A 72,089-nucleotide genomic window follows, 5' to 3' on the forward strand; every position below is an offset into this window, starting at 1 on the left:
AGTGATTTGCCCTTTGGTTTCAGAGACGCATGAATAAAAATTTACTATTTATTGCCAACCGTTCATTTTGGAAAAAAGTGACTCTTTCAGCGAATTAACCATTTGCCAACCAAACATTTTGGTAAAAAGTTATTGTCTCGGCGAATTAAGCATTTTGAGTGATTTGCCCTTTGGTTTCAGAGAGGCTTGCATAAAAGTTTACTATTTTTTGACAACCATTCATTTTGGAAAAAAATTATTTTCTAACGAATTAAGCATTTGCCAACCATTCATTTTGGGGGAAATGTGATTTTCACGGCGAATTAAGCATTTTCAGTGATTTGCCGGTTGGTTTTGGACAGGCATCCATTCAATTTTACTATTTTTTGCCAACCATTGATTTTGGAAAAGAAGTGATTTTCTCAACGAATTAAGCATTTTGAGTGATTTGCCGTTTGGTTTCAGAGAGGCTTGCATAAAAATTTACCAATTTTTGACAACGATTCATTTTGGAAAGAAAGTGATTTTCTAACGAATTAAGCATTTGCCAACCATTCATTTTGGGAAAAAGTGATTTTAACGGCGAATTAATCATTTTGAGTGATTTGCCGTTTGGTTTACGAGAGTCTTCCATACAATTTTACTATTTTTTGCCAACCATTGATATTGGAAAAGAAGTGATTTTCTCGACGAGTTAAACATTTGCCAACCATTCATTTTGGAAAAAAAGTGATTTTCGCGACGAATTAAGCATTTGCCAACGATTCATTCTGGGGAAAAAAAGTGATTTTCTCAGCGAATTAAGCATTTTGAGTGATTTGCCGTTTGGTTTCAGAGACGCTTGAATATAACTTTACTATTTTTTGCCAACCATTGATTTTGGAAAAGAAGTTTGGTTTCAGAGACGCTTGAATAAAAATTTACTATTTATTGCCAACCGTTCATTTTGGAAAAAAGTGATTTTCTCAGCGAATTAAGCATTTGCAAACCATTCATTTTGTAAAAAAATGATTTTCTCGGCGAATTAAGCATTTTGAATGATTTGCCCTTTAGTTTCAGGGACGCATTAATAAAAATTTACTATATATTGCCAACCGTTCATTTGGGAAAAAAGTGATTTTCTCAGCGAATGAGTGATTTGCCGTTTGGTTTCAGAGACGCTTGAATAAAAATATGCAATTTATTGCCAACCATTGATTTTGGAAAAAAGTGATTTTCTCGGCGAATTAATCATTTTGAGTGATTTGCCCTTTGGTTTTTGAGACGCATGAATAAAAATTTACTATTTATTGCCAACCTTTAATTTTGGAAAAAAGTGATTTTCTCAGCGAATTAAGCATTTGCCAACCATTTATTTTGGGGAAAAAGGTAATGTTCTCGGAGAATTAAGCATTTTGAGTGATTTGCCGTTTGGTTTACGCGAGATTTCCATACAAATTTACTATTTTTTGCCAACCATTCTTTTTGGAAAAAAGTGGTTTTCTCGGCGAAGCATTTTGAGTGATTTGCCCTTTGGTTTCAGAGACGCATGAATAAAAATTTACTATTTATTGCCAACCGTTCATTTTGGAAAAAAATGATTTCTCGGCGAATTAAGCATTTGCCAACCATTTATTTTGGGGAAAAAAGTGATTATCACAGCGAATTAAGCATTTTGAGTGATTTGCCCTTTGGTTTCATAGAGGCTTGCTTAAAAATTTACTATTTTTTTCAACCATTCATTTTGGGAAAAAAGTGATTTTCTCGGCGAATTAAGCATTTGCCAACCATTTATTTTGGAAAAAATGTAATGTTCTCTGAGAATTAAGCATTCTGAGTGATTTGCCGTTTGGTTTACGAGAGATTTCCATACAAATTTACTACTTTTTGCCAACCATTCATTTTGGGAAAAAAGTGGTTTTCTCGACGAATTAAGCATTTGCCAACCATTCATTTTGGGGAAAAAAGTGATTTTATCGTCGAATTAAGCATTTTGAGTGATTTGCCCTTTGGTTTCAGAGACGCTTGAATACAAAATTACTATTTATTGCCAACCATTGATTTTGGAAAAAAAAATGATTTTCTCAGCGTTTTAAGCATTTTGAGTGATTTGCCCTTTGGTTTCAGAGAGGCTTGCATAAAAATTTACTATTTATTGCCAACCATTCATTTTGGAAAAAAGGTAATTTTCTCGCCGAATTAAGCATTTTGAGTGATTTGCTGTTTGGTTTACGAGAGATTTCCATACAAATTTTCTATTTTTTGCTAACCATTCATTTTGGGAAAAAAGTGATTTTCTCGTCCAATTAAGCATTTTGAGTGATTTGCCCTTTGGTTTCAGAGACGCCTGAATAAAAATTTACTATTTATTGCCAACCGTTCATTTTGGAAAAAAGTGATTTTCTCGGCGAATTAAGCATTTTGAGTGATTTGCCCTTTGGTTTCAGAGACGCAGGAATAAAAATTTACTATTTATTGCCAACCGTTCATTTTGGAAAAAAGTGATTTTCTCAGCGAATTAAGCATTTGCCAACCATTTATTTTGGGGAAAAAAGTGATTTTCACAGCGAATTAAGCATTTTGAGTGATTTGCCCTTTGGTTTCATAGAGGCTTGCATAAAAATTTACTATTTTTTTCAACCATTCATTTTGGGAAAAAAGTGATTTTCTCGGCGAATTAAGCATTTGCCAACCATTCATTTTGGAAAAAAGGTAATGTTCTCTGAGAATTAAGCATTTTGAGTGATTTGCCGTTTGGTTTACGAGAGATTTCCATACAAATTTACTATTTTTTGCCCACAATTCATTTTGGGAAAAAAGTGGTTTTCTCGACGAATTAAGCATTTGCGAACCATTCATTTTGGGGAAAAAAGTGATTTTATCGTCGAATTAAACATTTTGAGTGATTTGGCCTTTGGTTTACGAGAGATTTCCATACAAATTAACCATTTTTTGCCAACCATTCATTTTGGGAAAAAAGTGATTTTCTCAGCGAATTAAGCATTTTGAGTGATTTGCCGTTTGGTTTCAGAGACGCTTGAATAAAAATGTACTATTTATTGCCAACCATTGATTTTTGGAAATAAAGTGATTTTATCGTCGAATTAAGCATTTTGAGTGATTTGCCCTTTGGTTTCAGAGACGCTTGAATTAATAATTACTATTTATTGCCAACCATTGATTTTGGAAAAAAAAAATGATTTTCTCAGCGTTTTAAGCATTTTGAGTGATTTGCCCTTTGGTTTCAGAGAGACTTACATGAAAATTTACTATTTTTTTGCCAACCATTCATTTTGGAAAAAAAATAATTTTCTCAGCGAATTAAGCATTTTCGGTGATTTGCCGTTTGGTTTCAAAGACGCTCGAATAAAAATATACTATTTATTGCCAACCATTGATTTTGGAAATAAAGTGATTTTCTCGACGAATTAAACATTTTGAGTGATTTGCCCTTTGGTTTACGAGAGCTTTCCATACAAATTAACCATTTTTTGCCAACCATTCATTTTGGGAAAAAAGTGTTTTTCTCGACGAGTTAAACATTTGCCATTCATTCATTTTGGGAAAAAAGTGATTTTCTCGACGAATTAAGCATTTGCCAACCAAACATTGTGGGGAAAAACGTGATTTTCTCGACGAATTATGCATTTGCCAAACATTCATTTTGGGAAAAAAGTGATTTTCTCAGCGAATTAAGCATTTTGAGTGATTTGCCGTTTGGTTTCAGAGACGCTTGAATAAAAATGTACTATTTATTGCCAACCATTGATTTTGGAAATAAACTGATTTTCTCGACGAATTAAGCATTTGCCAACCATTCATTTTGGGAAAAAAGTGATTTTCTTGGCGAATTAAGCATTTTGAGTAATTTGCCGTTTGGTTTCAGAGACGCTTGAATAAAAATTAACTATTTTTTGCCAACCATTGATTTTGGAAAAAAATGATTTTCTCGGCGAATTTTGAGTGATTTGCCCTTTGGTTTCAGAGACGCATGAATAAAAATTTACTATTTATTGCCAACCGTTCATTTTGGAAAAAAGTGACTTTTTCAGCGAATTAAGCATTTGCCAACCATTCATTTTGGGAAAAAAAGTGATTTTCGCGGCGAATTAAGCATTTTGAGTGATTTGCCCTTAGGTTTCAGAGACGCATGAATAAAAATTTACTATTTATTGCCAACCGTTCATTTTGGAAAAAAAATGATTTTCTCAGCGAACCATTCATTTGCAAACCATTCATTTTGAAAAAAAATGATTTTCTCAGCGAATTAAGCATTTTGAGTGATTTGCCGTTTGGCTTCAGAGATGCTTGAATAAAAATTTACTATTGATTGCCAACCATTCATTTTGGAAAAGAAGTCATTTTCTCGGCGAGTTAAGCATTTTGAGTGATTTGCCCTTTGGTTTCAGAGGGGCTTGCATAAAAATCTACTATTTTTTGCCAACCATTCATTTTGGGAAAAAAGTGATTTTCTCGACGAATTAAGCATTTTGAGTGATTTGCCGATTGGTTTACGAGCAGTTCCCATACAAATTTACTATTTTTCGTCAACCATCCATTTTGGGAAAAAAGTGATTGTCTCGACGAATTAAGCATTTGCCAACCATTCATTTTGGGAAAAAGGTGATTTTCTCAGCGAATTAATCATTTTAACTGATTTGCCATTTGGTTTCAGAGACGCTTGAATAAAAATTTACTATTTATTGCCAACCAAACATTTTGGAAAAAAAGTTATTTTCTCGGCGAATTAATCATTTTGAGTGATTGCCCCTTTGGTTTCAGAGAGGCTTGCATTAAAATTTACTATTTATTGCCAACCGTTCATTTTTGGAAAAAATGATTTTCTCAGCGAATTAAGCATTTTGAGTGATTTGCCCTTTGCTTTCATAGAGGCTTGCATAAAAAGTTACTATTTTTTTCAACCATTCATTTTGGGAAAAAAGTGATTTTCTCGGCGAATTAAGCATTTTCGGTGATTTGCCGTTTGGTTTCAAAGACGCTCGAATAAAAATATACTATTTATTGCCAACCATTGATTTTGGAAATAAAGTGATTTTCTCGACGAATTAAACATTTGCCAACAATTCATTATGGAAAAAAAGTGATTTTCTCGACGAATTAAACATTTTGAGTGATTTGCCCTTTGGTTTACGAGAGATTTCCATACAATTTTACTATTTTTTGCCAACCATTCATTTTGGGAAAAAAGTGGTTTTCTCGACGAATTAAGCATTTGCCAACCATTCATTTTGGAAAAAAAGTGATTTTCGCGACGAATTAAGCATTTGCCAACGATTCATTCTGGGGAAAAAAAGTGATTTTCTCAGCGAATTAAGCATTTTGAGTGATTTGCCGTTTGGTTTCAGAGACGCTTGAATATAACTTTACTATTTTTTGCCAACCATTGATTTTGGAAAAGAAGTTTGGTTTCAGAGACGCTTGAATAAAAATTTACTATTTATTGCCAACCGTTCATTTTGGAAAAAAGTGATTTTCTCAGCGAATTAAGCATTTGCAAACCATTCATTTTGTAAAAAAATGATTTTCTCGGCGAATTAAGCATTTTGAATGATTTGCCCTTTAGTTTCAGGGACGCATTAATAAAAATTTACTATATATTGCCAACCGTTCATTTGGGAAAAAAGTGATTTTCTCAGCGAATGAGTGATTTGCCGTTTGGTTTCAGAGACGCTTGAATAAAAATATGCAATTTATTGCCAACCATTGATTTTGGAAAAAAGTGATTTTCTCGGCGAATTAATCATTTTGAGTGATTTGCCCTTTGGTTTTTGAGACGCATGAATAAAAATTTACTATTTATTGCCAACCTTTAATTTTGGAAAAAAGTGATTTTCTCAGCGAATTAAGCATTTGCCAACCATTTATTTTGGGGAAAAAGGTAATGTTCTCGGAGAATTAAGCATTTTGAGTGATTTGCCGTTTGGTTTACGCGAGATTTCCATACAAATTTACTATTTTTTGCCAACCATTCTTTTTGGAAAAAAGTGGTTTTCTCGGCGAAGCATTTTGAGTGATTTGCCCTTTGGTTTCAGAGACGCATGAATAAAAATTTACTATTTATTGCCAACCGTTCATTTTGGAAAAAAATGATTTCTCGGCGAATTAAGCATTTGCCAACCATTTATTTTGGGGAAAAAAGTGATTATCACAGCGAATTAAGCATTTTGAGTGATTTGCCCTTTGGTTTCATAGAGGCTTGCTTAAAAATTTACTATTTTTTTCAACCATTCATTTTGGGAAAAAAGTGATTTTCTCGGCGAATTAAGCATTTGCCAACCATTTATTTTGGAAAAAATGTAATGTTCTCTGAGAATTAAGCATTCTGAGTGATTTGCCGTTTGGTTTACGAGAGATTTCCATACAAATTTACTACTTTTTGCCAACCATTCATTTTGGGAAAAAAGTGGTTTTCTCGACGAATTAAGCATTTGCCAACCATTCATTTTGGGGAAAAAAGTGATTTTATCGTCGAATTAAGCATTTTGAGTGATTTGCCCTTTGGTTTCAGAGACGCTTGAATACAAAATTACTATTTATTGCCAACCATTGATTTTGGGGAAAAAAATGATTTTCTCAGCGTTTTAAGCATTTTGAGTGATTTGCCTTTTGGTTTCAGAGAGACTTGCATGAAAATTTACTATTTTTTGCCAACCATTCATTTTGGAAAAAAAATAATTTTCTCAGCGATTTAAGCATTTTGGGTGATTTGCCGTTTGGTTTCAGAGACGCTCGAATAAAAATATACTATTTTTTGCCAACCATTGATTTTGGAAATAAAGTGATTTCCTCGACGAATTAAGCATTTGCCAACAATTCATTATGGCATTATGGAAAAAAAGTGATTTTCTCGGCGAATTAAACATTTTGAGTGATTTGCCCTTTGGTTTACGAGAGCTTTCTATACAAATTAACCATTTTTTGCCAACCGTTCATTTTGGGAAAAAAGTGATTTTCTCAGCGAATTAAGCATTTTGAGTGATTTGCCGTTTGGTTTCAGAGACGCTTGAATAAAAATGTACTATTTATTGCCAACCATTGATTTTTGGAAATAAAGTGATTTTATCGTCGAATTAAGCATTTTGAGTGATTTGCCCTTTGGTTTCAGAGACGCTTGAATTAATAATTACTATTTATTGCCAACCATTGATTTTGGAAAACAAAAATGATTTTCTCAGCGTTTTAAGCATTTTGAGTGATTTGCCCTTTGGTTTCAGAGACACTTGCATGAAAATTTACTATTTTTTGCCAACCATTCATTTTGGAAAAAAAATAATTTTCTCAGCGAATTAAGCATTTTGGGTGATTTGCCGTTTGGTTTCAGAGACGCTCGAATAAAAATATACTATTTATTGCCAACCATTGATTTTGGAAATAAAGTGATTTTCTCGACGAATTAAGCATTTGCCAACAATTCATTATGGAAAAAAAGTGATTTTCTCGGCGAATTAAACATTTTGAGTGATTTGCCCTTTGGTTTACGAGAGCTTTCCATACAAATTAACCATTTTTTGCCAACCATTCATTTTGGGAAAAAAGTGATTTTCTCGACGAGTTAAACATTTGCCAACCATTCATTTTGGGAAAAAAGTGATTTTCTCAGCGAATTAAGCATTTTGAGTGATTTGCCGTTTGGTTTCAGAGACGCTTGAATAAAAATGTACTATTTATTGCCAACCATTGATTTTTGGAAATAAAGTGATTTTATCGTCGAATTAAGCATTTTGAGTGATTTGCCCTTTGGTTTCAGAGACGCTTGAATTAATAATTACTATTTATTGCCAACCATTGATTTTGGAAAAAAAAATGATTTTCTCAGCGTTTTAAGCATTTTGAGTGATTTGCCCTTTGGTTTCAGAGAGACTTGCATGAAAATTTACTATTTTTTGCCGACCATTCATTTTGGAAATAAAATGATTTTCTCATCGAATTAAGCATTTTGGGTGATTTGCCGTTTGGTTTCAGAGACGCTCCAATAAAAATATACTATTTATTGCCAACCATTGATTTTGGAAATAAACTGATTTTCTCGACGAATTAAGCATTTGCCAACCATTCATTTTGGGAAAAAAAAGTGATTTTCTTGGCGAATTAAGCATTTTGAGTGATTTGCCCTTTGGTTTCAGAGAGGCTCGAATAAAAATATACTATTTATTGCCAACCATTGATTTTGGAAATAAAGTGATTTTTCTCGCCGAATTAAGCATTTGCCAACAATTCATTTTGGAAAAAAAGTGATTTTCTCGGCGAATTAAACATTTTGAGTGATTTGCCCTTTGGTTTACGAGAGCTTTCCATACAAATTAACCATTTTTTGCCAACCATTCATTTTGGGAAAAAAGTGTTTTTCTCGACGAATTAAACATTTGCCATTCATTCATTTTGGGAAAAAAGTGATTTCCTCGACGAATTATGCATTTGTCAAACATTAATTTTGGGAAAAAAGTGATTTTCTCAGCGAATTAAGCATTTTGAGTAATTTGCCGTTTGGTTTCAGAGACGCTTGAATAAAAATTAACTATTTTTTGCCAACCATTGATTTTGGAAAAAAATGATTTTCTCGGCGAATTTTGAGTGATTTGCCCTTTGGTTTACGAGAGCTTTCCATACAAATTAACTATTTTTTGCCAACAATTCATTTTGGGAAATAAGTGATTTTCCCGACGAATTAAACATTTGCCAACCATTCATTTTGGGAAAAAAGTGATTTCCTTGACGAATTAAGCATTTTGAGTGATTTGCCCTTTGGTTTCAGAGAGGCTTGCATAAAAATTTACTATTTTTTGCCAACCAATCATTTTGGGAAAAAAGTGATTTCCTCTTCGAATTAAGCATTTTGAGTGATTTGCCCTTTGGTTTCATAGAGGATTGCATACAACTTTACTATTTTTTTCAACCATTCATTTGGGAAAAAAGTGATTTTCTCGGCGAATTAAGCGTTTGCCAACCATTCATTATGGAAAAAAGGTAATTTTCTCGGCGAATTAAGCATTTTGAGTGATTTGCCGTTTGGTTTACGAGAGATTTCCATACAAATTTACTATTTTTTGCCAACCATTCATTTTGGGAAAAAAGTGGTTTTCTCGACGAATTAAGCATTTGCCAACCATTCATTTTGGGAAAAAAAGTGATTTTCTCAGCGAATTAAGCATTTTGAGTGATTTGCCGTTTGGTTTACGAGAGATTTCCATACAAATTTTCTATTTTTTGCCAACCATTCATTTTGGAAAAAAATGATTTTCTCGGCGAATTAAGCATTTTGAGTGATTTGCCCTTTGGTTTCAGAGACGCATGAATAAAAATTTACTATTTATTGCCAACCATTGATTTTGGAAAAAAGTGATTTTCTCGGCGAATTAAACATTTTGAGTGATTTGCCCTTTGGTTTCAGAGACGCATGAATAAAAATTTACTATTTTTTGCCAACCATTCATTTTGGGAAAAAAGTGATTTTCTCGGCGAATTAAGCATTTTGAGTGATTTGCCCTTTGGTTTCAGAGACGCAGGAATAAAAATTTACTATTTATTGCCAACCGTTCATTTTGGAAAAAAGTGACTTTCTCAGCGAATTAAGCATTTGCCAACCATTCATTTTGGGAAAAAAGTGATTTTCTCGGCGATTTAAGCATTTTGAGTGATTTGCCCTTTGGTTTACGAGAGCTTTCCATACAAATTAACTATTTTTTGCTAACAATTTATTTTGGGAAATAAGTGATTTTCCCGACGAATTAAACATTTGCCAACCATTCATTTTGGAAAAAAAATAATTTTCTCGGCGAATTAAGCATTTTGAGTGATTTGCCCTTTGGTTTCAGAGACGCATGAATAAAAATTTACTATTTTTTGCCAACCATTCATTTTGGAAAAAAGGTGATTTTCTCGGCGAATTAAGCATTTTGAGTGATTTGCCGTTTGGTTTTGTTGCACGTTTTAGTTGAGTGTATTACGCGTTTATTGGAGTGTATTAACACGCCTCCGTTTAAATGCCGTGTGCTTAACACTGCTACAGCTCTGTGTGTGTGTTTTCAGCTCGGAGTCGCCAGGTGCCGTATATAGACACCTCACAAGTATTTCAAGGTCAGGTTCAAAGTAATAAAACTATACACCGATTAGTAAGTTCAAACGATCAATATTTATTATACAAATATAATAAATACGCATGCATATGCTAAAGACTAATACCTATTTCTACTATTAAACGACTAAATACTTATCTAAGTAGGAACCAGCAAGGTCAGGGGACAAGGCCTTTGTTCCTTTCGGGGCTGCACCTTCTGTTCGTTACTAGTCGATTAATGTATAGGCAATGCTGGGTTCACGTAGCGAGCGTCGTTTTGGCACTTACTGAACGATGGCTGGTGCTCAACGGCTGGTGATGGGAGACAGGATCAACGGCTGGAGTCGGAGTCAGGATACAACAGCAGATCTGGGCTGGAGTCAAAACAGCAGTCCAAGCCGGAGCACAAAAACAGCGGAGCCGGAGCAAAACAACAGACAGAACCATGTGCTGTTGTTTTTATAGGGCCCCCAATGTCCGTGCCTTTTCGGGGCGGGCCTTTACCTCCATGTATCGATTGGATCATTTCCCAATCGATGTCTCACAAATCCCCCAATCTGAGGGTCTCTTCTCGATGGCTGGGGCGATCTCTAGGGTCTTTTGTGATGGATACTTCTGGTGCCGTTTCGTCTGGGCGTCCACTCAAAGTATCCATTCAAAACCAAATGTTGCTTTTGTGTGTGCCCAGATCTGGATTGCCTCATTACTATGCAAAGCGTTTTGCTATTTACACCTTTGGTTGAGATCTTCCACCTGGCCATAAACTAGTTTTGCTACGTGCAGAATGCTAATTAGCTTTTGCAGACTGCTTGTCCTGGCTAAACTGTTTTCTCCATTTTGTTAGCCCAGTGTCCATCGGTGGCTACAGTTTCAGAGAGACTTCAATAAAAATTTACTATTTTTTTCAACCATTCATTTTGGGGAAAAAATGATTTTCTCGGCGAATTATGCATTTGCCAACCATTCATTTTGGAAAAAAGGTAATTTTCTCGGCGAATAAAGCATTTTGAGCGATTTGCCGTTTGGTTTACGAGAGATTTCCATACAAATTTACTATTTTTTGCCAACCATTCATTTTGGGAAAAAAGTGGTTTTCTCGACGAATTTCGACGCATTTTGAGTGATTTGCCCTTTGGTTTCAGAGAGGCTTGCATAAAAATTAACTATTTTTTGCCAACCATTGATTTTTGAAAAAAAGTGATTTTCTCGGCGAATTAAGCATTTTGAGAGATTTGCCCTTTGGTTTCAGAGAGGCTTGCATAAAAATTTACTATTTTTTGCCAACCATTCATTATGGGGAAAAAGTGATTTTCTCGACGAATTAAGCATTTGCCAAACATTCATTTTGTGGAAAAAGTGATTTTCTCAGCGAATTAAGCATTTTGAGTGATTTGCCCTTTGCTTTACGATAGCTTTCCATACAAATTAACTATTTTTTGCCAACCATTCATTTTGGGAAAAAAGTGATTTTCTCGACGAATTAAACATTTGCCAACTATTCATTTTGGAAAAAAAGTGATTTTCTCGGCGAATTAAGCATTTTGAGTGATTTGCCCTTTGGTTTCAGAGACGCATGAATAAAAATTTACTATTTATAGCCAACCGTTCATTTTGGAAAAAAGTGATTTTCTCAGCGAATTAAGCATTTGCCAACCAAACATTTTGGGGAAAAAGTGATTTTCTCGGCGAATTAAGCATTTTGAGTGATTTGCCCTTTGGTTTCAGAGACGCAGGAATAAAAATTTACTATTTATTGCCAACCGTTCATTTTGGAAAAAAGTGATTTTCTCAGCGAATTAAGCATTTGCCAACCATTTATTTTGGGAAAAAAGTGATTTTCTCAGCGAATTAAGCATTTTCAGTGATTTGCCCTTTGGTTTCATAGAGGCTTGCATAGAAATTTACTATTTTTTTAAACCATTCATTTTGGGGAAAAAGTGATTTTCTCGGCGAATAAAGCATTTTGAGTGATTTGCCGTTTGGTTTACGAGAGATTTCCATACAAATTTACTATTTTTTGCCAACCATTCATTTTGGGAAAAAAGTGGTTTTCTCAGCGAATGAGTGATTTGCCGTTTGGTTTCAGAGATGCTTGAATAAAAATATACTATTTATTGCCAACCATTGATTTTGGAAAAAAGTGATTTTCTCGGCGAATTAATCATTTTGAGTGATTTGCCCTTTGGTTTCAGAGACGCATGAATAAAAATTTACTATTTTTTGACAACCATTCATTTTGGAAAAAAGTGATTTTCTCGGCGAATTAAGCATTTTGAGTGATTTGCCCTTTGGTTTCAGAGACGCAGGAATAAAAATTTACTATTTATTGCCAACCGTTCATTTTGGAAAAAAGTGACTTTCTCAGCGAATTAAGCATTTGCCAACCATTCATTTTGGGAAAAAAGTGATTTTCTCGGCGATTTAAGCATTTTGAGTGATTTCCCCTTTGGTTTCAGAGACGCAGGAATAAAAATTTACTATTTTTTGCCAACCATTCATTTTGTGGGAAAAAAGTGATTTTCTCGGCGAATTAAGCATTTTGAGTGATTTGCCCTTTGGTTTCAGAGACGCAGGAATAAAAATTTACTATTTATTGCCAACCGTTCATTTTGGAAAAAAGTGACTTTCTCAGCGAATTAAGCATTTGCCAACCATTCATTTTGGGAAAAAAGTGATTTTCTCGGCGAATTAAGCATTTTGAGTGATTTGCCCTTAGGTTTCAGAGACGCATGAATAAAAATTTACTATTTATTGCCAACCGTTCATTTTCGTAAAAAGTGACTTTCTCAGCGAATTAAGCATTTGCAAAACCATTCATTTTGGGGAAAAAAGTGATTTTCTCGGCGAATTAAACATTTTGAGTGATTTGCCCTTTGGTTTACGAGAGCTTTCCATACAAATTAACTATTTTTTGCTAACAATTCATTTTGGGAAATAAGTGATTTTCCCGACGAATTAAACATTTGCCAACCATTCATTTTGGAAAAAAAATAATTTTCTCGGCGAATTAAGCATTTTGAGTGATTTGCCCTTTGGTTTCAGAGACGCATGAATAAAAATTTACTATTTATTGCCAACCATTGATTTTGGGAAAAAACTGATTTTCTCGGCGAATTAAGCATTTTGAATGATTTGCCCTTTAGTTTCAGGGACGCATTAATAAAAATTTACTATTTATTGCCAACCGTTCTATTGGGAAAAAAGTAATTTTCTCAGCGAATGAGTGATTTGCCGTTTGGTTTCAGAGACGCTTGAATAAAAATATACTATTTATTGCCAACCATTGATTTTGGAAAAAAGTGATTTTCTCGGCGAATTAAGCATTTTGAGTGATTTGCCCTTTGGTTTCAGAGAGGCTTGCATAAAAATTTACTATTTATTGCCAACCAAACATTTTGGAAAAAAAGTTATTTTCTCGACGAATTAAGCATTTTGAGTGATTTGCCCTTTGGTTTCAGAGAGGCTTGCATAACAATTTACTATTTATTGCCAACCGTTCATTTTTGAAAAAATGATTTTCTCAGCGAATTAAGCATTTGCCAACCATTCATTTTGGAAAAAAGGTGATTTTCTCGGCGAATTAAGCATTTTGAGTGATTTGCCGTTTGGTTTTGTTGCACGTTTTACTTGAGTGTATTACGCGTTTATTGGAGTGTATTAACACGCCTCCGTTTAAATGCCGTGTGCTTAACACTGCTACAGCTCTGTGTGTGTGTTTTCAGCTCGGAGTCGCCAGGTGCCGTATATAGACACCTCACAAGTATTTCAAGGTCAGGTTCAAAGTAATAAAACTATACACCGATTAGTAAGTTCAAACGATCAATATTTATTATACAAATATAATAAATACGCATGCATACGCTAAAGACTAATACCTATTTCTACTATTAAACGACTAAATACTTATCTAAGTAGGAACCAGCAAGGTCAGGGGACAAGGCCTTTGTTCCTTTCGGGGCTGCACCTTCTGTTCGTTACTAGTCGATTAATGTATAGGCAATGCTGGGTTCACGTAGCGAGCGTCGTTTTGGCACTTACTGAACGATGGCTGGTGCTCAACGGCTGGTGATGGGAGACAGGCTCAACGGCTGGAGTCGGAGTCAGGATACAACAGCAGATCTGGGCTGGAGTCAAAACAGCAGTCCAAGCCGGAGCACAAAAACAGCGGAGCCGGAGCAAAACAACAGACAGAACCATGTGCTGTTGTTTTTATAGGGCCCCCAATGTCCGTGCCTTTTCGGGGCGGGCCTTTACCTCCATGTATCGATTGGATCATTTCCCAATCGATGTCTCACAAATCCCCCAATCTGAGGGTCTCTTCTCGATGGCTGGGGCGATCTCTAGGGTCTTTTGTGATGGATACTTCTGGTGCCGTTTCGTCTGGGCGTCCACTCAAAGTATCCATTCAAAACCAAATGTTGCTTTTGTGTGTGCCCAGATCTGGATTGCCTCATTACTATGCAAAGCGTTTTGCTATTTACACCTTTGGTTGAGATCTTCCACCTGGCCATAAACTAGTTTTGCTACGTGCAGAATGCTAATTAGCTTTTGCAGACTGCTTGTCCTGGCTAAACTGTTTTCTCCATTTTGTTAGCCCAGTGTCCATCGGTGGCTACAGTTTCAGAGAGACTTCAATAAAAATTTACTATTTTTTTCAACCATTCATTTTGGGGAAAAAATGATTTTCTCGGCGAATTATGCATTTGCCAACCATTCATTTTGGAAAAAAGGTAATTTTCGCCGCGAATAAAGCATTTTGAGCGATTTGCCGTTTGGTTTACGAGAGATTTCCATACAAATTTACTATTTTTTGCCAACCATTCATTTTGGGAAAAAAGTGGTTTTCTCGACGAATTTCGACGCATTTTGAGTGATTTGCCCTTTGGTTTCAGAGAGGCTTGCATAAAAATTAACTATTTTTTGCCAACCATTGATTTTTGAAAAAATGTGATTTTCTCGGCGAATTAAGCATTTTGAGAGATTTGCCCTTTGGTTTCAGAGAGGCTTGCATAAAAATTTACTAATTTTTGCCAACCATTCATTATGGGGAAAAAAGTGATTTTCTCAACGAATTAAGCATTTGCCAAACATTCATTTTGTGGAAAAAGTGATTTCCTCAGCGAATTAAGCATTTTGAGTGATTTTCCCTTTGCTTTACGATAGCTTTCCATACAAATTAACTATTTTTTGCCAACCATTCATTTTGGGAAAAAAGTGATTTTCTCGACGAATTAAACATTTGCCAACTATTCATTTTGGAAAAAAAGTGATTTTCTCGGCGAATTAAGCATTTTGAGTGATTTGCCCTTTGGTTTCAGAGACGCATGAATAAAAATTTACTATTTATAGCCAACCGTTCATTTTGGAAAAAAGTGATTTTCTCAGCGAATTAAGCATTTGCCAACCAAACATTTTGGGGAAAAAGTGATTTTCTCGGCGAATTAAGCATTTTGAGTGATTTGCCCTTTGGTTTCATAGAGGCTTGCATAGAAATTTACTATTTTTTTAAACCATTCATTTTGGGGAAAAAGTGATTTTCTCGGCGAATAAAGCATTTTGAGTGATTTGCCGTTTGGTTTACGAGAGATTTCCATACAAATTTACTATTTTTTGCCAACCATTCATTTTGGGAAAAAAGTGGTTTTCTCGACGAATTAAGCATTTGCCAACCATTCATTTTGGGAAAAAAAGTGATTTTCTCAGCGAATTAAGCATTTTGAGTGATTTGCCGTTTGGTTTCTGAGACGCTTGAATAGAAAATTACTATTTATTGCCAACCATTGATTTTGGAAAAAAGGTGATTTTCTCAGCGAATTAAGCATTTTGAGTGATTTGCCGTTTGGTTTCAGAGAGACTTGCATAAAAATTTACTGTTTTTTTCAACCATTTATTTTGGGGAAAAGGTGATTTTCTCGGCGAATTAAGCATTTGCCAACCATTCATTTTGGAAAAAAGGTTATTTTCTCGGCGAATTAAGAATTTTGAGTGATTTGCCGTTTGGTTTCAGAGACGCTTGAATAAAAATATACTATTTATTGCCAACCATTCATTTTGGAAAACACGTGATTTTCTAGACGAATTAAGCATTTTGAGTGATTTGCCGATTGGTTTACGAGATGTTTCCATACAAATTTACTATTTTTTGCCAACCATTCATTTTGGGAAAAAAGTGATTTGCTAACGAATTAAGCATTGGCCAACCATTCATTCTGGGGAAAAAAGTGATTTTCTCGACGAATTAAGCATTTGCCAACCATTGATTTTGGAAAAAAGGTGATTTTCTCGGCGACTTAAGCATTTTGAGTGATTTGCCGTTTGGTTTCAGAGAGACTTGCATGAAAATTTACTATTTTTTGCCAACCATTCATTTTGGAAAAAAAGTGATTTTCTCGACGAATTAAGCATTTGCCAACCAAACATTGTGGGGAAAAAGTGATTTTCTCAGCGAATTAAGCATTTTGAATGATTTGCCCTTTGGTTTCAGAGACGCTTGAATAAAAATTTACTATTTATTGCCAACAATTCATTTTGGAAAAAATGAGATTTTCCCGGCGAATTAAACATTTTGAGTGATTTGCCCTTTGGATTACGAGAGATTTCCATACAAATTTACTACCGTTATTTTCGAAAAAAGTGATTTTCTCAGCGAATTAAGCATTTGCAAACCATTCATTTTGGAAAAAAGTGATTTTCTCAGCGAATTAAGCATTTTGAGTGATTTGCCCTTTGGTTTCAGAGAGGCTTGCATAAAAATTTACTATTTTTTGCCAAACATTCATTTTGGAAAAAAAGTGATTTGCTAACGAATTAAGCATTTGCCAACCAAACATTTTGGGGAAAAAGTGATTTTCTCGGCGAATTAAGCATTTTGAGTGATTTGCCCTTTGGTTTCAGAGACGCAGGAATAAAAATTTACTATTTATTGCCAACCGTTCATTTTGGAAAAAAGTGATTTTCTCAGCGAATTAAGCATTTGCCAACCATTTATTTTGGGGAAAAAAGTGATTTTCTCAGCGAATTAAGCATTTTCAGTGATTTGCCCTTTGGTTTCATAGAGGCTTGCATAAAAATTTACTATTTTTTTAAACCATTAATTTTGGAAAAAAGGTGATTTTCTCAGCGAATTAAGCATTTTGAGTGATTTGCCGTTTGGTTTCAGAGAGACTTGCATAAAAATTTACTGTTTTTTTCAACCATTTATTTTGGGGAAAAAGTGATTTTCTCGGCGAATTAAGCATTTGCCAACCATTCATTTCGGAAAAAAGGTTATTTTCTCGGCGAATTAAGAATTTTGAGTGATTTGCCGTTTGGTTTCAGAGACGCTTGAATAAAAATATACTATTTATTGCCAACCATTCATTTTGGAAAACACGTGATTTCTAGACGAATTAAGCATTTTGAGTGATTTGCCGATTGGTTTACGAGATGTTTCCATACAAATTTACTATTTTTTGCCAACCATTCATTTTGGGAAAAAAGTGATTTGCTAACGAATTAAGCATTGGCCAACCATTCATTTAGGGAAAAAAGTGATTTTCTCGGCGAATTAAGCATTTGCCAACCATTCATTTTGGAAAAAAGGTGATTTTCTCGGCGAATAAAGCATTTTGAGTGATTTGCCGTTTGGTTTACGAGAGCTTTCCATACAAATTAACTATTTTTTGCCAACCATTCATTTTGGGAAAAAAGTGATTTTCTCGACGAATTAAACATTTGGCAACTAATCATTTTGGAAAAAAAGTGATTTTCTCGACGAATTAAGCATTTGCCAACCAAACATTTTAAGGAAAAAGTGATTTTCTCGGCGAATTAAGCATTTTGAGTGATTTGCCCTTTGGTTTCAGAGACGCAGGAATAAAAAATTACTATTTATTGCCAACCGTTCATTTTGGAAAAAAGTGATTTTCTCAGCGAATTAAGCATTTGCCAACCATTTATTTTGGGAAAAAAGTGATTTTCTCAGCGAATTAAGCATTTTCAGTGGTTTGCCCTTTGGTTTCATAGAGGCTTGCATAGAAATTTACTATTTGTTTAAACCATTCATTTTGGGGAAAAAGTGATTTGCTAACGAATTAAGCATTGGCCAACCATTCATTTAGGAACAAAAGTGATTTTCTCGGCGAATTAAGCATTTGCCAACCATTCATTTTGGAAAAAAGGTTATTTTCTCGGCGAATTAAGAATTTTGAGTGATTTGCCGTTTGGTTTCATAGACGCTTGAATAAAAATATACTATTTATTGCCAACCATTCATTTTGGAAAACACGTGATTTTCTAGACGAATTAAGCATTTTGAGTGATTTGCCGTTTGGTTTACGAGAGATTTCCATACAAATTTACTATTTTTTGCCAACCATTCATTTTGGGAAAAAAGTGGTTTTCTCGACGAATTAAGCATTTGCCAACCATTCATTTGGGAAAAAAAGTGATTTTCTCAGCGAATTAAGCATTTTGAGTGATTTGCCGTTTGGTTTCTGAGACGCTTGAATAGAAAATTACTATTTATTGCCAACCATTGATTTTGGAAAAAAGGTGATTTTCTCAGCGAATTAAGCATTTTGAGTGATTTGCCGTTTGGTTTCAGAGAGACTTGCATAAAAATTTACTGTTTTTTTCAACCATTTATTTTGGGGAAAAGGTGATTTTCTCGGCGAATTAAGCATTTGCCAACCATTCATTTTGGAAAAAAGGTTATTTTCTCGGCGAATTAAGAATTTTGAGTGATTTGCCGTTTGGTTTCAGAGACGCTTGAATAAAAATATACTATTTATTGCCAACCATTCATTTTGGAAAACACGTGATTTTCTAGACGAATTAAGCATTTTGAGTGATTTGCCGATTGGTTTACGAGATGTTTCCATACAAATTTACTATTTTTTGCCAACCATTCATTTTGGGAAAAAAGTGATTTGCTAACGAATTAAGCATTGGCCAACCATTCATTCTGGGGAAAAAAGTGATTTTCTCGACGAATTAAGCATTTGCCAACCATTGATTTTGGAAAAAAGGTGATTTTCTCGGCGACTTAAGCATTTTGAGTGATTTGCCGTTTGGTTTCAGAGAGACTTGCATGAAAATTTACTATTTTTTGCCAACCATTCATTTTGGAAAAAAAGTGATTTTCTCGACGAATTAAGCATTTGCCAACCAAACATTGTGGGGAAAAAGTGATTTTCTCAGCGAATTAAGCATTTTGAGTGATTTGCCCTTTGGTTTCAGAGACGCTTGAATAAAAATTTACTATTTATTGCCAACAATTCATTTTGGAAAAAATGAGATTTTCCCGGCGAATTAAACATTTTGAGTGATTTGCCCTTTGGATTACGAGAGATTTCCATACAAATTTACTACCGTTATTTTCGAAAAAAGTGATTTTCTCAGCGAATTAAGCATTTGCAAACCATTCATTTTGGAAAAAAAGTGATTTTCTCAGCGAATTAAGCATTTTGAGTGATTTGCCCTTTGGTTTCAGAGAGGCTTGCATAAAAATTTACTATTTTTTGCCAAACATTCATTTTGGAAAAAAAGTGATTTGCTAACGAATTAAGCATTGGCCAACCATTCATTTTGGGGAAAAAGTGATTTTCTCGGCGAATTAAGCATTTTGAGTGATTTGCCCTTTGGTTTCAGAGACGCAGGAATAAAAAATTACTATTTATTGCCAACCGTTCATTTTGGAAAAAAGTGATTTTCTCAGCGAATTAAGCATTTGCCAACCATTTATTTTGGGGAAAAAAGTGATTTTCTCAGCGAATTAAGCATTTTCAGTGATTTGCCCTTTGGTTTCATAGAGGCTTGCATAAAAATTTACTATTTTTTTAAACCATTAATTTTGGAAAAAAGGTGATTTTCTCAGCGAATTAAGCATTTTGAGTGATTTGCCGTTTGGTTTCAGAGAGACTTGCATAAAAATTTACTGTTTTTTTCAACCATTTATTTTGGGGAAAAAGTGATTTTCTCGGCGAATTAAGCATTTGCCAACCATTCATTTCGGAAAAAAGGTTATTTTCTCGGCGAATTAAGAATTTTGAGTGATTTGCCGTTTGGTTTCAGAGACGCTTGAATAAAAATATACTATTTATTGCCAACCATTCATTTTGGAAAACACGTGATTTCTAGACGAATTAAGCATTTTGAGTGATTTGCCGATTGGTTTACGAGATGTTTCCATACAAATTTACTATTTTTTGCCAACCATTCATTTTGGGAAAAAAGTGATTTGCTAACGAATTAAGCATTGGCCAACCATTCATTTAGGGAAAAAAGTGATTTTCTCGGCGAATTAAGCATTTGCCAACCATTCATTTTGGAAAAAAGGTGATTTTCTCGGCGAATAAAGCATTTTGAGTGATTTGCCGTTTGGTTTACGAGAGCTTTCCATACAAATTAACTATTTTTTGCCAACCATTCATTTTGGGAAAAAAGTGATTTTCTCGACGAATTAAACATTTGGCAACTAATCATTTTGGAAAAAAAGTGATTTTCTCGAAGAATTAAGCATTTGCCAACCAAACATTTTAAGGAAAAAGTGATTTTCTCGGCGAATTAAGCATTTTGAGTGATTTGCCCTTTGGTTTCAGAGACGCAGGAATAAAAAATTACTATTTATTGCCAACCGTTCATTTTGGAAAAAAGTGATTTTCTCAGCGAATTAAGCATTTGCCAACCATTTATTTTGGGAAAAAAGTGATTTTCTCAGCGAATTAAGCATTTTCAGTGGTTTGCCCTTTGGTTTCATAGAGGCTTGCATAGAAATTTACTATTTGTTTAAACCATTCATTTTGGGGAAAAAGTGATTTTCTCGGCGAATAAAGCATTTTGAGTGATTTGCCGTTTGGTTTACGAGAGATTTCCATACAAATTTACTATTTTTTGCCAACCATTCATTTTGGGAAAAAAGTGGTTTTCTCGACGAATTAAGCATTTGCCAACCATTCATTTGGGGAAAAAAGTGATTTTCTCAGCGAATTAAGCATTTTGAGTGATTTGCCGTTTGGTTTCAGAGACGCTTGAATATAACTTTACTATTTATTGCCAACCATTCATTTTGGAAAACACGTGATTTCCTAGACGAATTAAGCATTTTGAGTGATTTGCCGATTGGTTTACGAGATGTTTCCATACAAATTTACTATTTTTTGCCAACCATTCATTTTGGGAAAAAAGTGATTTGCTAACGAATTAAGCATTGGCCAACCATTCATTTAGGGAAAAAAGTGATTTTCTCAGCGAATTAAGCATTTTGAGTGATTTGACCTTTGGTTTCAGAGAGGCTTGTATAAAAATTTACTATTTTTTAAACCATTCATTTTGGGGAAAAAGTGATTTTCTCGGCGAATAAAGCATTTTGAGTGATTTGCCGTTTGGTTTCTGAGAGACTTGCATAAAAATTTACTGTTTTTTTCAACCATTTATTTTGGGGAAAAAGTGATTTTCTCGGCGAATTAAGCATTTGCCAACCATTCATTTTGGAAAAAAGGTTATTTTCTCGGCGAATTAAGAATTTTGAGTGATTTGCCGTTTGGTTTCATAGACGCTTGAATAAAAATATACTATTTATTGCCAACCATGCATTTTGGAAAACACGTGATTTTCTAGACGAATTTCGACGCATTTTGAGTGATTTGCCGTTTGGTTTACGAGAGATTTCGATACAAATTTAATATTTTTTGCGAACCATTCATTTTGGGAAAAAAGTGGTTTTCTCGACGAATTAAGCATTTTGAGTTATTTGCCCTTTGGTTTCAGAGAGGCTTGCATAAAAATTAACTATTTTTTGCCAACCATTGATTTTTGAAAAAAAGTGATTTTCTCGGCGAATTATGCATTTTGAGAGATTTGCTGTTTGGTTTCAGAGAGGCTTGCATAAAAATCTACTATTTTTTGCCAACCATTCATTATGGGGAAAAAAGTGATTTTCTCGACGAATTAAGCATTTACCAACCATTCATTTTGGAAAAAAAGGTGATTTTCTCGGCGAATTAAGCATTTTGAGTGATTTGCCGTTTGGTTTCAGAGAGACTTGCATGAAAATTTACTATTTTTTGCCAACCATTCATTTTGGAAAAAAAGTGATTTTCTCGACGAATTAAGCATTTGCCAACCAAACATTTTGGGGGGAAATGATTTTCTCAGCGAATTAAGCATTTGCAAACCATTCATTTTGGAAAAAAGTGATTTTCGCCGCGAATTCAGCATTTTGAGTGATTTGCCCTTTGGTTTCAGAGACGCTTGAATAAAAATTTACTATTTATTGCCAACAATTCATTTTGGAGAAAAGAGATTTTCTCGGCGAATTAAACATTTTGAGTGATTTGCCATTTGGTTTACGAGAGATTTCCATACAAATTTACTACCGTTCATTTTGGAAAAAAGTGATTTTCTCAGCGAATTAAGCATTTTGAGTGATTTGCCGGTTGGTTTCAGAGACGCTTGAATAAAAATCTACTATTTTTTGCCAACCATTCATTTTGGAAAACACGTGATTTTCTAGACGAATTAAGCATTTTGAGTGATTTGCCGATTGGTTTACGAGATGTTTCCATACAAATTTACTATTTTTTGCCAACCATTCATTTTGGGAAAAATGTGATTTGCTAACGAATTAAGCATTGGCCAACCATTCATTTAGGGAAAAAAGTGATTTTCTCGGCGAATTAAGCATTTGCCAACCATTCATTTTGGAAAAAAAGGTGATTTTCTCGGCGAATAAAGCATTTTGAGTGATTTGCCGTTTGGTTTACGAGAGATTTCCATACAAATTTACTATTTTTTGCCAACCATTCATTTTGGGAAAAAAGTGGTTTTCTCGACGAATTAAGCATTTTGAGTGATTTGCCCTTTGGTTTCAGAGAGGCTTGCATAAAAATTAACTATTTTTTGCCAACCATTGATTTTTGAAAAAAAGTGATTTTCTAGACGAATTTTGAGTGATTTGCCGATTGGTTTACGAGATGTTTCCATACAAATTTACTATTTTTTGCCAACCATTCATTTTGGGAAACAAGTGATTTGCTAACGAATTAAGCATTGGCCAACCATTCATTTAGGGAAAAAAGTGATTTTCTCGGCGAATTAAGCATTTGCCAACCATTCATTTTGGAAAAAAAGGTGATTTTCTCGGCGAATAAAGCATTTTGAGTGATTTGCCGTTTGGTTTACGAGAGATTTCCATACAAATTTACTATTTTTTGCCAACCATTCATTTTGGGAAAAAAGTGGTTTTCTCGACGAATTAAGCATTTTGAGTGATTTGCCCTTTGGTTTCAGAGAGGCTTGCATAAAAATTAACTATTTTTTGCCAACCATTGATTTTTGAAAAAAAGTGATTTTCTCGGCGAATTAAGCATTTTGAGTGATTTGCCGTTTGGTTTCAGAGAGACTTGCATGAAAATTTACTATTTTTTGCCAACCATTCATTTTGGAAAAAAAGTGATTTTCTCGACGAATTAAGCATTTGCCAACCAAACATTTTGGGGAAAAAGTGATTTTCTCAGCGAATTAAGCATTTGCAAACCATTCATTTTGGAAAAAAGTGATTTTCTCAGCGAATTAAGCATTTTGAGTGATTTGCCCTTTGGTTTCAGAGACGCTTGAATAAAAATTTACTATTTATTGCCAACAATTCATTTTGGAAAAAAAGAGATTTTCTCGGCGAATTAAACATTTTGAGTGATTTGCCCTTTGGTTTACGACAGATTTCCATACAAATTTACTACCGTTCATTTTGGAAAAAAGTGATTTTCTCAGCGAATTAAGCATTTGCAAACCATTCATTTTTGAAAAAAGTGATTTTCTCAGCGAATTAAGCATTTTGAGTGATTTGCCCTTTGGTTTCAGAGAGGCTTGCATAAAAATTTACTATTTTTTGCCAAACATTCATTTTGGGAAAAAAAGTGATTTGCTAACGAATTAAGCATTGGCCAACTGTTCATTTTGGAAAAAAGGTGATTTTCTCGGCGAATAAAGCATTTTGAGTGATTTGTCGTTTGGTTTACGAGAGGTTTCCATACAAATTTACTATTTTTTGCCAACCATTCATTTTGGAAAAAAAGTGATTTTCTCAGCGAATTAAGCATTTTGAGTGATTTGCCGGTTGGTTTCAGAGACGCTTGAATAAAAATCTACTATTTTTTGCCAACCATTCATTTTGGAAAACACGTGATTTTCTAGACGAATTAAGCATTTTGAGTGATTTGCCGGTTGGTTTCAGAGACGCTTGAATAAAAATCTACTATTTTTTGCCAACCATTCATTTTGGAAAACACGTGATTTTCTGGACGAATTAAGCATTTTGAGTGATTTGCCGATTGGTTTACGAGATGTTTCCATACAAATTTACTATTTTTTGCCAACCATTCATTTTGGGAAAAAAGTGATTTGCTAACGAATTAAGCATTGGCCAACCATTCATTTAGGGAAAAAAGTGATTTTCTCGTCGAATTAAGCATTTGCCAACCATTCATTTTGGAAAAAAGGTGATTTTCTCGGCGAATAAAGCATTTTGAGCGATTTGCCGTTTGGTTTACGAGAGATTTCCATACAAATTTACTATTTTTTGCCAACCATTCATTTTGGGAAAAAAGTGATTTTCTCAGCGAATTAAGCATTTTGCCGTTTGGTTTCAGAGACGCTTGAATAGAAAATTACTATTTATTGCCAACCATTGATTTTGGAAAAAAGGTGATTTTCTCAGCGAATTAAGCATTTTGAGTGATTTGCCGTTTAGTTTCAGAGAGACTTGCATAAAAAATTACTGTTTTTTTCAACCATTTATTTTGGGGAAAAAGTGATTTTCTCGGCGAATTAAGCATTTGCCAACCATTCATTTTGGAAAAAAGGTTATTTTCTCGGCGAATTAAGAATTTTGAGTGATTTGCCGTTTGGTTTCAGAGACGCTTGAATAAAAATATACTATTTATTGCCAACCATTCATTTTGGAAAACACGTGATTTTCTAGACGAATTAAGCATTTTGAGTGATTTGCCGATTGGTTTACGAGATGTTTCCATACAAATTTACTATTTTTTGCCAACCATTCATTTTGGGGAAAAAGTGATTTGCTAACGAATTAAGCATTGGCCAACCATTCATTTAGGGAAAAAAGTGATTTTCTCGGCGAATTAAGCATTTGCCAACCATTCATTTTGGAAAAAAGGTGATTTTCTCGGCGAATAAAGCATTTTGAGTGATTTGCCGTTTGGTTTACGAGAGCTTTCCATACAAATTAACTATTTTTTGCCAACCATTCATTTTGGGAAAAAAGTGATTTTCTCGACGAATTAAACATTTGCCAACTAATCATTTTGGAAAAAAAGTGATTTTCTCGACGAATTAAGCATTTGCCAACCAAACATTTTAAGGAAAAAGTGATTTTCTCGGCGAATTAAGCATTTTGAGTGATTTGCCCTTTGGTTTCAGAGACGCAGGAATAAAAAATTACTATTTATTGCCAACCGTTCATTTTGGAAAAAAGTGATTTTCTCAGCGAATTAAGCATTTGCCAACCATTTATTTTGGGAAAAAAGTGATTTTCTCAGCGAATTAAGCATTTTCAGTGGTTTGCCCTTTGGTTTCATAGAGGCTTGCATAGAAATTTACTATTTTTTTAAACCATTCATTTTGGGGAAAAAGTGATTTTCTCGGCGAATAAAGCATTTTGAGTGATTTGCCGTTTGGTTTACGAGAGATTTCCATACAAATTTACTATTTTTTGCCAACCATTCATTTTGGGAAAAAAGTGGTTTTCTCGACGAATTAAGCATTTGCCAACCATTCATTTGGGGAAAAAAGTGATTTTCTCAGCGAATTAAGCATTTTGAGTGATTTGCCGTTTGGTTTCAGAGGCGCTTGAATATAACTTTACTATTTATTGCCAACCATTCATTTGGAAAACAAGTGATTTCCTAGACGAATTAAGCATTTTGAGTGATTTGCCGATTGGTTTACGAGATGTTTCCATACAAATTTACTATTTTTTGCCAACCATTCATTTTGGGAAAAAAGTGATTTGCTAACGAATTAAGCATTGGCCAACCATTCATTTAGGGAAAAAAGTGATTTTCTCAGCGAATTAAGCATTTTGAGTGATTTGACCTTTGGTTTCAGAGAGGCTTGTATAAAAATTTACTGTTTTTTTAAACCATTCATTTTGGGGAAAAAGTGATTTTCTCGGCGAATAAAGCATTTTGAGTGATTTGCCGTTTGGTTTCAGAGAGACTTGCATAAAAATTTACTGTTTTTTTCAACCATTTATTTTGGGGAAAAAGTGATTTTCTCGGCGAATTAAGCATTTGCCAACCATTCATTTTGGAAAAAAGGTTATTTTCTCGGCGAATTAAGAATTTTGAGTGATTTGCCGTTTGGTTTCATAGACGCTTGAATAAAAATATACTATTTATTGCCAACCATTCATTTTGGAAAACACGTGATTTTCTAGACGAATTAAGCATTTTGAGTGATTTGCCGTTTGGTTTACGAGAGATTTCGATACAAATTTACTATTTTTTGCCAACCATTCATTTTGGGAAAAAAGTGATTTGCTAACGAATTAAGCATTGGCCAACCATTCATTATGGGGAAAAAAGTGATTTTCTCGACGAATTAAGCATTTGCCAACCATTCGTTTTGGAAAAAAGGTGATTTTCTCGGCGAATTAAGCATTTTGAGTGATTTGCCGTTTGGTTTCAGAGAGACTTGCATGAAAATTTACTATTTTTTGCCAACCATTCATTTTGGAAAAAAAGTGATTTTCTCGACGAATTAAGCATTTGCCAACCAAACATTTTGGGGGGAAATGATTTTCTCAGCGAATTAAGCATTTGCAAACCATTCATTTTGGATAAAAGTGATTTTCGCAGCGAATTAAGCATTTTGAGTGATTTGCCCTTTGGTTTCAGAGACGGTTGAATAAAAATTTACTATTTATTGCCAACAATTCATTTTGGAAAAAAAGAGATTTTCTCGGCGAATTAAACATTTTGAGTGATTTGCCCTTTGGTTTACGAGAGATTTCCATACAAATTTACTACCGTTCATTTTGGAAAAAAGTGATTTTCTCAGCGAATTAAGCATTTTGAGTGATTTGCCCTTTGGTTTCAGAGAGGCTTGCATAAAAATTTACTATTTTTTGCCAAACAATCATTTTGGAAAAAAAGTGATTTGCTAACGAATTAAGCATTGGCCAACCATTCATTTAGGAACAAAAGTGATTTTCTCGGCGAATTAAGCATTTGCCAACTGTTCATTTTGGAAAAAAGGTGATTTTCTCGGCGAATAAAGCATTTTGAGTGATTTGTCGTTTGGTTTACGAGAGGTTTCCATACAAATTTACTATTTTTTGCCAACCATTCATTTTGGGAAAAAAGTGATTTTCTCAGCGAATTAAGCATTTTGAGTGATTTGCCGGTTGGTTTCAGAGACGCTTGAATAAAATCTACTATTTTTTGCCAACCATTCATTTTGGAAAACACGTGATTTTCTAGACGAATTAAGCATTTTGAGTGATTTGCCGATTGGTTTACGAGATGTTTCCATACAAATTTACTATTTTTTGCCAACCATTCATTTTGGGGAAAAACTGATTTGCTAACGAATTAAGCATTGGCCAACCATTCATTTAGGGAAAAAAGTGATTTTCTCGGCGAATTAAGCATTTGCCAACCATTCATTTTGGAAAAAAGGTGATTTTCTCGGCGAATTAAGCATTTTGAGTGATTTGCCGTTTGGTTTCAGAGAGACTTGCATGAAAATTTACTATTTTTTGCCAACCATTCATTTTGGAAAAAAAGTGATTTTCTCGACGAATTAAGCATTTGCCAACCAAACATTTTGGGGGGAAATGATTTTCTCAGCGAATTAAGCATTTGCAAACCATTCATTTTGGAAAAAAGTGATTTTCGCAGCGAATTAAGCATTTTGAGTGATTTGCCCTTTGGTTTCAGAGACGCTTGAATAAAAATTTACTGTTTATTGCCAACAATTCATTTTGGAAAAAAAGAGATTTTCTCGGCGAATTAAACATTTTGAGTGATTTGCCCTTTGGTTTACGAGAGATTTCCATACAAATTTACTACCGTTCATTTTGGAAAAAAGGTGATTTTCTCGGCGAATTAAGCATTTTGAGTGATTTGCCGTTTGGTTTCAGAGAGACTTGCATGAAAATTTACTATTTTTTGCCAACCATTCATTTTGGAAAAAAAGTGATTTTCTCGACGAATTAAGCATTTGCCAACCAAACATTTTGGGGGGAAATGATTTTCTCAGCGAATTAAGCATTTGCAAACCATTCATTTTGGAAAAAAGTGATTTTCGCAGCGAATTAAGCATTTTGAGTGATTTGCCCTTTGGTTTCAGAGACGCTTGAATAAAAATTTACTGTTTATTGCCAACAATTCATTTTGGAAAAAAAGAGATTTTCTCGGCGAATTAAACATTTTGAGTGATTTGCCCTTTGGTTTACGAGAGATTTCCATACAAATTTACTACCGTTCATTTTGGAAAAAAGGTGATTTTCTCGGCGAATTAAGCATTTTGAGTGATTTGCCGTTTGGTTTCAGAGAGACTTGCATGAAAATTTACTATTTTTTGCCAACCATTCATTTTGGAAAAAAAGTGATTTGCTAACGAATTAAGCATTGGCCAACCATTCATTTAGGAACAAAAGTGATTTTCTCGGCGAATTAAGCATTTGCCAACTGTTCATTTTGGAAAAAAGGTGATTTTCTCGGCGAATAAAGCATTTTGAGTGATTTGTCGTTTGGTTTACGAGAGGTTTCCATACAAATTTACTATTTTTTGCCAACCATTCATTTAGGAACAAAAGTGATTTTCTCAGCGAATTAAGCATTTTGAGTGATTTGCCGGTTGGTTTACGAGATGTTTCCATACAAATTTACTATTTTTTGCCAACCATTCATTTTGGGAAAAAAGTGATTTGCTAACGAATTAAGCATTGGCCAACCATTCATTTAGGGAAAAAAGTGATTTTCTCAGCGAATTAAGCATTTTGAGTGATTTGACCTTTGGTTTCAGAGAGGCTTGTATAAAAATTTACTGTTTTTTTAAACCATTCATTTTGGGGAAAAAGTGATTTTCTCGGCGAATAAAGCATTTTGAGTGATTTGCCGTTTGGTTTCAGAGAGACGTGCATAAAAATTTACTGTTTTTTTCAACCATTTATTTTGGGGAAAAAGTGATTTTCTCGGCGAATTAAGCATTTGCCAACCATTCATTTTGGAAAAAAGGTGATTTTCTCGGCGAATTAAGCATTTTGAGTGATTTGCCGTTTGGTTTCAGAGAGACTTGCATGAAAATTTACTATTTTTTGCCAACCATTCATTTTGGAAAAAAAGTGATTTTCTCGACGAATTAAGCATTTGCCAACCAAACATTTTGGGGGGAAATGATTTTCTCAGCGAATTAAGCATTTGCAAACCATTCATTTTGGATAAAAGTGATTTTCGCAGCGAATTAAGCATTTTGAGTGATTTGCCCTTTGGTTTCAGAGACGCTTGAATAAAAATTTACTGTTTATTGCCAACAATTCATTTTGGAAAAAAAGAGATTTTCTCGGCGAATTAAACATTTTGAGTGATTTGCCCTTTGGTTTACGAGAGATTTCCATACAAATTTACTACCGTTCATTTTGGAAAAAAGTGATTTTCTCAGCGAATTAAGCATTTTGAGTGATTTGCCCTTTGGTTTCAGAGAGGCTTGCATAAAAATTTACTATTTTTTGCCAAACATTCATTTTGGAAAAAAAGTGATTTGCTAACGAATTAAGCATTGGCCAACCATTCATTTAGGAACAAAAGTGATTTTCTCGGCGAATTAAGCATTTGCCAACTGTTCATTTTGGAAAAAAGGTGATTTTCTCGGCGAATAAAGCATTTTGAGTGATTTGTCGTTTGGTTTACGAGAGGTTTCCATACAAATTTACTATTTTTTGCCAACCATTCATTTAGGAACAAAAGTGATTTTCTCAGCGAATTAAGCATTTTGAGTGATTTGCCGGTTGGTTTCAGAGACGCTTGAATAAAAATCTACTATTTTTTGCCAACCATTCATTTTGGAAAACACGTGATTTTCTAGACGAATTAAGCATTTTGAGTGATTTGCCGATTGGTTTACGAGATGTTTCCATACAAATTTACTATTTTTTGCCAACCATTCATTTTGGGAAAAAAGTGATTTGCTAACGAATTAAGCATTGGCCAACCATTCATTTAGGGAAAAAAGTGATTTTCTCAGCGCATTAAGCATTTTGAGTGATTTGACCTTTGGTTTCAGAGAGGCTTGTATAAAAATTTACTGTTTTTTTAAACCATTCATTTTGGGGAAAAAGTGATTTTCTCGGCGAATAAAGCATTTTGAGTGATTTGCCGTTTGGTTTCAGAGAGACGTGCATAAAAATTTACTGTTTTTTTCAACCATTTATTTTGGGGAAAAAGTGATTTTCTCGGCGAATTAAGCATTTGCCAACCATTCATTTTGGAAAAAAGGTTATTTTCTCGGCGAATTAAGAATTTTGAGTGATTTGCCGTTTGGTTTCATAGACGCTTGAATAAAAATATACTATTTATTGCCAACCATTCATTTTGGAAAACACGTGATTTTCTAGACGAATTAAGCATTTTGAGTGATTTGCCGTTTGGTTTACGAGAGATTTCGATACAAATTTACTATTTTTTGCCAACCATTCATTTTGGGAAAAAAGTGATTTGCTAACGAATTAAGCATTGGCCAACCATTCATTATGGGGAAAAAAGTGATTTTCTCGACGAATTAAGCATTTGCCAACCATTCGTTTTGGAAAAAAGGTGATTTTCTCGGCGAATTAAGCATTTTGAGTGATTTGCCGTTTGGTTTCAGAGAGACTTGCATGAAAATTTACTATTTTTTGCCAACCATTCATTTTGGAAAAAAAGTGATTTTCTCGACGAATTAAGCATTTGCCAACCAAACATTTTGGGGAAAAAATGATTTTCTCAGCGAATTAAGCATTTGCAAACCATTCATTTTGGATAAAAGTGATTTTCGCAGCGAATTAAGCATTTTGAGTGATTTGCCCTTTGGTTTCAGAGACGGTTGAATAAAAATTTACTATTTATTGCCAACAATTCATTTTGGAAAAAAATAGATTTTCTCGGCGAATTAAACATTTTGAGTGATTTGCCCTTTGGTTTACGAGAGATTTCCATACAAATTTACTACCGTTCATTTTGGAAAAAAGTGATTTTCTCAGCGAATTAAGCATTTTGAGTGATTTGCCCTTTGGTTTCAGAGAGGCTTGCATAAAAATTTACTATTTTTTGCCAAACAATCATTTTGGAAAAAAAGTGATTTGCTAACGAATTAAGCATTGGCCAACCATTCATTTAGGAACAAAAGTGATTTTCTCGGCGAATTAAGCATTTGCCAACTGTTCATTTTGGAAAAAAGGTGATTTTCTCGGCGAATAAAGCATTTTGAGTGATTTGTCGTTTGGTTTACGAGAGGTTTCCATACAAATTTACTATTTCTTGCCAACCATTCATTTAGGAACAAAAGTGATTTTCTCAGCGAATTAAGCATTTTGAGTGATTTGCCGGTTGGTTTCAGAGACGCTTGAATAAAAATCTACTATTTTTTGCCAACCATTCATTTTGGAAAACACGTGATTTTCTAGACGAATTAAGCATTTTGAGTGATTTGCCGATTGGTTTACGAGATGTTTCCATACAAATTTACTATTTTTTGCCAACCATTCATTTTGGGAAAAAACTGATTTGCTAACGAATTAAGCATTGGCCAACCATTCATTTAGGGAAAAAAGTGATTTTCTCGGCGAATTAAGCATTTGCCAACCATTCATTTTGGAAAAAAGGTGATTTTCTCGGCGAATTAAGAATTTTGAGTGATTTGCCGTTTGGTTTCATAGACGCTTGAATAAAAATATACTATTTATTGCCAACCATTCATTTTGGAAAACACGTGATTTTCTAGACGAATTAAGCATTTTGAGTGATTTGCCGTTTGGTTTACGAGAGATTTCGATACAAATTTACTATTTTTTGCCAACCATTCATTTTGGGAAAAAAGTGATTTGCTAACGAATTAAGCATTGGCCAACCATTCATTATGGGGAAAAAAGTGATTTTCTCGACGAATTAAGCATTTGCCAACCATTCATTTTGGAAAAAAGGTGATTTTCTCGGCGAATTAAGCATTTTGAGTGATTTGCCGTTTGGTTTCAGAGAGACTTGCATGAAAATTTACTATTTTTTGCCAACCATTCATTTTGGAAAAAAAGTGATTTTCTCGACGAATTAAGCATTTGCCAACCAAACATTTTGGGGGGAAATGATTTTCTCAGCGAATTAAGCATTTGCAAACCATTCATTTTGGAAAAAAGTGATTTTCGCAGCGAATTAAGCATTTTGAGTGATTTGCCCTTTGGTTTCAGAGACGCTTGAATAAAAATTTACTGTTTATTGCCAACAATTCATTTTGGAAAAAAAGAGATTTTCTCGGCGAATTAAACATTTTGAGTGATTTGCCCTTTGGTTTACGAGAGATTTCCATACAAATTTACTACCGTTCATTTTGGAAAAAAGTGATTTTCTCAGCGAATTAAGCATTTTGAGTGATTTGCCCTTTGGTTTCAGAGAGGCTTGCATAAAAATTTACTATTTTTTGCCAAACATTCATTTTGGAAAAAAAGTGATTTGCTAACGAATTAAGCATTGGCCAACCATTCATTTAGGAATAAAAGTGATTTTCTCGGCGAATTAAGCATTTGCCAACTGTTCATTTGGAAAAAAGGTGATTTTCTCGGCGAATAAAGCATTTTGAGTGATTTGTCGTTTGGTTTACGAGAGGTTTCCATACAAATTTACTATTTTTGCCAACCATTCATTTAGGAACAAAAGTGATTTTCCTCAGCGAATTAAGCTTTGAGTGATTTGCCGGTTGGTTTCAGAGACTCGTGATAAAAATCTACTATGTTTTGCCAACCATTCATTTTGGAAAACACGTGATTTTCTAGACGAATTAAGCAGTTTGAGTGATTTGCCGATTGGTTACGAGAGATTTCGATACAAATTTACTATTTTTTGCCAACCATTCATTTTGGGAAAAAAGTGATTTGCTAACGAATTAAGCATTGGCCAACCATTCATTATGGGGAAAAAAGTGATTTTCTCGACGAATTAAGCATTTGCCAACCATTCGTTTTGGAAAAAAGGTGATTTTCTCGGCGAATTAAGCATTTTGAGTGATTTGCCGTTTGGTTTAAGAGAGACTTGCATGAAAATTTACTATTTTTTGCCAACCATTCATTTTGGAAAAAAAGTGATTTTCTCGACGAATTAAGCATTTGCCAACCAAACATTTTGGGGGAAAATGATTTTCTCAGCGAATTAAGCATTTGCAAACCATTCATTTTGGATAAAAGTGATTTTCGCAGCGAATTAAGCATTTTGAGTGATTTGCCCTTTGGTTTCAGAGACGGCTTGAATAAAAATTTACTAGTTTATTGCCAACAATTCATTTTGGAAAAAAAGAGATTTTCTCGGCGAATTAAACATTTTGAGTGATTTGCCCTTTGGTTTACGAGAGATTTCCATACAAATTTACTACCGTTCATTTTGGAAAAAAGTGATTTTCTCAGCGAATTAAGCATTTTGAGTGATTTGCCCTTTGGTTTCAGAGAGGCTTGCATAAAAATTTACTATTTTTTGCCAAACATTCATTTTGGAAAAAAAGTGATTTGCTAACGAATTAAGCATTGGCCAACCATTCATTTAGGAACAAAAGTGATTTTCTCGGCGAATTAAGCATTTGCCAACTGTTCATTTTGGAAAAAAGGTGATTTTCTCGGCGAATAAAGCATTTTGAGTGATTTGTCGTTTGGTTTACGAGAGGTTTCCATACAAATTTACTATTTTTTGCCAACCATTCATTTAGGAACAAAAGTGATTTTCTCAGCGAATTATGCATTTTGAGTGATTTGCCGGTTGGTTTCAGAGACGCTTGAATAAAAATCTACTATTTTTTGCCAACCATTCATTTTGGAAAACACGTGATTTTCTAGACGAATTAAGCATTTTGAGTGATTTGCCGATTGGTTTACGAGATGTTTCCATACAAATTTACTATTTTTTGCCAACCATTCATTTTGGGAAAAAAGTGATTTGCTAACGAATTAAGCATTGGCCAACCATTCATTTAGGGAAAAAAGTGATTTTCTCGGCGAATTAAGCATTTGCCAACCATTCATTTTGGAAAAAAGGTGATTTTCTCGGCGAATTAAGAATTTTGAGTGATTTGCCGTTTGGTTTCATAGACGCTTGAATAAAAATATACTATTTATTGCCAACCATTCATTTTGGAAAACACGTGATTTTCTAGACGAATTAAGCATTTTGAGTGATTTGCCGTTTGGTTTACGAGAGATTTCGATACAAATTTACTATTTTTTGCCAACCATTCATTTTGGGAAAAAAGTGATTTGCTAACGAATTAAGCATTGGCCAACCATTCATTATGGGGAAAAAAGTGATTTTCTCGACGAATTAAGCATTTGCCAACCATTCGTTTTGGAAAAAAGGTGATTTTCTCGGCGAATTAAGCATTTTGAGTGATTTGCCGTTTGGTTTCAGAGAGACTTGCATGAAAATTTACTATTTTTTGCCAACCATTCATTTTGGAAAAAAAGTGATTTTCTCGACGAATTAAGCATTTGCCAACCAAACATTTTGGGGAAAAATGATTTTCTCAGCGAATTAAGCATTTGCAAACCATTCATTTTGGATAAAAGTGATTTTCGCAGCGAATTAAGCATTTTGAGTGATTTGCCCTTTGGTTTCAGAGACGGTTGAATAAAAATTTACTATTTATTGCCAACAATTCATTTTGGAAAAAAATAGATTTTCTCGGCGAATTAAACATTTTGAGTGATTTGCCCTTTGGTTTACGAGAGATTTCCATACAAATTTACTACCGTTCATTTTGGAAAAAAGTGATTTTCTCAGCGAATTAAGCATTTTGAGTGATTTGCCCTTGGGTTTCAGAGAGGCTTGCATAAAAATTTACTATTTTTTGCCAAACAATCATTTTGGAAAAAAAGTGATTTGCTAACGAATTAAGCATTGGCCAACCATTCATTTAGGAACAAAAGTGATTTTCTCGGCGAATTAAGCATTTGCCAACTGTTCATTTTGGAAAAAAGGTGATTTTCTCGGCGAATAAAGCATTTTGAGTGATTTGTCGTTTGGTTTACAGAGAGGTTTCCATAAAAATTTACTGTTTTTGCCAACCATTCATTTTGGGAAAAAAGTGATTTTCTCAGCGAATTAAGCATTTTGAGTGATTTGCCGGTTGGTTTCAGAGACGCTTGAATAAAAATCTACTATTTTTTGCCAACCATTCATTTTGTAAAACACGTGATTTTCTAGACGAATTAAGCCTTTTGAGTGATTTGCCGATTGGTTTACGAGATGTTTCCATACAAATTTACTATTTTTTGCCAACCATTCATTTTGGGAAAAAAGTGATTTGCTAACGAATTAAGCATTGGCCAACCATTCATTTAGGGAAAAAAGTGATTTTCTCGGCGAATTAAGCATTTGCCAACCATTCATTTTGGAAAAAAGGTGATTTTCTCGGCGAATTAAGAATTTTGAGTGATTTGCCGTTTGGTTTCATAGACGCTTGAATAAAAATATACTATTTATTGCCAACCATTCATTTTGGAAAACACGTGATTTTCTAGACGAATTAAGCATTTTGAGTGATTTGCCGTTTGGTTTACGAGAGATTTCGATACAAATTTACTATTTTTTGCCAACCATTCATTTGGGAAAAAAGTGATTTGCTAACGAATTAAGCATTGGCCAACCATTCATTATGGGGAAAAAAGTGATTTTCTCGACGAATTAAGCATTTGCCAACCATTCATTTAGGAACAAAAGTGATTTTCTCGGCGAATTAAGCATTTGCCAACTGTTCATTTTGGAAAAAAGGTGATTTTCTCGGCGAATAAAGCATTTTGAGTGATTTGTCGTTTGGTTTACGAGAGGTTTCCATACAAATTTACTATTTTTTGCCAACCATTCATTTAGGAACAAAAGTGATTTTCTCAGCGAATTAAGCATTTTGGGTGATTTGCCGGTTGGTTTCAGAGACGCTTGAATAAAAATCTACTATTTTTTGCCAACCATTCATTTTGGAAAACACGTGATTTTCTAGACGAATTAAGCATTTTGAGTGATTTGTCGATTGGTTTACGAGATGTTTCCATACAAATTTACTATTTTTTGCCAACCATTCATTTTGGGAAAAAAGTGATTTGCTAACGAATTAAGCATTGGCCAACCATTCATTTAGGGGAAAAAAGTGATTTTCTCGGCGAATTAAGCATTTGCCAACCATTCATTTTGGAAAAAAGGTGATTTTCTCGGCGAATTAAGAATTTTGAGTGATTTGCCGTTTGGTTTCATAGACGCTTGAATAAAAATATACTATTTATTGCCAACCATTCATTTTGGAAAACACGTGATTTTCTAGACGAATTAAGCATTTTGAGTGATTTGCCGTTTGGTTTACGAGAGATTTCGATACAAATTTACTATTTTTTGCCAACCATTCATTTTGGGAAAAAAGTGATTTGCTAACGAATTAAGCATTGGCCAACCATTCATTATGGGGAAAAAAGTGATTTTCTCGACGAATTAAGCATTTGCCAACCATTCATTTTGGAAAAAAGGTGATGTTCTCGGCGAATTAAGCATTTTGAGTGATTTGCCGTTTGGTTTCAGAGAGACTTGCATGAAAATTTACTATTTTTTGCCAACCATTCATTTTGGAAAAAAAGTGATTTTCTCGACGAATTAAGCATTTGCCAACCAAACATTTTGGGGGGAAATGATTTTCTCAGCGAATTAAGCATTTGCAAACCATTCATTTTGGAAAAAAGTGATTTTCGCAGCGAATTAAGCATTTTGAGTGATTTGCCCTTTGGTTTCAGAGACGCTTGAATAAAAATTTACTGTTTATTGCCAACAATTCATTTTGGAAAAAAAGAGATTTTCTCGGCGAATTAAACATTTTGAGTGATTTGCCCTTTGGTTTACGAGAGATTTCCATACAAATTTACTACCGTTCATTTTGGAAAAAAGTGATTTTCTCAGCGAATTAAGCATTTTGAGTGATTTGCCCTTTGGTTTCAGAGAGGCTTGCATAAAAATTTACTATTTTTTGCCAAACATTCATTTTGGAAAAAAAGTGATTTGCTAACGAATTAAGCATTGGCCAACCATTCATTTAGGAACAAAAGTGATTTTCTCGGCGAATTAAGCATTTGCCAACTGTTCATTTTGGAAAAAAGGTGATTTTCTCGGCGAATAAAGCATTTTGAGTGATTTGTCGTTTGGTTTACGAGAGGTTTCCATACAAATTTACTATTTTTTGCCAACCATTCATTTAGGAACAAAAGTGATTTTCTCAGCGAATTATGCATTTTGAGTGATTTGCCGGTTGGTTTCAGAGACGCTTGAATAAAAATCTACTATTTTTTGCCAACCATTCATTTTGGAAAACACGTGATTTTCTAGACGAATTAAGCATTTTGAGTGATTTGCCGATTGGTTTACGAGATGTTTCCATACAAATTTACTATTTTTTGCCAACCATTCATTTTGGGAAAAAAGTGATTTGCTAACGAATTAAGCATTGGCCAACCATTCATTTAGGGAAAAAAGTGATTTTCTCAGCGCATTAAGCATTTTGAGTGATTTGACCTTTGGTTTCAGAGAGGCTTGTATAAAAATTTACTGTTTTTTTAAACCATTCATTTTGGGGAAAAAGTGATTTTCTCGGCGAATAAAGCATTTTGAGTGATTTGCCGTTTGGTTTCAGAGAGACGTGCATAAAAATTTACTGTTTTTTTCAACCATTTATTTTGGGGAAAAAGTGATTTTCTCGGCGAATTAAGCATTTGCCAACCATTCATTTTGGAAAAAAGGTTATTTTCTCGGCGAATTAAGAATTTTGAGTGATTTGCCGTTTGGTTTCATAGACGCTTGAATAAAAATATACTATTTATTGCCAACCATTCATTTTGGAAAACACGTGATTTTCTAGACGAATTAAGCATTTTGAGTGATTTGCCGTTTGGTTTACGAGAGATTTCGATACAAATTTACTATTTTTTGCCAACCATTCATTTTGGGAAAAAAGTGATTTGCTAACGAATTAAGCATTGGCCAACCATTCATTATGGGGAAAAAAGTGATTTTCTCGACGAATTAAGCATTTGCCAACCATTCGTTTTGGAAAAAAGGTGATTTTCTCGGCGAATTAAGCATTTTGAGTGATTTGCCGTTTGGTTTCAGAGAGACTTGCATGAAAATTTACTATTTTTTGCCAACCATTCATTTTGGAAAAAAAGTGATTTTCTCGACGAATTAAGCATTTGCCAACCAAACATTTTGGGGAAAAATGATTTTCTCAGCGAATTAAGCATTTGCAAACCATTCATTTTGGATAAAAGTGATTTTCGCAGCGAATTAAGCATTTTGAGTGATTTGCCCTTTGGTTTCAGAGACGGTTGAATAAAAATTTACTATTTATTGCCAACAATTCATTTTGGAAAAAAATAGATTTTCTCGGCGAATTAAACATTTTGAGTGATTTGCCCTTTGGTTTACGAGAGATTTCCATACAAATTTACTACCGTTCATTTTGGAAAAAAGTGATTTTCTCAGCGAATTAAGCATTTTGAGTGATTTGCCCTTTGGTTTCAGAGAGGCTTGCATAAAAATTTACTATTTTTTGCCAAACAATCATTTTGGGAAAAAAGTGATTTGCTAACGAATTAAGCATTGGCCAACCATTCATTTAGGAACAAAAGTGATTTTCTCGGCGAATTAAGCATTTGCCAACTGTTCATTTTGGAAAAAAGGTGATTTTCTCGGCGAATAAAGCATTTTGAGTGATTTGTCGTTTGGTTTACGAGAGGTTTCCATACAAATTTACTATTTTTTGCCAACCATTCATTTTGGGAAAAAAGTGATTTTCTCAGCGAATTAAGCATTTTGAGTGATTTGCCGGTTGGTTTCAGAGACGCTTGAATAAAAATCTACTATTTTTTGCCAACCATTCATTTTGGAAAAAAAGTGATTTTCTCCGCGAATTAAACATTTTGCGTGATTTGCCTTTTGGTTTACGAGAGCTTTCCATACAAATTAACTATTTTTTGTTAACCATTCATTTTGGGAAAAAAGTGATTTTCTCGACGAATTAAACATTTGCCAACTAATCATTTTGGAAAAAAAAGTGATTTTCTCGACGAATTAAGCATTTGCCAACCAAACATTTTGGGGAAAAAGTGATTTTCTCGGCGAATTAAGCATTTTGAGTGATTTGCCCTTTGGTTTACGAGATGTTTCCATACAAATTTACTATTTTTTGCCAACCATTCATTTTGGGAAAAAAGTGATTTGCTAACGAATTAAGCATTGGCCAACCATTCATTTAGGGAAAAAAGTGATTTTCTCGGCGAATTAAGCATTTGCCAACCATTCATTTTGGAAAAAAGGTGATTTTCTCGGCGAATTAAGAATTTTGAGTGATTTGCCGTTTGGTTTCATAGACGCTTGAATAAAAATATACTATTTATTGCCAACCATTCATTTTGGAAAACACGTGATTTTCTAGACGAATTAAGCATTTTGAGTGATTTGCCGTTTGGTTTACGAGAGATTTCGATACAAATTTACTATTTTTTGCCAACCATTCATTTTGGGAAAAAAGTGATTTGCTAACGAATTAAGCATTGGCCAACCATTCATTATGGGGAAAAAAGTGATTTTCTCGACGAATTAAGCATTTGCCAACCATTCCTTTTGGAAAAAAGGTGATTTTCTCGGCGAATTAAGCATTTTGAGTGATTTGCCGTTTGGTTTCAGAGAGACTTGCATGAAAATTTACTATTTTTTGCCAACCATTCATTTTGGAAAAAAAGTGATTTTCTCGACGAATTAAGCATTTGCCAACCAAACATTTTGGGGGGAAATGATTTTCTCAGCGAATTAAGCATTTGCAAACCATTCATTTTGGAAAAAAGTGATTTTCGCAGCGAATTAAGCATTTTGAGTGATTTGCCCTTTGGTTTCAGAGACGCTTGAATAAAAATTTACTGTTTATTGCCAACAATTCATTTTGGAAAAAAAGAGATTTTCTCGGCGAATTAAACATTTTGAGTGATTTGCCCTTTGGTTTACGAGAGATTTCCATACAAATTTACTACCGTTCATTTTGGAAAAAAGTGATTTTCTCAGCGAATTAAGCATTTTGAGTGATTTGCCCTTTGGTTTCAGAGAGGCTTGCATAAAAATTTACTATTTTTTGCCAAACATTCATTTTGGAAAAAAAGTGATTTGCTAACGAATTAAGCATTGGCCAACCATTCATTTAAGAACAAAAGTGATTTTCTCGGCGAATTAAGCATTTGCCAACTGTTCATTTTGGAAAAAAGGTGATTTTCTCGGCGAATAAAGCATTTTGAGTGATTTGTCGTTTGGTTTACGAGAGGTTTCCATACAAATTTACTATTTCTTGCCAACCATTCATTTAGGAACAAAAGTGATTTTCTCAGCGAATTAAGCATTTTGAGTGATTTGCCGGTTGGTTTCAGAGACGCTTGAATAAAAATCTACTATTTTTTGCCAACCATTCATTTTGGAAAACACGTGATTTTCTAGACGAATTAAGCATTTTGAGTGATTTGCCGATTGGTTTTCGAGATGTTTCCATACAAATTTACTATTTTTTGCCAACCATTCATTTTGGGAAAAAAGTGATTTGCTAACGAATTAAGCATTGGCCAACCATTCATTTTGGGAAAAAAGTGATTTTCTCGGCGAATTAAGCATTTGCCAACCATTCATTTTGGAAAAAAGGTGATTTTCTCGGCGAATAAAGCATTTTGAGTGATTTGCTGTTTGGTTTACGAGAGATTTCCATACAAATTTACTATTTTTTGCCAACCATTCATTTTGGGAAAAAAGTGGTTTTCTCGACGAATTAAGCATTTTGAGTGATTTGCCCTTTGGTTTCAGAGAGGCTTGCATAAAAATTAACTATTTTTTGCCAACGATTGATTTTTGAAAAAAAAGTGATTTTCTCGGCGAATTAAGCATTTTGAGAGATTTGCCCTTTGGTTTCAGAGAGACTTGCATGAAAATTTACTATTTTTTGCCAACCAAACATTTTGGGGAAAAAGTGATTTTCTCAGCGAATTAAGCATTTGCAAACCATTCATTTTGGAAAAAAGTGATTTTCTCAGCGAATTAAGCATTTTGAGTGATTTGCCCTTTGGTTTCAGAGACGCTTGAATAAAAATTTACTATTTATTGCCAACAATTCATTTTGGAAAAAAAGAGATTTTCTCGGCGAATTAAACATTTTGAGTGATTTGCCCATTGGTTTACGAGAGATTTCCATACAAATTTACTACCGTTCATTTTGGAAAAAAGTGATTTTCTCAGCGAATTAAGCATTTGCAAACCATTCATTTTGGAAAAAAGTGATTTTCTCAGCGAATTAAGCATTTTGAGTGATTTGCCCTTTGGTTTCAGTGAGGCTTGCATAAAAATTTACTATTTTTTGCCAAACATTCATTTTGGAAAAAAAGTGATTTGCTAACGAATTAAGCATTGGCCAACCATTCATTTTGGGGAAAAAAGTGATTTTCTCGGCGAATTAAGCATTTGCCAACTGTTGATTTTGGAAAAAAGGTGATTTTCTCGGCGAATAAAGCATTTTGAGAGATTTGCCGTTTGGTTTACGAGAGATTTCCATACAAATTTACTATTTTTTGCCAACCATTCATTTTGGGAAAAAAGTGATTTTCTCAGCGAATTAAGCATTTTGAGTGATTTGCCGGTTGGTTTCAGAGACGCTTGAATAAAAATCTACTATTTTTTGCCAACAATTCATTTTGGAAAAAAAGTGATTTTCTCCGCGAATTAAGCATTTTGCGTGATTTGCCTTTTGGTTTACGAGAGCTTTCCATACAAATTAACTATTTTTTGTTAACCATTCATTTTGGGGAAAAAAGTGATTTTCTCGGCGAATTAAGCATTTGCCAACCAATCATTTTGGAAAAAAAGTGATTTTCTCGACGAATTAAGCATTTGCCAACCAAACATTTTGGGGAAAAAGTGATTTTCTCGGCGAATTAAGCATTTTGAGTGATTTGCCCTTTGGTTTCAGAGACGCAGGAATAAAAAATTACTATTTATTGCCAACCGTTCATTTTGGAAAAAAGTGATTTTCTCAGCGAATTAAGCATTTGCCAACCATTTATTTTGGGGGAAAAAGTGATTTTCTCAGCGAATTAAGCATTTTCAGTGATTTGCCCTTTGGTTTCATAGAGGCTTGCATAAAAATTTACTATTTTTTTCAACCATTCATTTTGGAAAAAAGGTAATTTTCTAGGCGAATAAAGCATTTTGAGTGATTTGCCGTTTGGTTTACGAGAGATTTCCATACATATTTACTATTTTTTGCCAACCATTCATTTTGGGAAAAAAATGGTTTTCTCGACGAATTAAGCATTTACCAATCAAACATTTTAGGGGAAAAGTGTTTTACTCGGCGAATTAAGCATTTTGAGTGATTTTCCCTTTGGTTTCAGAGAGGCTTGTATAAAAATTTACTATTTTTTGCCAAACATTCATTTAGGAAAAAAAGTGATTTGCTAACGAATTAAGCATTTGCCAACCATTCATTTAGGAAAAAAAGTGATTTTCTCAGCGAATTAAGCATTTTAAGTGATTTGCCGATTGGCTTACGAGAAGTTCCCATACAAATTTACTATTTTTCGTCAACCATTCATTTTGGGAAAAAAGTGATTTTCCCGACGAATTAAGCATTTGCCAACTATTCATTTTGGGGAAAAAGTGATTTTCTCGGCGAATTAAGCATCTTGAGTGATTTGCCGTTTGGTTTCAGAGACGCTTGAATAAAAATGTACTATTTATTGCCAACCATTGATTTTTGGAAATAAATTGATTTTCTCGGCGAATTAAGCATTTGCCAACCATTCATTTTGGGAAAAAAGGTGATTTTCTCGGCGAATTAAGCATTTTGAATGATTTGCCGTTTGGTTTCAGAGAGACTTGCATAAAAATTTACTATTTTTTGCCAACCATTCATTTTGGAAAAAAAATGGTTTTCTCATCGAATAAAGCATTTTGGGTGATTTGCCGTTTGGTTTCAGAGACGCTCCAATAAAAATATACTATTTATTGCCAACCATTGATTTTGGAAAAAAACTGATTTTCTCGACGAATTAAGCATTTGCCAACCATTCATTTTGGGAAAAAAGTGATTTTCTTGGCGAATTAAGCATTTCGAGTGATTTGCCCTTTGGTTTCAGAGACGCATGAATAAAAATTTACTATTTATTGCCAAACATTGATTTTTGGAAATAAAGTGATTTTCTCGACGAATTAAGCATTTGCCAATCAAACATTTTTGGGAAAAAAGTGATTTTCTTAGTGAATTAAGCATTTGCAAACCATTCATTTTGGAAAAAAGTGATTTTCTCAGCGAATTAAGCATTTTGAGTGATTTGCCGTTTGGTTTCAGAGACGCTTGAATAAAAAATTACTATTTATTGCCAACCATTCATTTTGAAAAAAAAGTGTTTTACTCGGCGAATTAAGCATTTTGAGAGATTTGCCCTTTGGTTTCAGAGAGACTTGCATGAAAATTTACTATTTTTTGCCAACCATTCATTTTGGAAAAAAAGTGATTTTCTCAGCGAATTAAGCATTTGCAAACCATTCATTTTGGAAAAAAGTGATTTTCTCAGCGAATTAAGCATTTTGAGTGATTTGCCCTTTGGTTTCAGAGACGCTTGAATAAAAATTTACTATTTATTGCCAACAATTCATTTTGGGAAAAAAATGGTTTTCTCGACGAATTAAGCATTTACCAATCAAACATTTTAGGGGAAAAAGTGTTTTACTCGGCGAATTAAGCATTTTGAGTGATTTTCCCTTTGGTTTCAGAGAGGCTTGTATAAAAATTTACTATTTTTTGCCAAACATTCATTTAGGAAAAAAAGTGATTTGCTAACGAATTAAGCATTTGCCAACCATTCATTTAGGAAAAAAAGTGATTTTCTCAGCGAATTAAGCATTTTAAGGCTTGCATAAAAATTTACTATTTTGTGCCAAAAATTCATTTTGGGAAAAAAGTTATTTTCTCGACGAATTAAGCATTTTGACTGATTTGCCCTTTGGTTTCAGAGAGGCTTGCATAGAAATTTACTATTTTTTGCCAACCATTCATTTTGGAAATAAAGTGATTTTCTCGACGAATTAAGCATTTTGAATGATTTGCCCTTTGGTTTCAGAGACGCATTAATAAAAAATTACTATTTATTGCCAACCGTTCATTTGGGAATAAGTGATTTTCTCAGCGAATGAGTGATTTGCCGTTTGGTTTCAGAGAGGCTTGCATAAAAATTAACTATTTTTTGCCAACCATTGATTTTTGAAAAAAAGTGATTTTCTCGACGAATTAAGCATTTGCCAACCAAACATTTTGGGGAAAAACGTGATTTTCTCGACGAATTATGCATTTGCCAACCATTGATTTGGAAATAAAGTGATTTTCTCGACGAATTAAGCATTTGCCAATCAAACATTTTTGGGGAAAAAGTGATTTTCTCGGCGAATTAAGCATTTTGAGTGATTTGCCCTTTGGTTCAGAGAGGCTTGCATAAAAATTAACTATTTTTTGCCAACCATTGATTTTTGGAAAAAAGGTGATTTTCTCGGCGAATAAAGCATTTTGAGTGATTTGCTGTTTGGTTTACGAGAGATTTCCATACAAATTACTATTTTTTGCCAACCATTCATTTTGGGAAAAAGTGGTTTTCTCGACGAATTAAGCATTTTGAGTGATTTGCCCTTTGGTTTCAGAGAGGCTTGCATAAAAATTAACTATTTTTTGCCAACGATTGATTTTGGAAAAAAAGAGATTTTCTCGGCGAATTAAGCATTTGCCAACCAAACATTTTGGGGAAAAAGTGATTTTCTCAGCGAATTAAGCATTTGCAAACCATTCATTTTGGAAAAAAGTGATTTTCTCAGCGAATTAAGCATTTTGAGTGATTTGCCCTTTGGTTTCAGAGACGCTTGAATAAAAATTTACTATTTATTGCCAACAATTCATTTTGGAAAAAAAGAGATTTTCTCGGCGAATTAAACATTTTGAGTGATTTGCCCATTGGTTTACGAGAGATTTCCATACAAATTTACTACCGTTCATTTTGGAAAAAGGTGATTTTCTCAGCGAATTAAGCATTTGCAAACCATTCATTTTGGAAAAAAGTGATTTTCTCAGCGAATTAAGCATTTTGAGTGATTTGCCCTTTGGTTTCAGTGAGGCTTGCATAAAAATTTACTATTTTTTGCCAAACATTCATTTTGGAAAAAAAGTGATTTGCTAACGAATTAAGCATTGGCCAACCATTCATTTTGGGGAAAAAAGTGATTTTCTCGGCGAATTAAGCATTTGCCAACTGTTGATTTTGGAAAAAAGGTGATTTTCTCGGCGAATAAAGCATTTTGAGAGATTTGCCGTTTGGTTTACGAGAGATTTCCATACAAATTTACTATTTTTTGCCAACCATTCATTTTGGGAAAAAAGTGATTTTCTCAGCGAATTAAGCATTTTGAGTGATTTGCCGGTTGGTTTCAGAGACGCTTGAATAAAAATCTACTATTTTTTGCCAACAATTCATTTTGGAAAAAAAGTGATTTTCTCCGCGAATTAAACATTTTGCGTGATTTGCCTTTTGGTTTACGAGAGCTTTCCATACAAATTAACTATTTTTTGTTAACCATTCATTTTGGGAAAAAAGTGATTTTCTCGACGAATTAAACATTTGCCAACTAATCATTTTGGAAAAAAAGTGATTTTCTCGACGAATTAAGCATTTGCCAACCAAACATTTTGGGGAAAAAGTGATTTTCTCGGCGAATTAAGCATTTTGAGTGATTTGCCCTTTGGTTTCAGAGACGCAGGAATAAAAAATTACTATTTATTGCCAACCGTTCATTTTGGAAAAAAGTGATTTTCTCAGCGAATTAAGCATTTGCCAACCATTTATTTTGGGGGAAAAAGTGATTTTCTCAGCGAATTAAGCATTTTCAGTGATTTGCCCTTTGGTTTCATAGAGGCTTGCATAAAAATTTACTATTTTTTTCAACCATTCATTTTGGAAAAAAGGTAATTTTCTAGGCGAATAAAGCATTTTGAGTGATTTGCCGTTTGGTTTACGAGAGATTTCCATACATATTTACTATTTTTTGCCAACCATTCATTTTGGGAAAAAAATGGTTTTCTCGACGAATTAAGCATTTACCAATCAAACATTTTAGGGGAAAAAGTGTTTTACTCGGCGAATTAAGCATTTTGAGTGATTTTCCCTTTGGTTTCAGAGAGGCTTGTATAAAAATTTACTATTTTTTGCCAAACATTCATTTAGGAAAAAAAGTGATTTGCTAACGAATTAAGCATTTGCCAACCATTCATTTAGGAAAAAAAGTGATTTTCTCAGCGAATTAAGCATTTTAAGTGATTTGCCGATTGGCTTACGAGAAGTTCCCATACAAATTTACTATTTTTCGTCAACCATTCATTTTGGGAAAAAAGTGATTTTCCCGACGAATTAAGCATTTGCCAACTATTCATTTTGGGGAAAAAGTGATTTTCTCGGCGAATTAAGCATCTTGAGTGATTTGCCGTTTGGTTTCAGAGACGCTTGAATAAAAATGTACTATTTATTGCCAACCATTGATTTTTGGAAATAAAGTGATTTTCTCGGCGAATTAAGCATTTGCCAACCATTCATTTTGGGAAAAAAGGTGATTTTCTCGGCGAATTAAGCATTTTGAGTGATTTGCCCTTTGGTTTCAGAGAGGCTTGCATAAAAATTAACTATTTTTTGCCAACGATTGATTTTTGAAAAAAAGTGATTTTCTCGGCGAATTAAGCATTTTGAGAGATTTGCCCTTTTTTTTCAGAGAGACTTGCATGAAAATTTACTATTTTTTGCCAACCATTCATTTTGGAAAAAAAGTGATTTTCTCGACGAATTAAGCATTTGCCAACCAAACATTTTGGGGAAAAAGTGATTTTCTCAGCGAATTAAGCATTTGCAAACCATTCATTTTGGAAAAAAGTGATTTTCTCAGCGAATTAAGCATTTTGAGTGATTTGCCCTTTGGTTTCAGAGACGCTTGAATAAAAATTTACTATTTATTGCCAACAATTCATTTTGGAAAAAAAGAGATTTTCTCGGCGAATTAAACATTTTGAGTGATTTGCCCTTTGGTTTACGAGAGATTTCCATACAAATTTACTACCGTTCATTTTGGAAAAAAGTGATTTTCTCAGCGAATTAAGCATTTGCAAACCATTCATTTTGGAAAAAAGTGATTTTCTCAGCGAATTAAGCATTTTGAGTGATTTGCCCTTTGGTTTCAGTGAGGCTTGCATAAAATTTACTATTTTTTGCCAAACATTCATTTTGGAAAAAAAGTGATTTGCTAACGAATTAAGCATTGGCCAACCATTCATTTTGGGGAAAAAGTGATTTTCTCGGCGAATTAAGCATTTGCCAACTGTTGATTTTGGAAAAAAGGTGATTTTCTCGGCGAATAAAGCATTTTGAGAGATTTGCCGTTTGGTTTACGAGAGATTTCCATACAAATTTACTATTTTTGCCAACCATTCATTTTGGGAAAAAAGTGATTTTCTCAGCGAATTAAGCATTTTGAGTGATTTGCCGGTTGGTTTCAGAGACGCTTGAATAAAAATCTACTATTTTTTGCCAACAATTCATTTTGGAAAAAAGTGATTTTCTCCGCGAATTAAACATTTTGCGTGATTTGCCTTTGGTTTACGAGATGCTCCCATACGGAAAAAAGTGATTTTCTCCGCGAATTAAACATTTTGCGTGATTTGCCTTTTGGTTTACGAGAGCTTTCCAAACAAATTTACTATTTTTTGTTAACCATTCATTTTGGGAAAAAAGTGATTTTCTCGACGAATTAAACATTTGCCAACTAATCATTTTGGAAAAAAAGTGATTTTCTCGACGAATTAATCATTTGCCAACCAAACATTTTGGGTAAAAAGTGATTTTCTCGGCGAATTAAGCATTTTGAGTGATTTGCCCTTTGGTTTCAGAGACGCAGGAATAAAAAATTACTATTTATTGCCAACCGTTCATTTTGGAAAAAAGTGATTTTCTCAGCGAATTAAGCATTTGCCAACCATTTATTTTGGGGGAAAAACTGATTTTCTCAGCGAATTAAGCATTTGCAAAACCATTCATTTTGGAAAAAAGGTAATTTTCTAGGCGAATAAAGCATTTTGAGTGATTTGCCGTTTGGTTTACGAGATATTTCCATACATATTTACTATTTTTTGCCAACCATTCATTTTGGGAAAAAAATGGTTTTCTCGACGAATTAAGCATTTGCCAATCAAACATTTTAGGGGAAAAAGTGTTTTACTCGGCGAATTAAGCATTTTGAGTGATTTTCCCTTTGGTTTCAGAGAGGCTTGTATAAAAATTTACTATTTTTTGCCAAACATTCATTTAGGAAAAAAAGTGATTTGCTAACGAATTAAGCATTTGCCAACCATTCATTTAGGAAAAAAAGTGATTTTCTCAGCGAATTAAGCATTTTAAGTGATTTGCCGATTGGCTTACGAGAAGTTCCCATACAAATTTACTATTTTTCGTCAACCATTCATTTTGGGAAAAAAGTGATTTTCCCGACGAATTAAGCATTTGCCAACTATTCATTTTGGGGAAAAAGTGATTTTCTCGGCGAATTAAGCATCTTGAGTGATTTGCCGTTTGGTTTCAGAGACGCTTGAATAAAAATGTACTATTTATTGCCAACCATTGATTTTTGGAAATAAATTGATTTTCTCGGGGAATTAAGCATTTGCCAACCATTCATTTTGGGAAAAAAGGTGATTTTCTCGGCGAATTAAGCATTTTGAATGATTGCCGTTTGCTTTCAGAGAGACTTGCATAAAAATTTACTATTTTTTGCCAACCATTCATTTTGGGGAAAAAGTGATTTTCTCATCGAATTAAGCATTTTGGGTGATTTGCCGTTTGGTTTCAGAGACGCTCCAATAAAAATATACTATTTATTGCCAACCATTGATTTTGGAAAAAAACTGATTTTCTCGACGAATTAAGCATTTGCCAACCATTCATTTTGGGAAAAAAGTGATTTTCTTGGCGAATTAAGCATTTCGAGTGATTTGCCCTTTGGTTTCAGAGACGCATGAATAAAAATTTACTATTTATTGCCAAACATTGATTTTTGGAAATAAAGTGATTTTCTCGACGAATTAAGCATTTGCCAATCAAACATTTTTGGGAAAAAAGTGATTTTCTTAGTGAATTAAGCATTTGCAAACCATTCATTTTGGAAAAAAGTGATTTTCTCAGCGAATTAAGCATTTTGAGTGATTTGCCCTTTGGTTTCAGAGACGCTTGAATAAAAAATTACTATTTATTGCCAACCATTCATTTTGAAAAAAAAAGTGATTTCCTCAGCGAATTAAGCATTTTGAGTGATTGGCCCTTTGGTTTCAGAGAGGCTTGCATAAAAATTTACTATTTTGTGCCAAAAATTCATTTTGGGAAAAAAGTTATTTTCTCAACGAATTAAGCATTTTGACTGATTTGCCCTTTGGTTTCAGAGAGGCTTATAGAAATTTACTATTTTTTGCCAACCATTGATTTTTGAAAAAAAGTGATTTTCTCGACGAATTAAGCATTTGCCAACCAAACATTTTGGGGAAAAACGTGATTTTCTCGACGAATTATGCATTTGCCAACCATTGATTTTGGAAATAAAGTGATTTTCTCGACGAATTAAGCATTTGCCAATCAAACATTTTTGGGGAAAAAGTGATTTTCTCGGCGAATTAAGCATTTTGAGTGATTTGCCCTTTGGTTTCAGAGAGGCTTGCATAAAAATTAACTATTTTTTGCCAACCATTGATTTTTGGAAAAAAGGTGATTTTCTCGGCGAATAAAGCATTTTGAGTGATTTGCTGTTTGGTTTACGAGAGATTTCCATACAAATTTACTATTTTTTGCCAACCATTCATTTTGGGAAAAAAGTGGTTTTCTCGACGAATTAAGCATTTTGAGTGATTTGCCCTTTGGTTTCAGAGAGGCTTGCATAAAAATTAACTATTTTTTGCCAACGATTGATTTTTGAAAAAAAGTGATTTTCTCGGCGAATTAAGCATTTTGAGAGATTTGCCCTTTGGTTTCAGAGTGACTTGCATGAAAATTTACTATTTTTTGCCAACCATTCATTTTGGAAAAAAAGTGATTTTCTCGACGAATTAAGCATTTGCCAACCAAACATTTTGGGGAAAAAGTGATTTTCTCAGCGAATTAAGCATTTGCAAACCATTCATTTTGGAAAAAAGTGATTTTCTCAGCGAATTAAGCATTTTGAGTGATTTGCCCTTTGGTTTCAGAGACGCTTGAATAAAAATTTACTATTTATTGCCAACAATTCATTTTGGAAAAAAAGAGATTTTCTCGGCGAATTAAACATTTTGAGTGATTTGCCCTTTGGTTTACGAGAGATTTCCATACAAATTTACTACCGTTCATTTTGGAAAAAAGTGATTTTCTCAGCGAATTAAGCATTTGCAAACCATTCATTTTGGAAAAAAGTGATTTTCTCAGCGAATTAAGCATTTTGAGTGATTTGCCCTTTGGTTTCAGTGAGGCTTGCATAAAAATTTACTATTTTTTGCCAAACATTCATTTTGGAAAAAAAGTGATTTGCTAACGAATTAAGCATTGGCCAACCATTCATTTTGGGGAAAAAAGTGATTTTCTCGGCGAATTAAGCATTTGCCAACTGTTGATTTTGGAAAAAAGGTGATTTTCTCGGCGAATAAAGCATTTTGAGAGATTTGCCGTTTGGTTTACGAGAGATTTCCATACAAATTTACTATTTTTTGCCAACCATTCATTTTGGGAAAAAAGTGATTTTCTCAGCGAATTAAGCATTTTGAGTGATTTGCCGGTTGGTTTCAGAGACGCTTGAATAAAAATCTACTATTTTTTGCCAACAATTCATTTTGGAAAAAAAGTGATTTTCTCCGCGAATTAAACATTTTGCGTGATTTGCCTTTTGGTTTACGAGAGCTTTCCATACAAATTAACTATTTTTTGTTAACCATTCATTTTGGGAAAAAAGTGATTTTCTCGACGAATTAAACATTTGCCAACTAATCATTTTGGAAAAAAAGTGATTTTCTCGACGAATTAAGCATTTGCCAACCAAACATTTTGGGGAAAAAGTGATTTTCTCGGCGAATTAAGCATTTTGAGTGATTTGCCCTTTGGTTTCAGAGACGCAGGAATAAAAAATTACTATTTATTGCCAACCGTTCATTTTGGAAAAAAGTGATTTTCTCAGCCGAATTAAGCATTTGCAAACCATTCATTTTGGGGAAAAAGAGTATTTTCTAGGCGAATTAAGCATTTTCAGTGATTTGCCGTTTGGTTTACGAGAGATTTCCATACATATTTACTATTTTTTGCCAACCATTCATTTTGGGAAAAAAATGGTTTTCTCGACGAATTAAGCATTTGCCAATCAAACATTTTAGGGGAAAAAGTGTTTTACTCGGCGAATTAAGCATTTTGAGTGATTTTCCCTTTGGTTTCAGAGAGGCTTGTATAAAAATTTACTATTTTTTGCCAAACATTCATTTAGGAAAAAAAGTGATTTGCTAACGAATTAAGCATTTGCCAACCATTCATTTAGGAAAAAAAGTGATTTTCTCAGCGAATTAAGCATTTTAAGTGATTTGCCGATTGGCTTACGAGAAGTTCCCATACAAATTTACTATTTTTCGTCAACCATTCATTTTGGGAAAAAAGTGATTTTCCCGACGAATTAAGCATTTGCCAACTATTCATTTTGGGCAAAAAGTGATTTTCTCGGCGAATTAAGCATCTTGAGTGATTTGCCGTTTGGTTTCAGAGACGCTTGAATAAAAATGTACTATTTATTGCCAACCATTGATTTTTGGAAATAAATTGATTTTCTCGGCGAATTAAGCATTTGCCAACCATTCATTTTGGGAACAAAGGTGATTTTCTCGGCGAATTAAGCATTTTGAATGATTTGCCGTTTGGTTTCAGAGAGACTTGCATAAAAATTTACTATTTTTTGCCAACCATTCATTTTGGAAAAAAAATGGTTTTCTCATCGAATAAAGCATTTTGGGTGATTTGCCGTTTGGTTTCAGAGACGCTCCAATAAAAATATACTATTTATTGCCAACCATTGATTTTGGAAAAAAACTGATTTTCTCGACGAATTAAGCATTTGCCAACCATTCATTTTGGGAAAAAAAGTGATTTTCTTGGCGAATTAAGCATTTCGAGTGATTTGCCCTTTGGTTTCAGAGACGCATGAATAAAAATTTACTATTTATTGCCAAACATTGATTTTTGGAAATAAAGTGATTTTCTCGACGAATTAAGCATTTGCCAATCAAACATTTTTGGGAAAAAAGTGATTTTCTTAGTGAATTAAGCATTTGCAAACCATTCATTTTGGAAAAAAGTGATTTTCTCAGCGAATTAAGCATTTTGAGTGATTTGCCGTTTGGTTTCAGAGACGCTTGAATAAAAAATTACTATTTATTGCCAACCATTCATTTTGAAAAAAAAGTGATTTCCTCAGCGAATTAAGCATTTTGAGTGATTGGCCCTTTGGTTTCAGAGAGGCTTGCATAAAAATTTACTATTTTGTGCCAAAAATTCATTTTGGGAAAAAAGTTATTTTCTCGACGAATTAAGCATTTTGACTGATTTGCCCTTTGGTTTCAGAGAGGCTTGCATAAAAATTTACTATTTTTTGCCAACCATTCATTTTGGAAATAAAGTGATTTTCTCGACGAATTAAGCATTTTGAATGATTTGCCCTTTGGTTTCAGAGACGCATTAATAAAAAATTACTATTTATTGCCAACCGTTCATTTGGGAATAAGTGATTTTCTCAGCGAATGAGTGATTTGCCGTTTGGTTTCAGAGAGGCTTGCATAAAAATTAACTATTTTTTGCCAACCAATGATTTTTGAAAAAAAGTGATTTTCTCGACGAATTAAGCATTTGCCAACCATTGATTTTGGAAATAAAGTGATTTTCTCGACGAATTAAGCATTTGCCAATCAAACATTTTTGGGGAAAAAGTGATTTTTCTCGGCGAATTAAGCATTTTGAGTTATTTGCCCTTTGGTTTCAGAGAGACTTGCATGAAAATTTACTATTTTTTGCCAACCATTCATTTTGGAAAAAAAGTGATTTTCTCGACGAATTAAGCATTTGCCAACCAAACATTTTGGGGAAAAAGTGATTTTCTCAGCGAATTAAGCATTTGCAAACCATTCATTTTGGAAAAAAAGTGATTTTCTCAGCGAATTAAGCATTTTGAGTGATTTGCCCTTTGGTTTCAGAGACGCTTGAATAAAAATTTACTATTTATTGCCAACAATTCATTTTGGAAAAAAGAGATTTTCTCGGCGAATTAAACATTTTGAGTGATTTGCCCTTTGGTTTACGAGAGATTTCCATACAAATTTACTACCGTTCATTTTGGAAAAAAGTGATTTTCTCAGCGAATTAAGCATTTGCAAACCATTCATTTTGGAAAAAAGTGATTTTCTCAGCGAATTAAGCATTTTGAGTGATTTGCCGGTTGGTTTCAGAGACGCTTGAATAAAAATCTACTATTTCTTGCCAACAATTCATTTTGGAAAAAAAGTGATTTTCTCCGCGAATTAAACATTTTGCGTGATTTGCCTTTTGGTTTACGAGAGCTTTCCATACAAATTAACTATTTTTTGTTAACCATTCATTTTGGGAAAAAAGTGATTTTCTCGACGAATTAAACATTTGCCAACTAATCATTTTGGAAAAAAAGTGATTTTCTCGACGAATTAAGCATTTGCCAACCAAACATTTTGGGGAAAAAGTGATTTTCTCGGCGAATTAAGCATTTTGAGTGATTTGCCCTTTGGTTTCAGAGACGCAGGAATAAAAAATTACTATTTATTGCCAACCGTTCATTTTGGAAAAAAGTGATTTTCTCAGCGAATTAAGCATTTGCCAACCATTTATTTTGGGGGAAAAACTGATTTTCTCAGCGAATTAAGCATTTGCAAAACCATTCATTTTGGAAAAAAGGTAATTTTCTAGGCGAATAAAGCATTTTGAGTGATTTGCCGTTTGGTTTACGAGAGATTTCCATACATATTTACTATTTTTTGCCAACCATTCATTTTGGGGAAAAAATGGTTTTCTCGACGAATTAAGCATTTGCCAATCAAACATTTTAGGGGAAAAAGTGTTTTACTCGGCGAATTAAGCATTTTGAGTGATTTTCCCTTTGGTTTCAGAGAGGCTTGTATAAAAATTTACTATTTTTTGCCAAACATTCATTTAGGAAAAAAAGTGATTTGCTAACGAATTAAGCATTTGCCAACCATTCATTTAGGAAAAAAAGTGATTTTCTCAGCGAATTAAGCATTTTAAGTGATTTGCCGATTGGCTTACGAGAAGTTCCCATACAAATTTACTATTTTTCGTCAACCATTCATTTTGGGAAAAAAGTGATTTTCCCGACGAATTAAGCATTTGCCAACTATTCATTTTGGGGAAAAAGTGATTTTCTCGGCGAATTAAGCATCTTGAGTGATTTGCCGTTTGGTTTCAGAGACGCTTGAATAAAAATGTACTATTTATTGCCAACCATTGATTTTTGGAAATAAATTGATTTTCTCGGCGAATTAAGCATTTGCCAACCATTCATTTTGGGAACAAAGGTGATTTTCTCGGCGAATTAAGCATTTTGAATGATTTGCCGTTTGGTTTCAGAGAGACTTGCATAAAAATTTACTATTTTTTGCCAACCATTCATTTTGGAAAAAAAATGGTTTTCTCATCGAATAAAGCATTTTGGGTGATTTGCCGTTTGGTTTCAGAGACGCTCCAATAAAAATATACTATTTATTGCCAACCATTGATTTTGGAAAAAAACTGATTTTCTCGACGAATTAAGCATTTGGCAACCATTCATTTTGGGAAAAAAGTGATTTTCTTGGCGAATTAAGCATTTCGAGTGATTTGCCCTTTGGTTTCAGAGACGCATGAATAAAAATTTACTATTTATTGCCAAACATTGATTTTTGGAAATAAAGTGATTTTCTCGACGAATTAAGCATTTGCCAATCAAACATTTTTGGGAAAAAAGTGATTTTCTTAGTGAATTAAGCATTTGCAAACCATTCATTTTGGAAAAAAGTGATTTTCTCAGCGAATTAAGCATTTTGAGTGATTTGCCGTTTGGTTTCAGAGACGCTTGAATAAAAAATTACTATTTATTGCCAACCATTCATTTTGAAAAAAAAGTGATTTCCTCAGCGAATTAAGCATTTTGAGTGATTGGCCCTTTGGTTTCAGAGAGGCTTGCACAAAATTTACTATTTTGTGCCAAAAATTCATTTTGGGAAAAAAGTTATTTTCTCGACGAATTAAGCATTTTGACTGATTTGCCCTTTGGTTTCAGAGAGGCTTATAGAAATTTACTATTTTTTGCCAACCATTCATTTTGGAAATAAAGTGATTTTCTCGACGAATTAAGCATTTTGAATGATTTGCCCTTTGGTTTCAGAGACGCATTAATAAAAAATTACTATTTATTGCCAACCGTTCATTTGGGAATAAGTGATTTTCTCAGCGAATGAGTGATTTGCCGTTTGGTTTCAGAGAGGCTTGCATAAAAATTAACTATTTTTTGCCAACCAATGATTTTTGAAAAAAAGTGATTTTCTCGACGAATTAAGCATTTGCCAACCATTGATTTTGGAAATAAAGTGATTTTCTCGACGAATTAAGCATTTGCCAATCAAACATTTTTGGGGAAAAAGTGATTTTTCTCGGCGAATTAAGCATTTTGAGTTATTTGCCCTTTGGTTTCAGAGAGACTTGCATGAAAATTTACTATTTTTTGCCAACCATTCATTTTGGAAAAAAAGTGATTTTCTCGACGAATTAAGCATTTGCCAACCAAACATTTTGGGGAAAAAGTGATTTTCTCAGCGAATTAAGCATTTGCAAACCATTCATTTTGGAAAAAAGTGATTTTCTCAGCGAATTAAGCATTTTGAGTGATTTGCCCTTTGGTTTCAGAGACGCTTGAATAAAAATTTACTATTTATTGCCAACAATTCATTTTGGAAAAAAAGAGATTTTCTCGGCGAATTAAACATTTTGAGTGATTTGCCCTTTGGTTTACGAGAGATTTCCATACAAATTTACTACCGTTCATTTTGGAAAAAAGTGATTTTCTCAGCGAATTAAGCATTTGCAAACCATTCATTTTGGAAAAAAGTGATTTTCTCAGCGAATTAAGCATTTTGAGTGATTTGCCCTTTGGTTTCAGTGAGGCTTGCATAAAAATTTACTATTTTTTGCCAAACATTCATTTGGAAAAAAAGTGATTTGCTAACGAATTAAGCATTGGCCAACCATTCATTTGGGGAAAAAAGTGATTTTCTCGGCGAATTAAGCATTTGCCAACTGTTGATTTTGGAAAAAAAGGTGATTTTCTCGGCGAATAAAGCATTTTGAGAGATTTGCCGTTTGGTTTACGAGAGATTTCCATACAAATTTACTATTTTTTGCCAACCATTCATTTTGGGAAAAAAGTGATTTTCTCAGCGAATTAAGCATTTTGAGTGATTTGCCGGTTGGTTTCAGAGACGCTTGAATAAAAATCTACTATTTTTTGCCAACAATTCATTTTGGAAAAAAAGTGATTTTCTCCGCGAATTAACATTTGAGTGATTTGCCCAAAAAAGTGATTTTCTCCGCGAATTAAACATTTTGCGTGATTTGCCTTTTGGTTTACGAGAGCTTTCCATACAAATTAACTATTTTTTGTTAACCATTCATTTTGGGAAAAAAGTGATTTTCTCGACGAATTAAACATTTGCCAACTAATCATTTTGGAAAAAAAGTGATTTTCTCGACGAATTAAGCATTTGCCAACCAAACATTTTGGGGAAAAAGTGATTTTCTCGGCGAATTAATCATTTTGAGTGATTTGCCCTTTGGTTTCAGAGACGCAGGAATAAAAAATTACTATTTATTGCCAACCGTTCATTTTGGAAAAAAGTGATTTTCTCAGCGAATTAAGCATTTGCCAACCATTTATTTTGGGGGAAAAAGTGATTTTCTCAGCGAATTAAGCATTTGCAAAACCATTCATTTTGGAAAAAAGGTAATTTTCTAGGCGAATAAAGCATTTTGAGTGATTTGCCGTTTGGTTTACGAGAGATTTCCATACATATTTACTATTTTTTGCCAACCATTCATTTTGGGAAAAAAATGGTTTTCTCGACGAATTAAGCATTTGGCAATCAAACATTTTAGGGGAAAAAGTGTTTTACTCGGCGAATTAAGCATTTTGAGTGATTTTCCCTTTGGTTTCAGAGAGGCTTGTATAAAAATTTACTATTTTTTGCCAAACATTCATTTAGGAAAAAAAGTGATTTGCTAACGAATTAAGCATTTGCCAACCATTCATTTAGGAAAAAAAGTGATTTTCTCAGCGAATTAAGCATTTTAAGAGATTTGCCGATTGGCTTACGAGAAGTTCCCATACAAATTTACTATTTTTCGTCAACCATTCATTTTGGGAAAAAAGTGATTTTCCCGACGAATTAAGCATTTGCCAACTATTCATTCTGGGGAAAAAGTGATTTTCTCGGCGAATTAAGCATCTTGAGTTATTTGCCGTTTGGTTTCAGAGACGCTTGAATAAAAATGTACTATTTATTGCCAACCATTGATTTTTGGAAATAAATTGATTTTCTCGGCGAATTAAGCATTTGCCAACCATTCATTTTGGGAAAAAAAGGTGATTTTCTCGGCGAATTAAGCATTTTGAATGATTTGCCGTTTGGTTTCAGAGAGACTTGCATAAAAATTTACTATTTTTTGCCAACCATTCATTTTGGAAAAAAAATGATTTTCTCATCGAATAAAGCATTTTGGGTGATTTGCCGTTTGGTTTCAGAGACGCTCCAATAAAAATATACTATTTATTGCCAACCATTGATTTTGGAAAAAAACTGATTTTCTCGACGAATTAAGCATTTGCCAACCATTCATTTTGGGAGAAAAGTGATTTTCTTGGCGAATTAAGCATTTCGAGTGATTTGCCCTTTGGTTTCAGAGACGCATGAATAAAAATTTACTATTTATTGCCAAACATTGATTTTTGGAAATAAAGTGATTTTCTCGACGAATTAAGCATTTGCCAATCAAACATTTTTGGGAAAAAAGTGATTTTCTTAGTGAATTAAGCATTTGCAAACCATTCATTTTGGAAAAAAGTGATTTTCTCAGCGAATTAAGCATTTTGAGTGATTTGCCGTTTGGTTTCAGAGACGCTTGAATAAAAAATTACTATTTATTGCCAACCATTCATTTTGAAAAAAAAGTGATTTCCTCAGCGAATTAAGCATTTTGAGTGATTGGCCCTTTGGTTTCAGAGAGGCTTGCATAAAAATTTACTATTTTGTGCCAAAAATTCATTTTGGGAAAAAAGTTATTTTCTCGACGAATTAAGCATTTTGACTGATTTGCCCTTTGGTTTCAGAGAGGCTTATAGAAATTTACTATTTTTTGCCAACCATTCATTTTGGAAATAAAGTGATTTTCTCGACGAATTAAGCATTTTGAATGATTTGCCCTTTGGTTTCAGAGACGCATTAATAAAAAATTACTATTTATTGCCAACCGTTCATTTGGGAATAAGTGATTTTCTCAGCGAATGAGTGATTTGCCGTTTGGTTTCAGAGAGGCTTGCATAAAAATTTACTATTTTTTGCCAAACATTCATTTAGGAAAAAAAGTGATTTGCTAACGAATTAAGCATTTGCCAACCATTCATTTAGGAAAAAAAGTGATTTTCTCAGCGAATTAAGCATTTTAAGAGATTTGCCGATTGGCTTACGAGAAGTTCCCATACAAATTTACTATTTTTCGTCAACCATTCATTTTGGGAAAAAAGTGATTTTCCCGACGAATTAAGCATTTGCCAACTATTCATTTTGGGGAAAAAGTGATTTTCTCGGCGAATTAAGCATCTTGAGTTATTTGCCGTTTGGTTTCAGAGACGCTTGAATAAAAATGTACTATTTATTGCCAACCATTGATTTTTGGAAATAAATTGATTTTCTCGGCGAATTAAGCATTTGCCAACCATTCATTTTGGGAAAAAAGGTGATTTTCTCGGCGAATTAAGCATTTTGAATGATTTGCCGTTTGGTTTCAGAGAGACTTGCATAAAAATTTACTATTTTTTGCCAACCATTCATTTTGGAAAAAAAATGATTTTCTCATCGAATAAAGCATTTTGGGTGATTTGCCGTTTGGTTTCAGAGACGCTCCAATAAAAATATACTATTTATTGCCAACCATTGATTTTGGAAAAAAACTGATTTTCTCGACGAATTAAGCATTTGCCAACCATTCATTTTGGGAGAAAAGTGATTTTCTTGGCGAATTAAGCATTTCGAGTGATTTGCCCTTTGGTTTCAGAGACGCATGAATAAAAATTTACTATTTATTGCCAAACATTGATTTTTGGAAATAAAGTGATTTTCTCGACGAATTAAGCATTTGCCAATCAAACATTTTTGGGAAAAAAGTGATTTTCTTAGTGAATTAAGCATTTGCAAACCATTCATTTTGGAAAAAAGTGATTTTCTCAGCGAATTAAGCATTTTGAGTGATTTGCCGTTTGGTTTCAGAGACGCTTGAATAAAAAATTACTATTTATTGCCAACCATTCATTTTGAAAAAAAAGTGATTTCCTCAGCGAATTAAGCATTTTGAGTGATTGGCCCTTTGGTTTCAGAGAGGCTTGCATAAAAATTTACTATTTTGTGCCAAAAATTCATTTTGGGAAAAAAGTTATTTTCTCGACGAATTAAGCATTTTGACTGATTTGCCCTTTGGTTTCAGAGAGGCTTATAGAAATTTACTATTTTTTGCCAACCATTCATTTTGGAAATAAAGTGATTTTCTCGACGAATTAAGCATTTTGAATGATTTGCCCTTTGGTTTCAGAGACGCATTAATAAAAAATTACTATTTATTGCCAACCGTTCATTTGGGAATAAGTGATTTTCTCAGCGAATGAGTGATTTGCCGTTTGGTTTCAGAGAGGCTTGCATAAAAATTAACTATTTTTTGCCAACCATTGATTTTTGAAAAAAAGTGATTTTCTCGACGAATTAAGCATTTGCCAACCAAACATTTTGGGGAAAAACGTGATTTTCTCGACGAATTATGCATTTGCCAACCATTGATTTTGGAAATAAAGTGATTTTCTCGACGAATTAAGCATTTGCCAATCAAACATTTTTGGGGAAAAAGTGATTTTCTCGGCGAATTAAGCATTTTGAGTGATTTGCCCTTTGGTTTCAGAGAGGCTTGCATAAAAATTAACTATTTTTTGCCAACCATTGATTTTTGGAAAAAAGGTGATTTTCTCGGCGAATAAAGCATTTTGAGTGATTTGCTGTTTGGTTTACGAGAGATTTCCATACAAATTTACTATTTTTTGCCAACCATTCATTTTGGGAAAAAAGTGGTTTTCTCGACGAATTAAGCATTTTGAGTGATTTGCCCTTTGGTTTCAGAGAGGCTTGCATAAAAATTAACTATTTTTTGCCAACGATTGATTTTTGAAAAAAAGTGATTTTCTCGGCGAATTAAGCATTTTGAGAGATTTGCCCTTTTTTTTTCAGAGAGACTTGCATGAAAATTTACTATTTTTTGCCAACCATTCATTTTGGAAAAAAAGTGATTTTCTCGACGAATTAAGCATTTGCCAACCAAACATTTTGGGGAAAAAGTGATTTTCTCAGCGAATTAAGCATTTGCAAACCATTCATTTTGGAAAAAAGTGATTTTCTCAGCGAATTAAGCATTTTGAGTGATTTGCCCTTTGGTTTCAGAGACGCTTGAATAAAAATTTACTATTTATTGCCAACAATTCATTTTGGAAAAAAAGAGATTTTCTCGGCGAATTAAACATTTTGAGTGATTTGCCCTTTGGTTTACGAGAGATTTCCATACAAATTTACTACCGTTCATTTTGGAAAAAAGTGATTTTCTCAGCGAATTAAGCATTTGCAAACCATTCATTTTGGAAAAAAGTGATTTTCTCAGCGAATTAAGCATTTTGAGTGATTTGCCCTTTGGTTTCAGTGAGGCTTGCATAAAAATTTACTATTTTTTGCCAAACATTCATTTTGGAAAAAAAGTGATTTGCTAACGAATTAAGCATTGGCCAACCATTCATTTTGGGGAAAAAAGTGATTTTCTCGGCGAATTAAGCATTTGCCAACTGTTGATTTTGGAAAAAAGGTGATTTTCTCGGCGAATAAAGCATTTTGAGAGATTTGCCGTTTGGTTTACGAGAGATTTCCATACAAATTTACTATTTTTTGCCAACCATTCATTTTGGGAAAAAAGTGATTTTCTCAGCGAATTAAGCATTTTGAGTGATTTGCCGGTTGGTTTCAGAGACGCTTGAATAAAAATCTACTATTTTTTGCCAACAATTCATTTTGGAAAAAAAGTGATTTTCTCCGCGAATTAAACATTTTGCGTGATTTGCCTTTTGGTTTACGAGAGCTTTCCATACAAATTAACTATTTTTTGTTAACCATTCATTTTGGGAAAAAAGTGATTTTCTCGACGAATTAAACATTTGCCAACTAATCATTTTGGAAAAAAAGTGATTTTCTCGACGAATTAAGCATTTGCCAACCAAACATTTTGGGGAAAAAGTGATTTTCTCGGCGAATTAAGCATTTTGAGTGATTTGCCCTTTGGTTTCAGAGACGCAGGAATAAAAAATTACTATTTATTGCCAACCGTTCATTTTGGAAAAAAGTGATTTTCTCAGCGAATTAAGCATTTGCCAACCATTTATTTTGGGGGAAAAGTGATTTTCTCAGCGAATTAAGCATTTTCAGTGATTTGCCGTTTGGTTTACGAGAGATTTCCATACATATTTACTATTTTTTGCCAACCATTCATTTTGGGAAAAAAATGGTTTTCTCGACGAATTAAGCATTTGCCAATCAAACATTTTAGGGGAAAAAGTGTTTTACTCGGCGAATTAAGCATTTTGAGTGATTTTCCCTTTGGTTTCAGAGAGGCTTGTATAAAAATTTACTATTTTTTGCCAAACATTCATTTAGGAAAAAAAGTGATTTGCTAACGAATTAAGCATTTGCCAACCATTCATTTAGGAAAAAAAGTGATTTTCTCAGCGAATTAAGCATTTTAAGTGATTTGCCGATTGGCTTACGAGAAGTTCCCATACAAATTTACTATTTTTCGTCAACCATTCATTTTGGGAAAAAAGTGATTTTCCCGACGAATTAAGCATTTGCCAACTATTCATTTTGGGGAAAAAGTGATTTTCTCGGCGAATTAAGCATCTTGAGTGATTTGCCGTTTGGTTTCAGAGACGCTTGAATAAAAATGTACTATTTATTGCCAACCATTGATTTTTGGAAATAAATTGATTTTCTCGGCGAATTAAGCATTTGCCAACCATTCATTTTGGGAAAAAAGGTGATTTTCTCGGCGAATTAAGCATTTTGAATGATTTGCCGTTTGGTTTCAGAGAGACTTGCATAAAAATTTACTATTTTTTGCCAACCATTCATTTTGGAAAAAAAATGATTTTCTCATCGAATAAAGCATTTTGGGTGATTTGCCGTTTGGTTTCAGAGACGCTCCAATAAAAATATACTATTTATTGCCAACCATTGATTTTGGAAAAAAACTGATTTTCTCGACGAATTAAGCATTTGCCAACCATTCATTTTGGGAAAAAAGTGATTTTCTTGGCGAATTAAGCATTTCGAGTGATTTGCCCTTTGGTTTCAGAGACGCATGAATAAAAATTTACTATTTATTGCCAAACATTGATTTTTGGAAATAAAGTGATTTTCTCGACGAATTAAGCATTTGCCAATCAAACATTTTTGGGAAAAAAGTGATTTTCTTAGTGAATTAAGCATTTGCAAACCATTCATTTTGGAAAAAAGTGATTTTCTCAGCGAATTAAGCATTTTGAGTGATTTGCCGTTTGGTTTCAGAGACGCTTGAATAAAAAATTACTATTTATTGCCAACCATTCATTTTGAAAAAAAAGTGATTTCCTCAGCGAATTAAGCATTTTGAGTGATTGGCCCTTTGGTTTCAGAGAGGCTTGCATAAAAATTTACTATTTTGTGCCAAAAATTCATTTTGGGAAAAAAGTTATTTTCTCGACGAATTAAGCATTTTGACTGATTTGCCCTTTGGTTTCAGAGAGGCTTGCATAGAAATTTACTATTTTTTGCCAACCATTCATTTTGGAAATAAAGTGATTTTCTCGACGAATTAAGCATTTTGAATGATTTGCCCTTTGGTTTCAGAGACGCATTAATAAAAAATTACTATTTATTGCCAACCGTTCATTTGGGAATAAGTGATTTTCTCAGCGAATGAGTGATTTGCCGTTTGGTTTCAGAGAGGCTTGCATAAAAATTAACTATTTTTTGCCAACCATTGATTTTTGAAAAAAAGTGATTTTCTCGACGAATTAAGCATTTGCCAACCAAACATTTTGGGGAAAAACGTGATTTTCTCGACGAATTATGCATTTGCCAACCATTGATTTTGGAAATAAAGTGATTTTCTCGACGAATTAAGCATTTGCCAATCAAACATTTTTGGGGAAAAAGTGATTTTCTCGGCGAATTAAGCATTTTGAGTGATTTGCCCTTTGGTTTCAGAGAGGCTTGCATAAAAATTAACTATTTTTTGCCAACCATTTATTTTTGGAAAAAAGGTGATTTTCTCGGCGAATAAAGCATTTTGAGTGATTTGCTGTTTGGTTTACGAGAGATTTCCATACAAATTTACTATTTTTTGCCAACCATTCATTTTGGGAAAAAAGTGGTTTTCTCGACGAATTAAGCATTTTGAGTGATTTGCCCTTTGGTTTCAGAGAGGCTTGCATAAAAATTAACTATTTTTTGCCAACGATTGATTTTTGAAAAAAAGTGATTTTCTCGGCGAATTAAGCATTTTGAGAGATTTGCCCTTTTTTTTTCAGAGAGACTTGCATGAAAATTTACTATTTTTTGCCAACCATTCATTTTGGAAAAAAAGTGATTTTCTCGACGAATTAAGCATTTGCCAACCAAACATTTTGGGGAAAAAGTGATTTTCTCAGCGAATTAAGCATTTGCAAACCATTCATTTTGGAAAAAAGTGATTTTCTCAGCGAATTAAGCATTTTGAGTGATTTGCCCTTTGGTTTCAGAGACGCTTGAATAAAAATTTACTATTTATTGCCAACAATTCATTTTGGAAAAAAAGAGATTTTCTCGGCGAATTAAACATTTTGAGTGATTTGCCCTTTGGTTTACGAGAGATTTCCATACAAATTTACTACCGTTCATTTTGGAAAAAAGTGATTTTCTCAGCGAATTAAGCATTTGCAAACCATTCATTTTGGAAAAAAGTGATTTTCTCAGCGAATTAAGCATTTTGAGTGATTTGCCCTTTGGTTTCAGTGAGGCTTGCATAAAAATTTACTATTTTTTGCCAAACATTCATTTTGGAAAAAAAGTGATTTGCTAACGAATTAAGCATTGGCCAACCATTCATTTTGGGGAAAAAAGTGATTTTCTCGGCGAATTAAGCATTTGCCAACTGTTGATTTTGGAAAAAAGGTGATTTTCTCGGCGAATAAAGCATTTTGAGAGATTTGCCGTTTGGTTTACGAGAGATTTCCATACAAATTTACTATTTTTTGCCAACCATTCATTTTGGGAAAAAAGTGATTTTCTCAGCGAATTAAGCATTTTGAGTGATTTGCCGGTTGGTTTCAGAGACGCTTGAATAAAAATCTACTATTTTTTGCCAACAATTCATTTTGGAAAAAAAGTGATTTTCTCCGCGAATTAAACATTTTGCGTGATTTGCCTTTTGGTTTACGAGAGCTTTCCATACAAATTAACTATTTTTTGTTAACCATTCATTTTGGGAAAAAAGTGATTTTCTCGACGAATTAAACATTTGCCAACTAATCATTTTGGAAAAAAAGTGATTTTCTCGACGAATTAAGCATTTGCCAACCAAACATTTTGGGGAAAAAGTGATTTTCTCGGCGAATTAAGCATTTTGAGTGATTTGCCCTTTGGTTTCAGAGACGCAGGAATAAAAAATTACTATTTATTGCCAACCGTTCATTTTGGAAAAAAGTGATTTTCTCAGCGAATTAAGCATTTGCCAACCATTTATTTTGGGGGAAAAAGTGATTTTCTCAGCGAATTAAGCATTTTCAGTGATTTGCCCTTTGGTTTCATAGAGGCTTGCATAAAAATTTACTATTTTTTTCAACCATTCATTTTGGAAAAAAGGTAATTTTCTAGGCGAATAAAGCATTTTGAGTGATTTGCCGTTTGGTTTACGAGAGATTTCCATACATATTTACTATTTTTGCCAACCATTCATTTTGGGAAAAAAATGGTTTTCTCGACGAATTAAGCATTTACCAATCAAACATTTTAGGGGAAAAAGTGTTTTACTCGGCGAATTAAGCATTTTGAGTGATTTTCCCTTTGGTTTCAGAGAGGCTTGTATAAAAATTTACTATTTTTTGCCAAACATTCATTTAGGAAAAAAAGTGATTTGCTAACGAATTAAGCATTTTAAGTGATTTGCCGATTGGCTTACGAGAAGTTCCCATACAAATTTACTATTTTTCGTCAACCATTCATTTTGGGAAAAAAGTGATTTTCCCGACGAATTAAGCATTTGCCAACTATTCATTTTGGGGAAAAAGTGATTTTCCCGGCGAATTAAGCATCTTGAGTGATTTGCCGTTTGGTTTCAGAGACGCTTGAATAAAAATGTACTATTTATTGCCAACCATTGATTTTTGGAAATAAAGTGATTTTCTCGGCGAATTAAGCATTTGCCAACCATTCATTTTGGGAAAAAAGGTGATTTTCTCGGCGAATTAAGCATTTTGAGTGATTTGCCCTTTGGTTTCAGAGAGGCTTGCATAAAAATTAACTATTTTTTGCCAACGATTGATTTTTGAAAAAAAGTGATTTTCTCGGCGAATTAAGCATTTTGAGAGATTTGCCCTTTGGTTTCAGAGAGACTTCCATGAAAATTTACTATTTTTTGCCAACCATTCATTTTGGAAAAAAAGTGATTTTCTCGACGAATTAAGCATTTGCCAACCAAACATTTTGGGGAAAAAGTGATTTTCTCAGCGAATTAAGCATTTGCAAACCATTCATTTTGGAAAAAAAGAGATTTTCTCGGCGAATTAAACATTTTGAGTGATTTGCCCATTGGTTTACGAGAGATTTCCATACAAATTTACTACCGTTCATTTTGGAAAAAAGTGATTTTCTCAGCGAATTAAGCATTTGCAAACCATTCATTTTGGAAAAAAGTGATTTTCTCAGCGTATTAAGCATTTTGAGTGATTTGCCCTTTGGTTTCAGTGAGGCTTGCATAAAAATTTACTATTTTTTGCCAAACATTCATTTTGGAAAAAAAGTGACTTGCTAACGAATTAAGCATTGGCCAACCATTCATTTTGGGGAAAAAAGTGATTTTCTCGGCGAATTAAGCATTTGCCAACTGTTGATTTTGGAAAAAAGGTGATTTTCTCGGCGAATAAAGCATTTTGAGAGATTTGCCGTTTGGTTTACGAGAGATTTCCATACAAATTTACTATTTTTTGCCAACCATTCATTTTGGGAAAAAAGTGATTTTCTCAGCGAATTAAGCATTTTGAGTGATTTGCCGGTTGGTTTCAGAGACGCTTGAATAAAAATCTACTATTTTTTGCCAACAATTCATTTTGGAAAAAAAGTGATTTTCTCCGCGAATTAAACATTTTGCGTGATTTGCCTTTTGGTTTACGAGAGCTTTCCATACAAATTAACTATTTTTTGTTAACCATTCATTTTGGGAAAAAAGTGATTTTCTCGACGAATTAAACATTTGCCAACTAATCATTTTGGAAAAAAAGTGATTTTCTCGACGAATTAAGCATTTGCCAACCAAACATTTTGGGGGAAAAAGTGATTTTCTCGGCGAATTAAGCATTTTGAGTGATTTGCCCTTTGGTTTCAGAGACGCAGGAATAATAAATTACTATTTATTGCCAACCGTTCATTTTGGAAAAAAGTGATTTTCTCAGCCAATTAAGCATTTGCAAAACCATTCATTTTGGAAAAAAGGTAATTTTCTAGGCGAATAAAGCATTTTGAGTGATTTGCCGTTTGGTTTACGAGAGATTTCCATACATATTTACTATTTTTTGCCAACCATTCATTTTGGGAAAAAAATGGTTTTCTCGACGAATTAAGCATTTGCCAATCAAACATTTTAGGGGAAAAAGTGTTTTACTCGGCGAATTAAGCATTTTGAGTGATTTTCCCTTTGGTTTCAGAGAGGCTTGTATAAAAATTTACTATTTTTTGCCAAACATTCATTTAGGAAAAAAAGTGATTTGCTAACGAATTAAGCATTTGCCAACCATTCATTTAGGAAAAAAAGTGATTTTCTCAGCGAATTAAGCATTTTAAGTGATTTGCCGATTGGCTTACGAGAAGTTCCCATACAAATTTACTATTTTTCGTCAACCATTCATTTTGGGAAAAAAGTGATTTTCCCGACGAATTAAGCATTTGCCAACTATTCATTTTGGGGAAAAAGTGATTTTCTCGGCGAATTAAGCATCTTGAGTGATTTGCCGTTTGGTTTCAGAGACGCTTGAATAAAAATGTACTATTTATTGCCAACCATTGATTTTTGGAAATAAAGTGATTTTCTCGGCGAATTAAGCATTTGCCAACCATTCATTTTGGGAAAAAAGGTGATTTTCTCGGCGAATTAAGCATTTTGAATGATTTGCCGTTTGGTTTCAGAGAGACTTGCATAAAAATTTACTATTTTTTGCCAACCATTCATTTTGGAAAAAAAATGATTTTCTCATTGAATAAAGCATTTTGGGTGATTTGCCGTTTGGTTTCAGAGACGCTCCAATAAAAATATACTATTTATTGCCAACCATTGATTTTGGAAAAAAACTGATTTTCTCGACGAATCAAGCATTTGCCAACCATTCATTTTGGGAAAAAAGTGATTTTCTTGGCGAATTAAGCATTTCGAGTGATTTGCCCTTTGGTTTCAGAGACGCATGAATAAAAATTTACTATTTATTGCCAAACAATGATTTTTGAAAATAAAGTGATTTTCTCGACGAATTAAGCATTTGCCAATCAAACATTTTTGGGAAAAAAGTGATTTTCTTAGTGAATTAAGCATTTGCAAACCATTCATTTTGGAAAAAAGTGATTTTCTCAGCGAATTAAGCATTTTGAGTGATTTGCCGTTTGGTTTCAGAGACGCTTGAATAAAAAATTACTATTTATTGCCAACCATTCATTTTGAAAAAAAAGTGATTTCCTCAGCGAATTAAGCATTTTGAGTGATTGGCCCTTTGGTTTCAGAGAGGCTTGCATAAAAATTTACTATTTTGTGCCAAAAATTCATTTTGGGAAAAAAGTTATTTTCTCGACGAATTAAGCATTTTGACTGATTTGCCCTTTGGTTTCAGAGAGGCTTGCATAGAAATTTACTATTTTTTGCCAACCATTCATTTTGGAAATAAAGTGATTTTCTCGACGAATTAAGCATTTTGAATGATTTGCCCTTTGGTTTCAGAGACGCATTAATAAAAAATTACTATTTATTGCCAACCGTTCATTTGGGAATAAGTGATTTTCTCAGCGAATGAGTGATTTGCCGTTTGGTTTCAGAGAGGCTTGCATAAAAATTAACTATTTTTTGCCAACCATTGATTTTTGAAAAAAAGTGATTTTCTCGACGAATTAAGCATTTGCCAACCAAACATTTTGGGGAAAAACGTGATTTTCTCGACGAATTATGCATTTGCCAACCATTGATTTTGGAAATAAAGTGATTTTCTCGACGAATTAAGCATTTGCCAATCAAACATTTTTGGGGAAAAAGTGATTTTCTCGGCGAATTAAGCATTTTGAGTGATTTGCCCTTTGGTTTCAGAGAGGCTTGCATAAAAATTAACTATTTTTTGCCAACCATTTATTTTTGGAAAAAAGGTGATTTTCTCGGCGAATAAAGCATTTTGAGTGATTTGCTGTTTGGTTTACGAGAGATTTCCATACAAATTTACTATTTTTTGCCAACCATTCATTTTGGGAAAAAAGTGGTTTTCTCGACGAATTAAGCATTTTGAGTGATTTGCCCTTTGGTTTCAGAGAGGCTTGCATAAAAATTAACTATTTTTTGCCAACGATTGATTTTTGAAAAAAAGTGATTTTCTCGGCGAATTAAGCATTTTGAGAGATTTGCCCTTTGGTTTCAGAGAGACTTGCATGAAAATTTACTATTTTTTGCCAACCATTCATTTTGGAAAAAAAGTGATTTTCTCGACGAATTAAGCATTTGCCAACCAAACATTTTGGGGAAAAAGTGATTTTCTCAGCGAATTAAGCATTTGCAAACCATTCATTTTGGAAAAAAGTGATTTTCTCAGCGAATTAAGCATTTTGAGTGATTTGCCCTTTGGTTTCAGAGACGCTTGAATAAAAATTTACTATTTATTGCCAACAATTCATTTTGGAAAAAAAGAGATTTTCTCGGCGAATTAAACATTTTGAGTGATTTGCCCTTTGGTTTACGAGAGATTTCCATACAAATTTACTACCGTTCATTTTGGAAAAAAGTGATTTTCTCAGCGAATTAAGCATTTGCAAACCATTCATTTTGGAAAAAAGTGATTTTCTCAGCGAATTAAGCATTTTGAGTGATTTGCCCTTTGGTTTCAGTGAGGCTTGCATAAAAAGTTACTATTTTTTGCCAACCATTCATTTTGGAAAAAAAGTGATTTTCTCGGCGAATTAAGCATTTGCCAACTGTTGATTTTGGAAAAAAGGTGATTTTCTCGGCGAATAAAGCATTTTGAGAGATTTGCCGTTTGGTTTACGAGAGATTTCCATACAAATTTACTATTTTTTGCCAACCATTCATTTTGGGAAAAAAGTGATTTTCTCAGCGAATTAAGCATTTTGAGTGATTTGCCGGTTGGTTTCAGAGACGCTTGAATAAAAATCTACTATTTTTTGCCAACAATTCATTTTGGAAAAAAAGTGATTTTCTCCGCGAATTAAACATTTTGCGTGATTTGCCTTTTGGTTTACGAGAGCTTTCCATACAAATTAACTATTTTTTGTTAACCATTCATTTTGGGAAAAAAGTGATTTTCTCGACGAATTAAACATTTGCCAACTAATCATTTTGGAAAAAAAGTGATTTTCTCGACGAATTAAGCATTTGCCAACCAAACATTTTGGGGAAAAAGTGATTTTCTCGGCGAATTAAGCATTTTGAGTGATTTGCCCTTTGGTTTCAGAGACGCAGGAATAAAAAATTACTATTTATTGCCAACCGTTCATTTTGGAAAAAAGTGATTTTCTCAGCGAATTAAGCATTTGCCAACCATTTATTTTGGGGGAAAAAGTGATTTTCTCAGCGAATTAAGCATTTTCAGTGATTTGCCCTTTGGTTTCATAGAGGCTTGCATAAAAATTTACTATTTTTTTCAACCATTCATTTTGGAAAAAAGGTAATTTTCTAGGCGAATAAAGCATTTTGAGTGATTTGCCGTTTGGTTTACGAGAGATTTCCATACATATTTACTATTTTTTGCCAACCATTCATTTTGGGAAAAAAATGGTTTTCTCGACGAATTAAGCATTTGCCAATCAAACATTTTAGGGGAAAAAGTGTTTTACTCGGCGAATTAAGCATTTTGAGTGATTTTCCCTTTGGTTTCAGAGAGGCTTGTATAAAAATTTACTATTTTTTGCCAAACATTCATTTAGGAAAAAAAGTGATTTGCTAACGAATTAAGCATTTGCCAACCATTCATTTAGGAAAAAAAAGTGATTTTCTCAGCGAATTAAGCATTTTAAGTGATTTGCCGATTGGCTTACGAGAAGTTCCCATACAAATTTACTATTTTTCGTCAACCATTCATTTTGGGAAAAAAGTGATTTTCCCGACGAATTAAGCATTTGCCAACTATTCATTTTGGGGAAAAAGTGATTTTCTCGGCGAATTAAGCATCTTGAGTGATTTGCCGTTTGGTTTCAGAGACGCTTGAATAAAAATGTACTATTTATTGCCAACCATTGATTTTTGGAAATAAAGTGATTTTCTCGGCGAATTAAGCATTTGCCAACCATTCATTTTGGGAAAAAAGGTGATTTTCTCGGCGAATTAAGCATTTTGAGTGATTTGCCCTTTGGTTTCAGAGAGGCTTGCATAAAAATTAACTATTTTTTGCCAACGATTGATTTTTGAAAAAAAGTGATTTTCTCGGCGAATTAAGCATTTTGAGAGATTTGCCCTTTGGTTTCAGAGAGACTTGCATGAAAATTTACTATTTTTTGCCAACCATTCATTTTGGAAAAAAAGTGATTTTCTCGACGAATTAAGCATTTGCCAACCAAACATTTTGGGGAAAAAGTGATTTTCTCATCGAATTAAGCATTTGCAAACCATTCATTTTGGAAAAAAGTGATTTTCTCAGCGAATTAAGCATTTTGAGTGATTTGCCCTTTGGTTTCAGAGACGCTTGAATAAAAATTTACTATTTATTGCCAACAATTCATTTTGGAAAAAAAGAGATTTTCTCGGCGAATTAAACATTTTGAGTGATTTGCCCTTTGGTTTACGAGAGATTTC

This window comes from Scyliorhinus canicula, chromosome 21, assembly GCF_902713615.1.
Source record: "Scyliorhinus canicula chromosome 21, sScyCan1.1, whole genome shotgun sequence".
Taxonomy (NCBI): Eukaryota; Metazoa; Chordata; class Chondrichthyes; order Carcharhiniformes; family Scyliorhinidae; genus Scyliorhinus; species Scyliorhinus canicula.